Source organism: Dipteris shenzhenensis, chromosome 17, assembly GCF_047967505.1.
Source record: "Dipteris shenzhenensis isolate YYH24624 ecotype China chromosome 17, Dip_SZ_1.0, whole genome shotgun sequence".
NCBI classification, from domain to species: Eukaryota; Viridiplantae; Streptophyta; class Polypodiopsida; order Gleicheniales; family Dipteridaceae; genus Dipteris; species Dipteris shenzhenensis.
This window is the reverse complement of record NC_141612.1, coordinates 10055372-10127460: the sequence shown is the minus strand read 5'-3', so window position 1 is coordinate 10127460 and position 72089 is coordinate 10055372. Positions and strand designations below refer to the sequence as shown.

At 41.9% G+C, this 72089-nt stretch overlaps 2 protein-coding genes across 8 annotated transcripts; both read left to right on the top strand.

Moving 5' to 3' along the window:
• Positions 1 to 11924: 11924 nt before the first annotated feature.
• Positions 11925 to 13952, top strand: LOC147891659 (pentatricopeptide repeat-containing protein At1g06140, mitochondrial-like). The gene has a single exon (XM_087388017.1). The coding sequence runs from the start codon at positions 11925 to 11927 to the stop codon at positions 13950 to 13952; it is 2028 nt and encodes a 675-aa protein (XP_087244143.1).
• Positions 13953 to 48350: 34398 nt separating this feature from the next.
• On the top strand, positions 48351 to 67335 carry LOC147891658 (Rubisco methyltransferase family protein). 7 transcript variants are annotated; one of them, XM_087388096.1, is made up of 6 exons: positions 49484 to 49654; positions 50496 to 50554; positions 50721 to 51095; positions 51214 to 51510; positions 65841 to 66104; positions 66236 to 67335. In XM_087388096.1, exons 3-6 carry the CDS (start codon positions 50901 to 50903, stop codon positions 66587 to 66589), a joined length of 1110 nt encoding a protein of 369 aa, XP_087244222.1. In that variant the 5' UTR covers positions 49484 to 49654; positions 50496 to 50554; positions 50721 to 50900; the 3' UTR covers positions 66590 to 67335. The 7 variants fall into 7 exon arrangements, with proteins under 7 accessions (XP_087244221.1, XP_087244226.1, XP_087244222.1 ...); XM_087388099.1 differs by lacking the exon at positions 49484 to 49654 and having other exon boundaries at positions 49755 to 50554; positions 50721 to 50839; positions 50929 to 51095; XM_087388095.1 differs by lacking the exons at positions 49484 to 49654; positions 50496 to 50554 and adding an exon at positions 48351 to 48926 and having other exon boundaries at positions 50929 to 51095.
• The last annotated feature ends 4754 nt before the right edge of the window (positions 67336 to 72089 follow it).

Here is a 72089-nt window from a genome sequence, read left to right as displayed (position 1 = left end):
GAAGAAAACAACAAGGGTGAAAGAAGATGAGCTGGAAGAATTGAATCTTGGCACGACAAAAAAGCCATAGACTGTGAAATCAAGTGTGCATTTGGAAGGTATCTTCAAAATAGAACTGATGCAATTACTAAAGGAATTCAAAGATAGTTTTTCTTGGAAATACACTGACATGAAGGGCATAGATCTAAGTCTGTATGTTCACCACATCAACTTGAAAAAGGACGCAAATTCTGGTAGTATAGTAGAGATATTGCATGAATCCAAATTATGCTAAGTTGGTTAAAGAAAAATTTGATAAATTGCTTAGAGTACGCCTCATATACCCAATGGATAGAGTAACATGGCTTTCTCCTATAGTCATAGTCCCCAAGGAGAATGGAAAATTGCACTACAGAAAGTTCAATGCAGCCACTATACCCAACCCCTTTCCTCTACCTTTTTGTGACACAATGCTGGATGCAGTAGCAGACCATGAGGTGTATAGTTTCCTTGATGGATTCAATGGTTACAATTAGATTCAAATGGCTAAGGAAGACAGGGACAAAACAACATTTGTTATAGAATGGGGAGTATTTGCAAGCAATGTCATGAAATCAAGATTTAAAAATGCCCCACCTACATTTCAAGGATGGATGCAAATAATTTTTGCACCATACCTTACTACTTTCATGAGAGTGTTTCTAGATGACTTCATCGTGTTCGGCAAAAAAGATGAACACATCGAAGACCTTCGACTCTATTTTGAAAAATGTCGGGAATCTTGATTGAGCCTAAATCTGATGAAATGCGCATTTGCAGTCCGTGGGGGTGTTTTACTTGGACACATCATTTCAGCCGAAGGAATGGCCATTGATCCAAGGAAAGTTGCTGCAATCAAAGAGGCTAAAGCGCCAAGAAACGCCAAAGAAGTCATGAGATTTATCGGTCAAGTGAAATGGCACAATAGATTTCTCAGGTATTTTGTGCTATGTCTGTCAACCACTATCGAAATTGGTTAAGCCAAATGAACAATTTATTGGAGAGAAGAGCAACAAAAAGCATTTGACTTGCTGAATAAAATTTTGGTAGTAGCATCTATTCTAATTCCAACAGATTAGACTCGAAAATTTCATGTTTTTGTGGATGCATTGGACATTGACATAGGGGCGGTATTAATGGAAACCTTGAAAAAAGGGTGGTTCCGGCCAATTTACTAGGCCAGCCATACCTGGTCACTAGCCAAACGGAACTATTCATTGTTCAGTTACTAAAAGGGAAGGCTTGGGCATGATATATGATTTGTAGAAATTCTGGCATTGTCTTTTGGCTACCATAGTGGTTTTCCACATCGACCACCAAGCACTACTATATTTGGTCAACAAACCACAACCATCTAAAAGGGTATCAAGGTGGATCTTACTCTTACAAGAATTCAATTACAGAATAGTGCAGGCACACTTGCGGAAGATAGCACCTTATTGTGGATCACCTGAGCAGATTGGAGTTTGGAGAACACCCAGGACAAGGAATTTCGGATGATGTCATAGATGCATCTTTGTTCCAAGTGGAAGCCATTCATGGAACAGATTGGTATGACAAAATGTTACAAAATCTAATAAACGGAATGTTTTTTGAATATTTTACAAGAGATCAAAAGCGACTCTCAAAAGCAGACCATATTATTGTAGGGGCACTGTACAAAAGAGGAATAGATCAAATACTTTGATGATGTGTCCCGGACCATGAGCATCACACAATTTTGCAAGAAGGGATATCGGGTGGTCATTTTGGGGGTGATGTCTCATTGAAAAAGATTTTTCAAGCAGGATTGTGATGGCCGATAGTAATCAAGGATTTGCATGAAATTGCAAAGAAATATTGGTATTGCCAAAGGGATGGACAACCATCAGATGCCAATAGATTGCCACTAAATCCAATTTCACCATTGGAGCTATTTCAAAAATGGGGTCTAGATTTTGTGGGACCATTTAAACCAGCTACAAAACACACTAGGAACAAATATATTTTGCTAGCCATAAATTATTTCACTAAGTGGGTGGAAGCATAAGCTCTGCACAACAATTCATCAGACATCACTACAAAGTTCCTGTATCGCAATATCATCACACGATTCAGATGTCTGATAGAGTTGGTATCGGACTAGGGAGGACACTTCCTAAATAGAACTATTAAAAATTTGACAAAAGTTCACATGATTGTTCACAAAATCGTATCAACATATCATCTACAAGCAGCCAGGTAGGCAGAAAGTTCTAACAAAATCATGAAGCGGATTCTGAAATTGACAGTTTTGGAAAACAGAACGGAACGGGGACTGGGACACAAAACTAGATTCAGCATTATGGTCATCCCGAACAACATTTGAGGTGAGCACAGGAACTGACACCCTTCAAGCTCGTTTATGGGGTTGTGGCAGTAGTGCCCATGGAATTTGTGACCATTAGTTTATGGTTCTCAACAAAAAAGCTAAGTTTGGAGGAGTTAGTGGAATTCTAACGACAGCAATTAAATCAATTGGAAGATGGACTTGAAAGTCGTTACACTCCACAAGTCATCCAAGAGCAAAGAAAAGCCTGGGTTGATAGACATATCAAATTCAAATTTAAATTGTTTAAGGAAGGAGATTGGGTGTGGATATTTATTACAAAATTGGAAAAGTTTCCCAAAAAATTGAAATTGAGATATGATGCAACAGGCTAACATGCATGATAATATATCAATGAAAGCACTCAATGAGTTTCGGTTGAAGCCATTTGTCGGATTGAAGAAAAATCACGATCTGACATCGGACCATTTGGTTGGACATTAGACTTTTGGAGATCTGACGGTCGCGTACATTGGGCCTTTAAAAGAGAAAATCATGCAAGGAAGTGATGACAGTGACACTTTCCATGTGCAAGCATTCCAACACATGCAGGAATCAGCATTTTGCTTCACTCACAACAGTCATTCCAAATTCCTCGTCGTCCTCAGGATGCGAGCTACTCTCAAACCTATAGCTGAAGTGCACACAATAGCAAAAGGTGTTGCCAGCAATTCGTCTAGTCTACAGGTAATCGCAACTTCTTTCAACCTGTTAGCATGCAAAAGGAAAGGACCCCAGGCATCACGATGGTCATTGTGAATGCAAACGTAGATGATTAAGCGATGGAGTCACCTCGACCTGCAAAGAAAAGGTCAACATATATTGCTAGCTGTGATTTTTAGGATTTTGAGCACAATTTAGATACAACTAGTCCCCAAAATGTCACATGGCTACATAAGATGGGTTTGCATGAATATTATCATTTGCCATGGTGGGAGTGGGCTATGAATATGGAGGCCCAAAATCAACTTGATCATCTTAGGAATACAAAAGGCTTGCTTACACCAGAATTACCGGTGCTGAAAATGGAATTGGTATACCATGTTTGTAAATTGCCATTGATTCCTAATGCCCCAGCTAATGCTCTAAATAGATATCCACACGAATTCATGGTCAAAGAGTTTAGGGAGCAGGTTCATTCCAAGGCATATTTTTATGTCAAAATGCTTTGAAGGGTTAGTGCAAGGACCAGTACAAGTGGTTCCTAGAGAGAGTGTTGCCTTTGACCAAATATGATTATATTTCTAAGGATAATTATTCGTTAATGCGTTTTGATGAGTTGGGAAATCTTGTAAATTGGGCTACTTTTATGCATGAGAGAACAATGGGAGAGATTAGTGGTAAGGACAAGTGCATAAGCACTACACACATCAAGCTCTGATCAATTTCGTATGGATTATTTATTCAAATTCTGAGAGGGTCCCAAGCCATGCCAAAGTTTACCATTTTCAGATGATGAAAGAGAACTAGGTAACCAGCATATCAGGAGGAAATTTTGAAACAGGAAACAGTGAAGTTGCTGAAGGAGGCTGACTATGACCAAGCAGAGATTGATTCAGCAATGGGAGGCCAAAAAGACCTCAAATCACCACTAGAAATTACTCAACAACAAAGTAAGCTAGAATCGGTCAAAAAGACTAAGTTGAAAATCAGATGCAAAACCACACTGAGGAGACCAAGTCGCAGAGTTAAACAGGAAACTAAAAAATAGGAGGAGCAGCAAGTTCAAGAAACTCTACCTACACCACAAGACATTGTAGAGAACCAGAAGTTGGAAGGCCAGGAGGGAACACACCCAGTACAGGAAGAGAACCAACAAAGACAACCAACACCACCATCACAAATGGCACAGGAGAATCCATAGATCAGAGAAGATACTCCTAAAGACAATGACGAAGAGCAAATAACCTTTATCGTTGCAGATGAAGCTATTGCACTCTTGTAGAGATTTCAAGTACAATTCAAGGAACAGTATAGGGGAATGCAAAATGTCTATTTGGAATGGTAGCAACTAAAAATAGACAAAATAATATTATAATGGAACATAACCTTTATTTAAAACAAGATCTACAGTATAAAGTAGAGGAACAGAAACTGTTAGTGGAACAATTTGAAAAAGAAAAAATGGAATTGCAATAAGATGCAGATCAATGGAAATCCAAATTGATTGATATTAAGCAAACTCTAGAAGCATTAAGAACATGGTCGGTCCAGATTCAACAGCGACTATTTACTGAAATGGGGAAGTTGACAAAGGAGCATAGAAAATTATTTTCTAAGAATTAATTATTAAAAGAAAAGTTCACAGCATTGGCTCAGGTGGAAGTCCAATAAAAAATATGCAGGATGAAGAAGATATAGAAATTGTAGGAGCATTCATGCCTCCCACTACACTATCTAAAATGCAAGACAAATTAACACAATATATGGTTAAGTTGTGGGCACAAGTGGGAAACAAATTGGTTCATTTACAAACCCAACCAGTTCAGTAGTGGGATGACCACATCCAAAATTTGTCTAAACTTCTATTGAGTAGGGAAGTGTAGGAATTGAGAAAGGAAGTATATGCATTGAAGGTTAAGTTGGCAAAAACAGAGGAATATGAGCCAATAGGCTCTTTAGCTTAAGAGGAGTTAGAACATCTTATTACAGAGGAACCTGAAACTTCCTCTACACAATTTTTATCTCTGGTTAAGTCTTATCGTGCTTTTACAACCCTTGATTTGGAAGAAACAGTGATTGCAACAAAACAAGATATAGTAACAGAGTCTTTGACAGAAAAGGAAGAGGTAGATACCCTTTTGATGACAAAAATAGAGAAAATTAGAGATAGGAATGTGAAAATCATGAGATTGATGATGATACAGAATTTGATCTCTTACAAGCATGGATAATTAATTAGAGATAGGAATGTGGAAATCCATGAGATTGATGATGATGATGATACAGAATTTAATCTTACAAGCATTGATAATTCATATCAAAGGTGATGAAGGTGATCAAGGGAATGAAATCACTCAACATGATGATTTGAAGGCAACACAATCTCCCAAAACAACTACTAGCTTTTGAATTATTTCTTAAGTAATTGTCAGTAACTCATTTTGTCAATTTCTCAGTCTGTCAACAGTTTATAGAAAAATGTCTACTAGATATAGTTCTACTCTTTTTGTAAACAACTAGCACCATTTAAGAATCGGGGTTTACTTAGGGAGAAGTGAACAATTTTGTATGGAATTTGTTAGTATCTTGGTACTGCACCAAGCTATGCTAGGGCATAGTCTAGGTCTGATTGGATGTTACATCAGATACAAGAGTTCACTACTTACCGAAAGTAGAGATAAAATTTTGGGGTGGGTTCAAGTCGAGAATTTAGTGCAAATTCCTATCCATCAGGTGTGCTAGGCATTAGGTGGTAGAATAAGTAACCCGACTTTTGTATCAGAATGGTCAAGAGTCTTAATGGTTTGGAGTTGTAACTGAAATACCAACCACAAAGTCGGATATAGCAAGATTGTAATAGACAAACTGAGAGAGAAGTATGCAATGTGAGTTCTTGATTATAGTATCTTGGATCATGAATACGAGTTCAGATTGATTGTCTATTCTGTGCATTATGTTTTCCTTATTGTTTTTCAGAATGCAATCCCGTATCTATTTCCTTCTTATTATGTGAGCAATGAGAGAAAGAAGTGAATTCTATTTTCAAAGCAACAATATCCTGATCATTCTATAGATCTTAGTTCTTCGCTTCTCATGCTAATGTTTTACTGATTAAGCTCATATATTATGCAACCCCAAAAGAACAAAGTTTTGTATTATGTTAACAATGACCAATTTCAACACTAGATGTGTTGTGGATATTGCTTTGGCATGTATATGAACAGACACTATACATACACTGATGGTGAGCATGCAGGGGTTATCTTAGGTAGCCTTTGCTAGGAGGACTATATTTTGTAGAGAATGGGGTTCTCCTCCTCCTCCTTCTCTGAGTCTAATGCAGGGTTTAGATGGCAGTTTCAGCCCCAACCTTGGTCGTTTTTCTACTTTAAGCTTGCTCTCACGGGTTTTGTTCATGCTTAATGGAAGGCTTTTTTTTTTTTTGGGGGGGGGGGGGGAGAAACAATGAATAACAAGGATTGATGGAGGCTCTCACCTCCATGCGAATTCAAGGGTCTATAAGGGGGTTGCGGGGTTTAGGAGGGGGATAGGATTGAGAAAGCTAACTAGGAGTTCAAAGTTGAGAGAGGGTTTTTAGAGCTTAGTAGGAGTTAAGGTTGAGGAGTGGAGAGCTAGTCTCCTTCATAGCTTCACGGGTAGAAGGAGGAACAAGGTTGAGGGGGAGGAAGGAGGAAAAGGAGGGAGGAGGGAGGAGGAAGGAGGAGGAGAACGAGGAGAAGGAGGAAGGGAGGGGGAGGAGGAGGAGATGGGAGGATTAAGTGCAAGGGTAAGAGAATGCTAGAACATGATAGTGTAAGGGATGCTAGGAGGTCAAGAACATGAGCACAAAAGTGAACTTGAACACTAAATCCCAAAGAGTGGGAGCTTCTTTGCATTGAGAAATATTTATACATGTTCCAAAGTTTCCATCCTTACACGAAAGTGTAAGGAATTCTCTCTCCTACACAAAAGTGTTGTTGAGGATGGTGTAAATTGCACCATACCGTAAGGGCATTGGGAGCAAACCCTCATCCTAACCTCAAGGGGTCCTCATGAATATATTCATGTTTATATTCCATACAACATAGTGTACAGGTAGATATGTCACGTGTACTCCTCTCTCTCTCTCTCTGTCTCACACACACACACACACACACTCCCCAATTTATCATGGTGACAGAGCCCATGGTGCTCACACTCCTTTCATGAGTGATAAGCCCTTGCTTCTTCTTGTCAAGGCATCAAGCCTGTTTGTGTGAAGCATCCTCCTTCTCCAAGAGCAAGATTCATGAGGTTCATCCATTCGTGAGAGAGTTTTCTATGAGAGAGAACAAAAGCCCTTGCTCCATCAAGGCAACAAGCCTTGGTTTGTGAGGCATCTTCTTCCCTCATAGAGTTCTCCTTATAGAGCTCCTTTCATCCTCCAATTCGCTTAAGAAATCTCCTCATTCAGAGCTATGGAAAGTGACTTATGCTCATTTCAATTTTGCACTGAATTATGAGAAGTTTGAGAGATTGCTCGATAGGAGTTTTTTGTAACGTTCTGTAAGGTCTCTTTTTTAGAGTCATTTTAGCATTTTAGAGAGAGTGTTCTCTAAAGCTTCCTTCAGCCTCAAACAACTACAACTCTTGCTGGACCTAGAGTGAAGATAGACTCACCTAGCCGCTCACAAGAGCCTCGTCTCCAACTCAAATAACTTCGGCAATAGCTAGCCTCTACAACAAATAGACACGACTTCACACTATGACCAAGCAAAAGGCAAGCACACAACATGCTAGCCAGCAGACCACTATTCCTCCATAGACAGATCTTTGGAGGCGACCAAACTACGGCCAAAGACAAGTACCTAGTAGACAATAAGCAAAGGCAGACCAAATGAGCACTCTACAAAGGCAGACCAGGTAGCTCGGTGTACCCGACTTTGCATCAATGACTTTTGCCATTGCGCGTATGTTCCAAACCTCCACAATAGCAGCTATAGACGGGGACCTCAACATATCCCAAGCATACACAAAGTGGCTTCGAATAGCGACGCTCTACAAACAACTGCCATCTAGCACATGCGAGTCTCCCATGGCTCCAAAGACGTCATAAGTGCTGCTCACAAGCTAGCAACAAGACTCTCGCAAGCCGCGACAAATAAAGGCCCCGACTACAAGGTAACAACAAACGACTAGGCACAACACAAGACAACGTAGCAGCCTAGGCAGTTAATAACGCCATCACAGGTCGCCATAGAGCGAGCTGACCACTACATGGCAAGCTCGCCACCACAAGCAACTCAGCAAGTGGCTTCCACGACAAACTCCAAACACCTCAGCTCATCGGATGCAACCATCATGCTCAATAGATGATGCCTCACCCTCAATAGTGCGATGCTCTAGCAAGCAACTAACAGTGCCTTGTGACACATGCATCTCTAACAACCATCAGCCTTGCTTCTCGCTTCAATGAATACGCAAGATGACACTTGCTATGCAACAAAGACTCCAGCTCCTCTACCATAGCCAGCTATAGTCGATTGCGAGCACATACACAAAGCCAAGGAGCAACGACTTTTACAAATGACATTCATCACAAACGACATGCTCTACCCGACCACACAACGGGGAAGGAATGTCAAGCCAATATCAAAATCTTTTAGATTCCAACAGCATCTACACATTCCGACAAATCCCTGAAGATTTTGACACATCTTCTTATCTCTCACCTGAGTCTCCCACTAAGCCTCTTTGTGCCACATGGTCGATAAGGCTCCCACTTGGTTTAGGTGAAAACTGACCCTAGTTTTCATCAGTGGTGGTTAGTATTGTGCCACGTGGCAAATTCACCTATATACTGGCCACATCATCACCACATGCCACAGTGCCACATCAACATTGGCCACATGCCACATCATCAAATACTATGTCATTCCACATGAGTTGCCCAGTTACCTACCATGTCATCATTGCCATGTCAGCACCATGTCAGTAGTCCAATCAACAATGCCATGTCATCCTAATCAGTTGCCTAGTCACAGCATGCCACATCAGCATGTCTATGTCACCTAAGCACCGAGTGCCACATAGGCATACTTTTTGTAACCTACATGTGACCCCCATATTACCATGTCATCAGAGTGCCACACCAGCACATGCCACATCATCAATTCGACCACTTCCTTGGACAAAGTTTGGCACATATTTCAAATGGCCAGAACTTTTGATTGAGAGGGAATTTTGTAGTGGTCTAAATAGCAAAAATGATTGGCAGATCATGCTCTACACGATGAGAACCTCAGAACTGCATTCTGGCTTATCCACTAATCATAATCATCCAATCCTCTTCATTAGAACCACTTCCTCATCCATTGTAGTCACCCAACACATAAAAATGAGCGAGATAAAATTCTTTTGCTACATTTTATGCTTCGACCCATAGTCTAGCTATAGACTAGTACATCCATAGATGAGATTAAACTCCACCAAGCCAACAAGTAAGCCATTGCCATATCACCCGATTAGTTCCCATCGGTGTCAGTAGATTCGGTTCCATCATCGGTATACACATTCACTCTAGGATTGTTGCACACATCTTGCACACATATGCCACCCATGTAAAGTCACACATTGTTGACCATTATTTTGCATTGGCTCCTACACATACACATTAGCCTTATACAATATCTTAGCTACTCCTGACACATAGTTGTCATCATTTCATTATAGGCTTGATCCTTGGCATACACACATTCTTTCATCACATGACTTGGTTCAGAGTTTGACAGATTTAGCATAAGCCCCCAGCGGCGGCAGCTCAAGCATAAGACCCCAATGGCAGCTCTCATACAGTGTTCTCATGGGTAGACACTCTCATTGGTACACGGGTAATCCTCTAGCATAGAGCACTAGACCCCGCCTCAAGCATGGAGCTATTCACATCACACAGTTGATGATACACCAGTCATAACTCCGAATGAGATCCGTGGGTGGAAAGAGAACCTACTTTGACAATTCATTACCACATGGTATGTACCAGTTTACGATGCAGACTCAAGCCTCATTGGTTTGAGAGATTAGATGTAGATTTACCACAAGTTAGCATGGATTAGCCTTCACATTCGTATCATGCATATTTCTCAGTAAGCCCTCAGCATGAGGCTTATTTGATGGTAAGCCCTTAGCATTTACATCAGCACAGTCTGATTCTAGTAATGTACACCCTTTGCTTTCATGCATGGATCTGACTCCATCTATTACTACCACAGATGATACAAATACACAGCAGGAGTTACCAATGATCATGCAGTTATTCAGCAGGTAAGTCCTCAGTATAAGGCACTCACATCTCTAGCAACATGCAGAGATACATGCCACAACGCATTCAGCTCTTTAGGTACATTCCAGCATCCCCATCACTAATGCTTTCACCTTTGATATTGATCACCACCTCCAATCTACAGATCATTCCTCAAAGATGAGGACATTTATGCATCAGTGCAGGGGACATCATCAGGTTCAGCCATATCGCAATCTGGGGAACCTTAGAGTTTGAGCATGCACTTATGGCTGTTGTGGACAAATGTAGATTAGTGGCTGGATCGAGGACTTTAGATGAGTCCCTATATTAGCATTCCACACCTGGTATGCTTTAGGGATATCTTATGCATTTTCAGTGATATTCAGGCTTCTAAGCCTTTACAATGTCAGCTCCACCTTGAGTCTATGCTAGATGCTACATCCCATGCAGACGGATGTTTAGCCCTACACACATCAGATCAAAAAAGGGGAAGCCCGATCCCCCAAAGGTCCAGAAGTTACAACATCAAGGGCGACGCCAACACGTCCTACTAGCCGTGATTCCACGGCCAAGCAAGAGGCCATAGTACCACAAGAACCTGGCAAAGGAGCCACAAGAACCTGGAATCAAAGAAGAACCATCAAATGTTGAATGATGCTTGAGAAGAACCTCCATGAGCATGAGCTCTTCCACCTCCAAATCCTCAAAGCCAAGCTCTTCTCAGTCTCTCTCCCTTTGCCTCCTTGAATCCTTCCTCTCTCATGAAGCCGCTGCTGACCTTGCTCACTCTTTCCACAACAGCTTCGCCTCCCCCATCCACCATGCACTTGCTTCTCTCAACTCCAACGCACCTTCCAGCCCGCCATCGCTGCTCGCTGCCTCTCTTCAAAAGAAGATCGCTCCGTTTGATCGCTATGTGCACGACATCACGGCAGCATTGCCTTCCCTGGAACGAAAAATGAAGACAGCATTGCCCCTCCCCCTGCTTTCTGCGAGTCCGAGTTCATGGAGTCGAAGAGAAAACACCACGATCGACTTATACAACCAGGTCCACTGCGGCTTCACTGACTGTCAGGGCGGAAGCTCCCGCTCCAGCTCAACGTGGTGGCTCCAGCACCATTTCTTTGGCATAGTGACTTTGTTGGGACCGGCCTGCGTCACAACCAGTTTTGCCAGATTTTAGACGCCTTTTCTTCTCTAAATGCTTACACAGTTTGCTAGCCATGACGTATGTGCAGCCTTAATATACTTTCGCTTGTGGAGTAGTATAATCTACAATACAGTAATCTAATTTCAATTCAGGATGCATCTCGTTACTTTTTTTTACGAAATTTTTGTTGTGGTAACGGGAATTCTCTAGCTGTGCCGATGTAGCTTTTTGAGTAGCATTTTGGGATTACTGCCTTCATACTGAGCGCATGATTAGCGAATTGTCTTTAATATAAGAGTGCATAGGTCTCCCGCAAGTTATTTTTGTATAAGCGTTCTTTTACGCAATTGCCTGCTCTGCCTTCATCCGTGCGACGCTCTGCGCTCCTCCTGGTTGGGCTGGTCTTGTGGGATCTTGTCTTGTGTTTGTGTAAGTTATATCTCTGCTTGCTTCTTCCCTTGGTAATGGGCCCACAGCCTTGGCTGCTCCGGTGCAGCCATTCCTTTGTTACAGGAAGAGCGGCCTGCACGAGATTGCTTCAGCCGTATGAGGTTGAGGAAATTCATGCTCATCCGGTGGAACGTTTACATGAACTTCCAGTGTTTGAGGCAAACAACTTGATGCAAATGTATGTGAAGCGTGGGAGCATGATGGATGCTCGGCTGATGTTTGAAAACATGCCAATTCACAATGTCTTTTCATGGAACATTTTGATCCTGGGCTATGCCAAGCAGGACATGGGTACACAGGCTTTGGAGTTGTATGCACGGATGCAGCAGGTAGGAATCCAACCCAGTGATCGTACCTTTGTTGGCGCATTGAAGGCTTGCACTAGTCTGGCCGCACTGGATGATGGGAAGCAAGTTGATGTGAAATTGAAAATAGAATGCTTAGAGAAAGGTAGAGCCGTACACTCCCAAGTAGTGAAGAGGGGCTTTGAGTCAGATGTATTCTTGGGAACCACTTTGGTGGATTTGTATGCAAAATGTGGGAGCATGGAGGATGCACAATCTGTCTTTGACAGATTGCCTTGTCGTGACGTTGTTACATGGACTACAATGATCCTGGGCTATGCAAAGCAGGAAAGGGCTGAACAGGCATTGGAGTCATATGCACAAATGCACCTGGAAGGTGTGCAACCGAATGCTCGAACCATCCTTGGTGCATTGAAGGCCTGTACTAGCCTGGCAGAGGCTAAGCAAGCTGATGGAAAATTTGCGGAAACTGAATTCTTGGAGAAAGGCAGAGCCATCCACTCCCAGGTTGTAAAGACTGGCTCTGAGTCTGATGTATTTGTGGGAAACACTTTGGTGGACATGTATGCAAAAAGTGGGAGCATGGGGGATGCACAGCGTGTCTTTGATGGATTGCCTTCTCGTAACGTGGTTACCTGGACTAACATGATCTTGGGGCATGCCAAGCAGGAAGAGGGTGCGCTGGCTTTAAATTTGTATGCACAGATGCGCCAGGAAGGTGTCCAGCCTAGTGAGCGAACCTTTGTTGGCGCATTGAAGGCTTGCAGTACCCTGGCAGTACTGGAAGAGGGGGTTCACAGGAAATTGGCAACAACAGGATGTCTAGGGAAAGGTAGAGCTGTACACTCCCAAGTAGTAAAGAGGGGGATTGAATCAGGTCTATTTGTGGGAAACACCTTGGTGGATATGTACACAAAATGTGGGAGTGTGGAGGATGCACGCCGTGTCTTTGACGGAGTGCCACATCGTAATGTGGTTACGTGGACTACCATGATTTTGGGGTATGCTGAGCAAGACGAAAGTGAGGAGGCTTTTAGGCTTTATGCACAAATGCAAACGCATGGACTGTCACCAAATTGTGTTACCTTTGCCTCCATCTTGAAAGCTTGTGGCAACTCTGCAGCTTTAAAATCTGGAAAGGAACTCCATTTTCAAATTAGGAGTGTTGGTTGTGAGACTGTTGCGATTGTCGCAACTAGTCTTATTGACATGTACGCCAGATGTGGGAGCATGGTTGATGCCCAGCAGTTGTTTGATTCATTGCCCACAAGGGGTGTTGTAACATGGAATTCTTTGATTGCAGGTTATGCCCGCCAGGGGGAGTGTGAACACGTGTTTGATCTGTTTGAGAGAATAAGGCAGGAAGGCATACAGCCAGATGGGGTCACGTTTCTTAGTCTTCTCAATGTATGCAGTCACGCGGGTCTATTGGACAGGGGCCAGAAGTACTTCCAGGCTATGACCAAACAATATGCGATTATGCCGACTATTCAGCATTATACCTGCATGGTTGATCTCCTAGGCCGTGGAGGCCAAGTGGATCAGGCCATGTCAATGGTTGAGAAGATGCCCTTCCAGCCAGATGTTGTTATATGGTCAAGCATGTTGAGTGCTTGTCAAAAGTGGAAGAATGTTGAAGTCGGAAGGCATGCCTTTGAGAATGCGGTGATATTGGATGAAAAGCTCTCTGGAGCATATGTCTCAATGGCAAACGTATACGGGGATATGATCACATAAACAAGGACCAAGATCCAAGTAAGGAGAGAGATCGGAGAAGCATAGAAGAAAGAGCGGATGGACTAACCTTAGCGGGATGTTGTGTATACTTGTTGTGGGGGATAGGAGACGTCCCCAAAGTAACAGAGCTTACAGGAATGTGATGACAAAAAGGAATCTGCACCGCATGGACACAATCAGAAGTTTGCTATTAGTCATGCCTCAATCAATGCAGTCAATGCAACACCAAAGGGTGCAATAGTCTTGCAAATATGCAACTCTGATTCTTAATTCCAAGGATGGAAAGGATCCTATGTGGGACCATAGGTGACAACTGTGTACCTGTAGCAGTGTCCCTTTTGTCAGGGTTTTGTCATGCTAAGGAGACTTTTGGTTAAAACAAACATTGATGTCCTTGGAAGAATGAATCTGGTCAAGTGATTCCACAGAGTTAGCTGGCAGTATCTATATAAAGGCTGGAATGCTGCACATTAGTTGAGAGGATATTGGCACCTTTAGGATAAGAAGAAATTATTCCTTTCCATCCTGGTGGTCTCGTCTTTCCAGAATATGGGGCCTGTCAATGGTGTCGGAACTGGGAGTCAATTGCTGTCACCTCCAGTAACCACTATTTTGTTTAGCAGCGTGAAGATCTAAATATGACTGGTAACTTAGTTGAGAAGAGAATCATTGAAGCATGAGCATTACTTTGCTTAGTATGTAACCGATTTCAATTTCTCTCTCTCTCTTTCTCTCTTTCCCCCCCCCCCCCCTTTCTCTCTCCCTTCCAAATCTTGCATTGTTTTCCTACAGTTCTCATGAATGTTGGATTTTGTCTAGTTTTGTGACACATGCACGGCCACATGCGAGATATACATACATACATACATACATATTCTGGTCTAGAAATTTACGGGGCCATGTTGACATGTCATACGGTATGGTTTATCGAGTTGCTCTTGAACAGGCAAGTGGATGTACAAGTGCCAGTCGAGAGTGAGGATGTTTCAGTCTAAAGTATGCAGACACGAGTTCATCATTGAGAGAGAGCAGTGGTCACAAACGTGGATATAAGTATGGATTTGATGCTAGTATTGTGCAGTGAAGCATAGTTTTCCAATCAGATTTCAAAAATTTCCACGTGAAATTATTACATAGTCACACTTAGAAATTTAGAAAGCTGCACAATTTGATTTAGAGATGGGTTTGGGCATGTTCCTGACTTCCTCTAGACACACGTCTTCTTCCATATTATCGGGCATGTAAAATTTTCAGTGTGAGCTTTTGGTCCAAGTTGCAGCTTGCTAATATTGCTATTCTTTCTGTTTGTAGCGGTGCATTGCCCTATCAGGTTTTTTTTTGAGTTTTTTTTGTTAGAGATGCTCGTTTGGGAAAGTGGATATTACTCATGCCCCAATCAATATACTCTAGTGATGCTTTTGCAGAGGTGCAAGGGGTTTTTAATTGTGAGGTTGGAAAGTATCCTCATGCAGGACCATCAGTGTCACTCTCGGGGTCTTGTCATGCTGAGGAGAGCCATTTGCTGGGCTAGTATCTATATAGCTCTGAAGGCTAGAATGCTGCACACTTCAGAATAAGAAGAAATTATTCCTCTCCTTCCCTCAGAGCTTGGTCTTCGAAATGGCTTCCTCTAGCAATGGCTGCCCTAGCAATGGCGGCCCTAGCTATGGTGGCGCAGACAAGGTTTCTATGTCTTCTTCTCTCGAAGCTGACGTCCCGTCCCCCCAATCCCCATCCCATTAGTCTTGTTCCTGTCAATCTGGAGTCCAATCAGATAGACATCAGCAGTGCATCAGATACCATCATGCAAGATTTAGCTCATGATAAGTGCGATACCCCTATCCCCCCCTTCACCCTTCACCTGGATGAAAGCGACATTCTTCAACTCAAACAAGGTGGCAGAGAGGCGGACACTTTGTGTAAGTTTCTCTGTCAAAACCTCTCTGACCAGTAATCTTTTGAGTAATAGCCAGAGCAAAGATAAACCTCTCTTTGTCTCCTTCGCTGCAGAGGATCCACGACCCAATGGAGCCCTCAAGTCCGCAGTGCACCAAGTCCCGAAAGGGAACCCCGTGCAAGAGCTGCCGAAGAGCACCTATGCTAGTCTTGTCAGTGGAGGAGCCAGAAGCGAGGATAGATAGGATGTATTGCTCAAGAGACATCGCTGGCGCAACCTTGTGTACCAAGAGCTTAGCTCTTGCTTCTCTTCCCTTCTTGGACCACAAACCAATCCTAAAAGTTAGGGAAAGAGAAGTAAGTCATGGTTCAAAGCAAACCCCTTCTTCTTTCGTCTTCCCTATGTCCAACAGAAGGTAGTCAGGATCTGGGAAAAAGCGTTTGATAGCACAGCCACTACAACTGAAAAGTGGGTTAGGGCTACAGAAAGAACATGTACTTTCCTTAAGGCTGTCAAGAAGCGAGTGGATATCGCTAGATCTACCAGACGAGCAAAAATTGAAGATCAAATCAAACTTCTGGAGGAGGGCACAACGGCGGAAAGACTCAAAGCATTCAGAGACAGAGCCAGGATAGAAGCAAGCATTGAGGCAGCGCAATCCAAAGTGTTCACAAGAGAATGGTGGGCAGGGAAAGGTGACAGGCCAAATGATGACATGCTTAGAAGCCTTAGGAAAAAGTAGGCTACATGAAGGACGACTAATCTGGGATCCGAAAGAGATTGGTCAGATTGTGGCAGAGCACTTCTAGAGGATTCTTGGGGAACCCGAAACCCTTTCCACGGATAAGCTCAGAGCAAGAGAAAAATGTCGGTTGGCTAGAAGGAGCACTATCCAAAGATTTGACTCCATTTTTCTAGACAAGGAACTCTCCATTGAAGAGTTAAAAGGTGTAGTCGGCCATGGCAAGGGGAAAAACTCCTGGTGAAGACGGAATTCCAATAGAATTTTACCTAGTTTTTTGGGACACCGTGGGCCTGCGCCTTCTCCTCCTCTGGCAAGAGTCTAAATCAAAAGGTTTCCTCGACTCACGGATAAACACAGGTATGATTAAACTGATACCCAAAGGGGGCCCCAAGGAAACACTCAAGAATTGGAGACCTCTCACCATGCTTATGCTAAAGCTTTAGCCATCACACTCAAATTCAAAATGAAAGATTGGATAAGGGAAGAACAAAAAGGTTTCATCCAAGGCAGGCACATACTAGAGGCCATTTTAACTCGTTGGGAAGGACTGGAGCATGCTGATGAGACAAAAACCAGGATATCTATTTTCTACAAATAGACTTTGATAAAGCCTACGACAGAATGGAGTGGGGATTTGTGTTGTCCTCACTCCAACACATGGGTGCAGGTCCTAGGTTTATATCGTCCGTTGACACCCTGCTGAACTAGGCCAGAGCCAATGTGGAAGTTAACGGATCCATCTCCTCCTCTTTTACGCTTAAAAGATCTGTTAAATAGGGTTTCCCCTTAGCGCCTCTCCTCTTCGCCATTGCCGCAGATGCTCTTGGTTGGCTCATCAAGGAGGAAGAAGATAATGGGAACATCAGAGGTATCCAGGTGGGAAACGGAGTACAAATAGTCTGCCAGCAATTCGCAGACGACACAAATCTTACACTGAGCAATGATGCTAGATCAGTTGAGAGCATCCTTAGGTGCTTGGACACCTTCTGCACAGCGTTGGGGTCTAAAATTAACCATGAGAAAATAGGGGTCTTCGGAACTAGGGCGGCTCCTCCCCAAATTCTCATAGATAAAAGATGTAAGATCCTCAAGGAGGGTGAGATTTTTCATCTCCTCAGGATCCCAATGGGTTTTAGATGCACAAACAAAGACAAATGGGACTGGTTAATTGACAAGATCAGAAGCAAAATCAACAGATGGCAAGGGCTTCAACCTTCAGTGGCCAGGAGAGAGTTCGTGCTGAATCACTACATTTACCTGTCCATACTGTATTTTATAGCTTGTTAGTCCCTACAAAAAAACAGTTCAACCAACTCAATAGATTGTTTCGAACCTTTTTATGGGGGGGCTCCTTAGAGCGCAACAAAAGCACCAAGGCGTTGGAAAGTGGGAGAGAAGGAGGACATCATGGAAGAGAGTGTGGGAACCAAATGGCAAAATGTTCCATTGAGTTGAGAGGAAGTCCTCTCTTTTACAGAATGGGAGAGAGGGTGGCCTAAATCAATGGCACCTCTCCTACATCAAAGGAGGTAACTCCTAAATCATAAGGACTCCACAATCATAGGCACCACCCCATGTGGGGGCATTTGCATTACATCATCACCTGTGTCATGGCCTATGGCACTAAGTGTGCCTCTTCTACACACACACACACACACAACCATATGGACGCACACATGCACCTAGCAAGCCCTTGATCACACACATCCCAACATACCCCCCCTCAAGGGTTTGCCTCATGCTACGTCAAGAATACATCTAGTCACATAGTTTCTCATGCCATCTCATGGTGGTCAAGGATAAATCTAAGGCTGGGATCTCATGCTAGCAAAGGTGCCCAAGGGTCAAGGTTTACAAAAATGGAATAGACCACAAACACATATCACATGGTGACCAGAGGTGATTTACAAAAGACAAAACACAACATTCTTTTTGGAGTACTATTCCAGGCAGAGAACCTCAAAAATTGACCAAGTGATGATAAAGTTCAAAAGACAAAGTGCTCGAAAGGCATAGTCTTTCTTCTACCACAAAGTTTGATTCTTCATTTGTTAATGGAGTTCTCTTTTCAACTAGATTTGCCATGTTTTTCTTCTTCTCATTGCAAAACTTCTCTGAATGATTGTTCTTGCCACAATAAGTGCAAGGATGGATCTTGTAGCAACCTTTTTTCAAGATTATTAGTCTTTCCACAATGCTTGCATGCCTTGTACTTGCTCTTTGATGAAAACTTTACTGCAAGTGCTTGTGTGTACACTTCACCCATTCTTGAAGTGTTCTTTCTCTCTTCCTCTTGTAGAGCACTGATGATGCCCTCGAGTGTGGGTTGAGGAAGATTCTTCAAGGTAGTCACAACATAATCATAGTCTTGAGGCATACTCTTCAAGAGCATAGCCATAGCATCATCTTGAGTCACTAGAGAGCTGATTGAGGCCAATTGTGTCATAAGACTCCTCAAAGTATTAACATGAGCTGCAACATTGTCTCCATCCATCTCAAAGAACTTAATTTTCAAATTCAACTTAGAAGTATGAGAGCTAGCACCAAATAACACATCTAACTTATGCCAAGCCTCAAAAGGGGATTCCAAATCTGAAATATGATGCACATAATCATCTCCCAAATGTAATGCAATGATTGCATAAGCTTTCTCTAGCCTTTTAGCATCTGTAGGTGTAGTTGAAGAAGAGTCACTCGCTTTCCCTTTACCTTTGGTTGTGGTGGATTCAGCTTCTTGATATGATTGATTCCCTGACTTGACCAAGTCCCACAAATTCTCTTTCATAAGCACAAATTTGATTTTCATTTGCCAAGTGTGAAAACCTTGGCCATTGAACTTGTCTATCTTAAAAGTGGCCATGAGAGGGTCTTACCTTTATGTTTAGGCAGTGTCTGCTCTCTTACAGATGGCTTATGAGTCTCAACCATACAAGCGCATATTGCAAGCCATAAAATAAAAAAATCCTAAACTTTTTGCATCAAAATAATAATATGGTTTATGTGCCTTTTCCTTCACAAGTTTTGTTACCTTCCTATTGACATATCTAGGTGCTTGTTTGTTCTTCTTTGCTTTCATATATGAAGCCTTGGAAGATGAACAAGAGCTAGGCATTATTAACCGATAATTTTTTGCCAATAAGTCATCTCCAAGCTTGCATCAAGCATTCAACAATAAAAAATGCCCAAAACTGAAGAGTAAAAAACATAGTAATTAGGAGGGCTTGATTCAAGCTCTATGAAGCATAACTGAGAGGGCTTTTAATGTGCATTTGAAGACCTTTTACCAGATATTGTCCACCTAGGAGGATCGCTCAAAAAATGTGCAGCATTGTTCATGACAGTAGCACCTTACTTGATTGGTCTTTTGCTTGTTTCTCCTTACTCCAACAAGCATTTGAGCTCAAAATTCATCAGTAGCAAGCTCATAGTATCGCCCACCCATGGCTTAGAGGAATTGACAAAATATCATGTTTATAGGTAGAATTGCACTGAGCAGAGATCATGTCGGCTCGGGCAAACGAAGCAAAATTTCAAAGAATGCTTGGTGTCAAAGGTGCACCCCAAGTAGAGGATACTTCAGCTCAGAGGACTCTGGAAATGGTTGCTTAATGGAGGAGAATGGAGCTAAGCAAAATCTAGAGAGAAAGAGGGCATATTGAAGCTACAATGGGCTAGGGACTCAAGGAGGCTCTGATACCAAATGTTGGAAAGTGGGAGTGAAGGAGGACATCATGGAAGAGAGTGTGGGAACCAAATGGCAAAATGTCCATTGAGTTGAGATGAAGTCCTATCTTTTATAGAATGGGAGAGAGGGTGGCCTAAATCAATGGCACCTCTCCTACATTAAAGGCGACAACTCCTAAATCATAGGAACTCCACAATCATAGGCACCACCCCATGTGGGGGCCTTTGCATTACATCATCACCTGTGTCATGGCCTATGGCACTAAGTGTGCCTCTTCTACACACACACACACACACATAACCATATGACTGCTAGTGGATGCACACATGCACCTAGCAAGCTCTTGATCACTCACATCCCAACACAAGGTTAGATGGAATTTTTGTACTCTGCCAAAGATGAAAGGGGGTCTAGGAGTGATAGATGTCAAAAAATCATTAGCAAGCTTCATGGCTCGGTGGATCCTAAAAGCCTATTAAAACCCAGAATCAGTTTGGGCTTCTCTGATTTTGAAGAATGTGAGGAAAGTCAAACCCAACCGATGCAAGCACTGGAAAGAGATACCTATTGGATCCCTCCTTTTCAGGCAAGAAAGATGTTTCACGAAAGGGTCAGAGCTTTGAAAAAGGATGTGGAGATCCTAGGAACGTTTGCGACCTTTTGTAAAATGGAAGGGTTTTACAAGGAAAACAGGCACATTCTGCAGCCAAGATTCAATCTGGTTCTTGATCCTGTTTAGTGCCCAACCGCTACAAGAGGACCAAATTAAAGAAGCTCTCAGACTAAGCAAGAGAGTGGTCAAAATTTGGGGAGATCTATGGGACCATGCTTAAGGTAAGTGGCACAACGATAATTTCCTACTGGTTTCACACAGACTAACCAGATTCGACCTTCCTGTGATAAAGGAACGGCATGCTCTTTAGGACAGAGAAAACCTCCCCTAGCTAGGTGGTCGACTACCTCCCTCGACTACCTCCTGCGATGAGAGAATTTAGGTGGGTGGGCCAATGGAATCTTTCTCCAGTCTCGATCTTCAATGATGGATAGGAGGATATGATAGTCAGACTTAACAAAACATGGTACTGGAGAGACAACGATAACAAATGGTCTCTTAGATTCTCTAAAGTCTAGGACTGGGAAATCTATGAAAAATAATCGTGCCTTCTTTGGCTCATCCTACACTGAGGTATCTAGGCCGCAGTCCCAAGATCGAGCATGGGAATGGCTGGTGTAAACGATGCAACAAAGCAACAGAGGATATCCCACACATGTTCCTCAATTGTTCTTATTCTAGGGAAAAATGGGATTTGATACACCATCGCAGTGCTCCCTTCCCTTTTAGCTACTCGGTTATTTTACTCGGAGACTCTCCTAACAGGGCTCCACAAAATTAGAATGTCATTAGTGAGAGTGCTCTCAACGGAAGCAAGAACGGAAGAATGAGAGAGAGAAACAAAGAGCCACACAAGTTTTGGTGGGTGCAGAACCACCCTAATCTTCTTTTTCATTCATTTATATATGTGTTTGAGTATTGTACATAACCGGGGTAAAGGCACAGTGACTTTAACCCCCACAACCTCCCACTTAAAGGACAATGTGCCTTTAAGGGAGAACAACCAGTGAGCATACTATCCAATGCCCATCAATACATGACAATACTCAAATCGCTGACTAGGTAGACTCTTCGTCAGCATATTTACAAGGTTATCATCTGTATGAACCTTAACAAGCTCTATGCGCTTGTCCTCAAGTACCTCCTTGATGAAATGGTACCTAACCTCAATGTGTTTGGTCTTTGCATGAAAGACCAGATTCCGTGCTAGCTGAATAGCACTCATGGAATCACTATGCAATGTCGGTACACCTGTATGAATCCCCAAATCTCCCACTAGCCAATCAAGCCATATAGCCTCCTTGCAACCCTCTGTGGCTGCAACATACTTAGTCTCTGTGGTAGACAAAGCAACGCACTTCTGTGCACGAGACATCCACGACACTGCACCACCTGCAAAGGTGAACACATAACCAGAAGTGGATCTCCTACTATCCACATGCCCTGCATAGTCTGAATCTGTGTACCCGAGTACACGCATGTCTCCTCTACCAAAGCAGATGCACATCTCCTTGGTACCCTTCATGTACCTCATGATGCACTTAACTGCCTCCCAATGCCTCTTTCCTGGATTAGCCATATATTGGCTAACAACTCCCACTGCAAATGCAATGTTTGGTCTAGTAGCTATCATAGCATACATAAGACTCCCAACTGCTGATGCATAAGGAACCTTGGCCATCATGGCCCTTTCCTCATCTGATTTGGGACTATCTGTATGACTCAGTTTCACATATGGAGGCAATGGAGTACTCACTGCCTTCCCCCCCTCCATATTGAAATGCTGCAATACTTTTGTAACATACTCTTTTTGTGAAAGCCAAAGGAGTTTCCTACTCCGATCATGCGTGATGCGCATACCAAGAATATGACTTGAAAGTCCCAAATCCTTCATATCAAAGGCCTCATGCAACTTGGCCTTTAATGCATCTAGCTCATAAGTATTCTTACTAGCCAATAGCATATCATCCACATATAGTGCCAAGATTATCAGGCTATTATCCTTAGCCCTTTTAGTGTAGAGGTAGTGATCAATTTCACTCCTTCTAAAACCCTAGGACCGAATGAAAGCATCAAACTTCTGATACCATTCTCTAGGCGCTTGCTTAAGACCATAGAGACTCTTCTTCAGCTTGCAAACTAAATGCTCTTAGCCCTTTTCTTCAAATCCTTCCGGCTACACCATGTAAATTTCCTCATGCAAATCCCCATGCAAGAAAGCTGTCTTGACATCCATCTACATAAGCTCCATATCCTCTGATGCCACTAGTCCTAGCATGCATCTAAGCATCTAAGTGTGGTCATCTTCACAACCGGAGAGAATATCTCATCAAAGTCCACACCCTTCTCTTGCTTGAACCCTTTAGCGACCAAACGAGCCTTGTACCTAGGCACATCATCACATGTGATCTTCATTTTGTAGACCCATTTACATGGAAATGCTTTCTTTCCATGTGGCAAAGAAACCAAGTCCCAAGTCTTATTCTTCATAAGTGAACTCATCTCTGATTGCATAGCATACTCCCACTTGCGTTGATCCTTGCACATCATAGCCTCTCTGTAGCAAGAAGGCTCCCCGCAATGAGTAAGCATCACATAGTCTATCCCTGGAACAAACCTATCAGGTAGTCTAGACACTCTAGATGATCTTCTCAAGGGCATTTCAGCTTGCTGTCCCACCTACATATCAGCCACATTTGGCTCATCATTTCCACCAATAGATGATCCATCATCTACCCTTGATTGTATACCTATGGGAGTACTTGCTGGTACCATTTCTTGCACATTTGGTGCATGGATAGCTTGCTGTCTATCAACATATGCAGGTGGATTCACATCCTGAAAAGTGATTCTCCTCAATTCCACATCCCTCATGGGTGCCTTATGCATCTTCTTCTCATTGAAGACTACATCATGGCTGCGTAAGATCTTCTTTGCTTCTAGATCCTAGAGACGATAGCCCATCTCTCAACTTTCACCATAACCCAGAAAGATGCATTTCCTAGACTTAGGATCTAGCTTTTTTCGAAGCTCTTTTGGCACATGTGCATATGCCTCACACCCAAATATACACAAATGAGAGTAAGAGGGCTTCTTGCCACTCCATGCCTCTTTAAGAATACCACCATCCAAACTCTTACTAGGTGATCTATTAATCACATGCACTGCAGTCTTCATTGCCTCAGCCCAAAAACCACCAGAAAGACTTGCATTGGAAAGCATGCATTGCAACCTTTCTTGAATGGTACGGTTCATCTTTTCTGCAACTGGATTTTGCTCTGGAGTACGAGGGGATGTCAGCTCCCTCTTAATCCCACGTGTATCACAGAAATGCTAAAAGTCATGAGAGAGATACTCTCCACCATTGTCAGTCCGTAGGCATTTAAGCGTTCTACCTGACTGATTCTCAACCAAGGCCAGCCATTTCTGAAATACCTGGAACACATCACTCTTCCGAGCTATAGCATAAGCCCACACTTTCCTAGTTGCATCATCAATGAATGTCACATAGTATTCAGCCCCGCCTAATGACCGTGTAGGCATGGGACCACATACGTCTGAATGCACCAAATCAAGCTTTTCAAACTCTTTCTTTTCCCTTCTTTTATGGGCTGATTTAGTCTGCTTCCCATAGAGACAGTGAGAAACTCAAATGCGGTATATAACCCAAACGGCATAAGAGTTTCATTCCATTCTGGCTCATGTGCCCCAACCTGCAATGCCACAAAGAAGTGCTTGGCTGCTTGGTTATTGCAACAACATGATCAAATACCCCTGATACATGTAAGGGATACAAATTCCCACACTTGGCACCCCTGGCCAAAAGCATAGAGCCCTTCTGAATTTTCCAACTCTGAAAGCCAAAAGTGGTGTGAAAACCAGCATCATCTAGTTGACCCACTAAAATAAGACTCTTGGTCAACTTAGGCACATGTCTCACATGTTTCAAAATAAATGCAGACCCATTTGCAAAAGAAAACTTTATGTCACCTACTCCCACTATGTCACATGCATAGTCATTTCCAAGATGCACACAACCTGTCTTTCCACTATCATAAGTGGAGAACCATTCCCTATGGGAAGTAACATGGAATGAAGCACTAGAATCCAAAATCCAATCCTGGGAATATGCATCATCTGAAGTGGTAAGCAACTCTGCAGATAAACTAGACATGAAGAGAACGTCATTGTCACTATCATGTGTGACTGCATTGATCTCCTCGATCTTCACTTTTCCTTTGTCCTCCCTTGGACTCTCTTCCTTCTGATTTGCACCCCAATTTGCATTCTTTTTCTTATCCTTTTTCTCTCTTTTCAACTTGTAGCAATCCTTTTTCATATGGCCCTTCTTGCCACAGTGGTAACACTCAATGTTCTGTGCCCTGGATTTGTCACGAGACTTCCCTCTTTCTTGGGACTTCCCCCTGAACTGTGATCTGCCCCTTTGCACATTTAAGGCTACATCTTGCTTGTTGCCATCCATAGACTTCCGTCTAATCTCCTCGGCCAACAAGCTACCCACAACAACATCAAATTTCAATACTCCACTAGGTGCAAAGTTAGTGACAGCTGTACGGAAGGTATCCCATGAGGATGGCAATGAACATAAGAGAAATATTGCCATAGTCTCCGCATCAAAATTCATCTTTTGAGCCTGAAGCTGGCTGAAAATAATATTGAATTCATTCAAGTGAGAAGCAATGGAGACCCTTCCTTCATCTGCAGCTCAAACAACCTCTTCATGAGGTAAACTTTATTAGAGGCAGTTTCCTTTTCATAAGTGGCACATAGTTTCTTCCACAAATCTTCCGTAGTCTGCTCATTTATTACTGTGAAATAAACTGACTCTACAAGATGAAGTCTAATAGTAGATTTTGCTAATGCATCCAACTCATTCCAATCATCCTCAGACATATTTGCAGGCATAGCTTCAATCCCTGCCAAGGGTTTAATCTGCTTCTTTTGAATAAGCACATCCTCCCTTATTTGTTCTTTCCATAAAGAAAAGTTTGTCCCATCAAACTTTTTGATGCAAAAAAACTCCTTTTCAGACATGGAAGAGGATGCCATGATGCAAATGAAGCAAAAATCCCAAATGCTAGTGCCTACAAGAGAGAATCACACCAAATACTAGGTGCACCCAAATGTGTATGCCACAATAGAGTGAAATATCACCAAAACTCATGTCTCAAAGCATCTAACTCATGTGCATATAGTATGCATCCATATGAGCAAATCTAGCCCAAAAGAAAATGCCAACTACAATGGCAATCCAAAATGCTAATAAGTGCCAAATGACTCAAGCATAAATAGCATCCACTGGCATATGCATTAATAATATCTCATCCAAGAGAGCATAGCACTATCAGTGCATCACCTGCAATGTGTCAAAGCTATCCCTCAGCATAAAATAGCATCCATGTGCAAAGCGTCCATAAAAATAGCATCCACAAGGCAATTTGGGCCTATTAGCGCATCCAATAAGGACCACAATGCATCCAAATGGCCTATAAATCATCCATTGCAATGCAATGCACACCATGAATGAGCGCACACTGGTCAAGAAATCATGGTCCCACGGTAATGATCGCTGTTGAAAATAGAACCTGAGATGCCTCAAAACATGGGCGCCATTGCATAATCAGACTCAGCAAGAAAATCTACAAATATCTCTCTTCTGCCGAAACTCCAAAATCCGAACCGATGAGTGAGAAATGGGAGTCAACACTTATCCACTGCCATGTGGCATAAATCTAAGGTTTAAAACCTTAGAATGAAAAATGCATAACAGAGAGATGAAATCGAATACACAGAGATCTATAACTCTAAAAATACTCCACCGAATCGTGCAAGAACTGATAGGTAGGGGTTTTTGGGCGTCTGGAACGCAATGGGATGGACGGTTTTGGAAACCGTGGTCTCAATCATTGGGTCCAACACACGGGCTAAAAAACGTTTTTGGAAATAGAGCTGTTTGTAAACTCCACCGGAGTGCAAATGATGAGCAACACAGAAGTTTTAGACTTCCTGAGTCCACCGAAACTGACAGATCTGCAAATGGTTGCTCCAAACTTGAGTTCCAATACCCGGGCAGAAAAACATAGGAACTGACATAGTGAGTCAGAAATCCAATGAAATGATCCCAGATTCAAGAACGAAGGTGTTTCCAAGCTCCTAAAGTGAAGTGGACACCAAAAGCAAGCAATACTTGCCTCTATAAGTCAATACGGAGTCTCTGTCATCGAACGGAATAGGAAAAAGCTCAAAAAACGACTTTTTCTTTGAAACCACTTAACAAGCTCTCAAAACCACTTTGCAAAGCCAAAGTGACTTTTCCAAAGGTTCCTCCAAGGTCTCTACACACTCGGATGCAAGTAAAGTCACCCACAAAGCTTCCCATAGAGCTTCTCCTTCCTTCCATAAAGTTGCTGAGCTTCAAGCATTCACGCACGCTTAGCTAGATCACCCAGGCTCTGATAGCAGTTGAGAGTGCTCTCAACAGAAGCAAGAATGGAAGAGGGAGAGAGAGAAACAGAGAGCCACACAAGTTTTGGTGGGTGCAGAACCATCCTAATCTTCTTTTTTAATTCATTTATATATGTGTTTGAGTATTGTACATAACCGGGGTAAAGGCACTGTGACCTTTAACCCCCACAATTAGAGCCTCAGTGCTTTGGTCAATTTGGCTTCATGCAATAAACTATTTAATAATGTTCTAATGGATACTAAAAGTGTTTTTGAATCATTATGCATGACCACAAGAATGAAGAGCTAACGTCAAGAAACCCAGCCTTCTAGACACTCAACCCAAGACTACTTCAAGGTTGAAGAGAAACTTGCAAAGTAATAATTTACACTACTGGACCAAGCCAAGGTGTTGGCTGAATTGGTGGAAGCTGAAAAAGAAGAGTTCCTGTGGAATAGCCCCAGCCCCCTCTATCTTGCCGACTCCTCCCCCCCCCTCCCCAGCTCCTCCTGCATCCCCACCTCCTTCTGCTGCTAGTCCAAACATCGTTGCATTAGTGGATCAGATCATTTCTCCTCCTGTGCGTCCCTTCAAGAGACCAACCTCGTACGCAGATCATTCCAACGTTTCATACAAGGTTCGTCGAGAGAAGCACTCATTGTTGAAGAATTCAGGGAAAGAATGCGCAACCGTGTCGCCCCTCCACCAGCTCCTATGGCTGCTCTTACAGCTCCCAACGCCTCTCTGTCAGTTCTTGCTGAAGTCAAAGAAGAACTAGAATAGTTGTTTATCTTATGAGGAAACCATACTACTGGACCAGATCATGCTCTGTTATATCCTTGAGGACTACATGTTTGTAATCAATGTTGGCTACCTATCATAGAAAGTTTTTCTGTTGACAATGCACAGTTGTATATAATCTTTCTGATAATATAATATAAACCTCATTAGGTTTTGCCATAGTTTCTATAGCATTTTTTGCATCACTAACTCCCTACTTTCACATGCATCTTTTGGTATATTAGTAGTTGTCATACCCCATGATTCATGCACTTCATTCCCTCTTTGTGCCATCTCATGATTTATAGAGCTTCTGTTACCTTGTGTAGTATCCTACTGGTGACCATTGAACATGCACACACACACACACACTTGCTATCCTCTTTTTTCCTCTTGAACATACTAATTACTTTTCTTCCCTTTATAATCCCCTGAAAACCCTTTTATACTGCCTTTCACCCTCTCTCCCTCTCTTTAAAATTTTCCCTCCCTCTCTCTCTACTTGTTTCCTTTTTAATTTAATTTATTGTTTGATATTCCCTTTAAAATTTTGTATTCTCCCCTTTATTTTCCTTCTTTTTCACTTTTTTTTCCCGTCTTATACTTTCTTATTCTTTTATTATTTTTTCCTTTCCTTTCTCTCTCTCTCTCTCTCTCTCTCTCCCCCCCCCCCAATCTTTTGTATTTTCCCCTATTGTTTCCTAATTATTTCTAATCTTTTCTAATTTTCCTAATCTTTTCACTATTTTTAAATTATTCCTAAATTACTCCAATTTCATCCTAATTTATCCTTATTTTTTCTTAACACTTTTTTCCTTTTTCTCAGTTTTTTCTTCTTTCCTCATAATGTTTTCTTTTTCCACCTTTATTTCATATTTCTCCTAGTTTTACTTTATTTAATTTCTATTTTTAAGTATTTTTTCCTAATTATTTCATATTTCTCCCTAAATTTTTCTAAATTCCCCTATTTTTCCCTGTCTTATTTTTTCCTAATCTCACTACCCCAAACTGTGCTAATTCCTATTACTCTCCCGACCTAATTCATCTGACTACATTCATCTCCCTAAGTAACCCCCCGCTAACTACTTTCTCTCTCAAACCCCCTATTTTTCCTCTCAACACCCCCAACCCTCATTCTCACAACCTGACTCTCCCACTACCTCTACCCCTCTATCTCTTGACCTCTCCACGTCGCCTCAACTTCTCCCTATAAAAAGACAACCCCTATCCCTTATTCCTATCCCTCTATGGATGGAACCCCCCTCTTGCCTAAGGCAGCCTAACTACTACTCCTCATTGGCTCCCCACACAGCCTTTGCACTATACAATGTGTAGATACGTCGGCACACCATAAAAGCCTTGACCTCTGTTGGTGGCTCCGTGGGATGTAGGCTACTACTATCACACAACCTCCTATGCTACCCTCTCTACCTCTACGTTGTTCTCATCTGTGCAGACTGTATGGCATATATGATATGCTCTCCCCAACTCCGTGCTCTGTGCTCTGCCAATCTAAAGTCTGTGGCGGCTATCTGCCCCAGTGTATAGTCTGCCCGTGCTCTGTACTTACAGTCTGGAATCTTCCTCATGTTCCGTAATCTTTGATCGAATTGCCATTTGACATTGTCTATGTAGTAGTACTTCTCCCATCTTCTTCGATCGCGATCTCTAACCCGCATGACCTACCATGGTCTCATAGGTTCAGCTTCCTTCTTTATTGCATATATGTTTCAATTTACAAACCCTTACTTTAAACCCCCTCTCCCACCCCTCTCTCAAACCCTTTTTTAAAAAACCCTTACTATTAATTTTTCATTATGGTTATTTTAAACACCCCCCCCCCTTTTTTGCTAAAAACCCCCCTTGCCCCCTTCTTTCCCCCTTGCTCCCTTTCTCAATACTTATTTCTAAATCCCCTTCCCCCCTTTCTCAATACTTACATCTGAATACCCCTTCTCAAAATATATATCTAAATGTATCCCTTTCTGTATATTTACATCTATTTTTTGCCTTCTCAAATAATTTTATCTAACCCCCCTTCCACCCCGTCCCCCTTCCTCCCTGTAAAACTTGCCCCTCCTAAATTATCCCTTCTAAACCAAAGTCATATACTTTTTCTATAGCTCACCTCCCCCCCCCCCCCCTTTTTTTCTCCTATACTTATTTTTCCTAATTTTTTCCTTACTAGCTACCCCCCTTCCCACCTCCCTCTTAGTTCAAACTTCTCTATTTTTTAACCTCTCAAAATTTTAGAAAATATTCTCTCCCATTAATTTATCTCAAACCTAACCCCCCAACCTTACTTTCTTCAGCTATTTATTAGATCTAAAACCTTAAAGTCTTCCCCTCCTCTTTCTTTTAATTTCTCCCTCCTTATACTCCAAGTCTTAATGTTACATTTAATGCTCTAATTTTTTAATGTTCTCCCCTTTCTCCTTCTATACTTTCACCCTAAATGCATTAAGCATTTTCTTCATTACATAACCATTTATTCACCGTCCCTTCAACACACCCAAATTCATTTTTACACTTAAAGCATAATGTCTAAATTTAGCTTTATAAGTTTGTAGTGTGAGTAACTAGTTTTATTGTGATCCCGATAACAAGGGAGGGGTGTTTATGACACCTGTCTTCCCAACTAAGGTTAAATTGGTTCTCATCATGTTCTCCTTGTTGGATGGTAGTAGGTAGGCAGATTCCCCTCTTTAATAAAAATGATGTTGCCAATGACTTATCAAAGCTCGACTTCTCACATTTCCTTTTTTCATTAAAAAAAATGTTCACCCCCTAGTGATGCTACTTCATTCATAGTGGATTATCTATTTATTTTAAAGTTTGTCATTAAAACATTTCTCATTCCTACTTTCAATTGTCTTCTCTTCACTATGAAAAGGGGTGTTGTAATATCTTCTACACACACACGCGCGCGCGTGTGCGCACACACACACACACACACACACAAATTGGCATATTGACTTGCTTATCATTACTTGGTTATTGTGTAGATATATTTCCTTCCACCAAGTTTGAAACCCAACACTTGGAGAGTCTCTTAGGACCATTTCAAGCTTTAAATTCAGACATTGGGGAGTCAATCTTCTCAGGGTGGAGTCCAGTCTCCTTAATAAATTCTAGTATTTATTTCTATAATGTATGCTAAGAAGTACCTTGAAGAAAAGGTGCCTATGGAGGCATTCATATGCTTCCTCTTCCTAACTTTGATAGTCTACAATGGCCTCTTCCTGATCCATTTACTATAGATGCATTTAGGATGAAGATGATGTCTGATATTCAATCATCACTAAATTATACTTTCAGTTCAAAATCTGCGGCTGCGAGTAGATTCATGCCCTCCATTTATCCATTACTTCAAATCAGAAATTTGCCCACAAAACTAGATCATGTGGGTATAAAAAGACTTGCCGAAGGAATTTTTTGATAATATTTTATACTCAATGTGGGATGTTAGAGGAGGTCTTTAGAAAGGAGACCGTTTTAGATGTGTAGGTACTAAGGAAAGTTTAATAACAAGGTGTTAAATTGTGCATGGAATTTTTTATGTTTCAAATCAAGATTCATATCAAGAAGTTAAGGGAAGATGAACTACTATTGGCACTCTTGACTTTGGAGAGTAACATCAAGTTGGACTTCCTAGAAAAAACGTTTGGTCATTGCACAGATTTGGCATCGGCCAACACTTTGGAGCATCCAATTTTGATGGTATGGGAAGAAATGCATCACTCCAGTCATGCACTAGTGATAGAGGTAGAGTTTGAGGGGGTCTAGGAAGCTGTAAAGATGGTGAGGCAAGAGAAATGTGCAAGAACACAGAGCAATTCAAATGCCTGGTCATTTACAATATTTATAGGCATTGATGAAAGAAAAAGCTCCACCAACATTTGCATAGAGGCATATGATGAAAAAGATGCATTTTATTTTGCCAATTCTTCTAATTGAACGTTCTTAAATTGATAATTTTAAATAAAGATTAATGATCTAGTTATTACATATGTTAGGATGCCATTAGAGCCAACAAGTTTGTGATGTGACATTTGAGTCGAGTGGAAAGCATAGGTGTAGGCTCCTCACTAGGTCACTATATGGGATGTTCAAGAGACAAACCCTTGTGTGCATCCATCCTACATTCTTGCATCATGGAAAGGAGGAGCTAGTAAAGTGTAATGCACTTTCAAAGTTGATGTCCATCTTGCTTTTACCTCCATCTATGCATAGATGTATTTTGGGGAGGCAAGAAGTAGTGCTCTCTATCTTTGGAGAAAGATTAGCTAAAAGAATTTTGGCAGGTGTTGTCTTTGCCCACTGAGTGTCACAACCTTATCTACATGCTATGGAGCTCAGCACCCCCAGACCCAGCAAGTAGCATTTGTGTGCTTTACTGGTTGGGTCACTCACTTATGTTGTTTACCATGGTCATGATACAAAACCTTGGTAGTACCCCATGACCATTTGTACTACTCTGAGCTCCCGCCTTCCACTTATCGCTTGATGAAAGAAATGTAGATTCAGAATGTGTACTTGTTTATAAAAGAACATTTTATGAGGAGAGAGAAACATTACACCATGAAGGGGGGCCGATTGGCTTGCTCACCAACCATCTTCCCCATGCATATTGAGCCTGGGACGAAGGTAAGGGATAGTCAGATAGAACTACCCACCCTTGTTTAGAACTAGGTAACAAACCCCGCATGAGGATGATAGAAGTTTGTGGCTAGCATTTGAAGTTATGATACTGATGCTCGATGGACTTTATGACTCGGTTAGCTAGACTAGCTCCAGGAGTACTGTCGAAACTCAACTCAGATATAGAGATCACCACATTACCTAGATTGGAAACCAAAAGTGAATGCAAACTTGCATGAGTTGGGTCAGTAGTGGTGATTGGGCTTTCTTGGTCTGATACAATGATCAAGTAGAGGACCCACATACGTAATTTGCTCAAAAGGTAACCGGGGTTCGGGAATACCCGGAATGAGGGCTATCCATTTAAGTGCAAGGGTGTGGACTAAGGCCGAGAGGTTTAGGAGGTAAAGAGATGAGGGGAAGCTCTCACAAAAGGCATTGCGGCTAGCAGTGGGGCTGAGTCGGCTAAAGATCAGGTGATATCTACTTTGCTTGCTGAGACTGAGTCTGTTTTACATATGTGTGAATTGCATGTAGTAGAGGAAGCTCAAATCAAGAGTAGACTGACCTAGTTGCAAATGGGTGATTGCCCTTCAAAGTTGTTTTTTCAATCTATTAAGAAAAAGAAATCTAGAGAAGTTGTTGATAGGGTGCAAGATAAAAGTGGCTCGATGGTATGCGAGTTCTGGCACATTACCAAGTTGTTCCTCGATTAATTGAGTAGTATAGTGGAGAAGAGGGGATTCAAGATGCCACTTGGTCGGAGAGTTTGTAGAAAATGCTAGTGGGCATTGAGTGTAGAGTCTTTGAGGGTTAGAGAAATATGCTTGCTAGGCTATTCTTAGAGCAGGGGGTTGTGAAATGCCTTGTCTTCTATGAAAAAGGAGAAAGCTCTAGGTCCTTATGGATTTATTGTAGAGTTTAATGTACACTTTTGGGATCTCTTTCAATATGATAAGGTTTGTATGGTGAATCATGCTGTGGAGAGGCAAGCTCTTTTTGAGGAGTCAATGCAAGATTGGTTAAACTACTCCCTAAGAGACAATCAAGATTAGTAGTGGGGGATTGGCACCCCATTACTATGCTTAATGTCTCCTACAAATAGTACACACACACACAGAGTTAAGGTCCATGCATGAGATTAATTTACCATGAGAGCCCTCTAGAATCTCCAAAGACTTAATAATGGTGTTAACAAACATCTTTTAGAGTTTTGGAACTTTAAAATCTCCAAGACTTAATAAGGGTGCCAATAAACACCTTTCAAAGTTTCAGAAAGCAAAAGTAGTAAAATATCAAAGAACTTTTTAATGGTGCCAATAAACACCTTGCAATAGTTACAAAGTTTTTTAGAGATGTGTTTGTAGTGAGTGAAGCACACACCTTTAAATGATGCACCTTGATGGAGGGAGAAAGAGAGGGAAATAAGGAAAAGGGAGGGGAAGGGGGAGAGAGATGGAATGGAGGGAGAAAGAGAGGGGGAAGGAAAGAAACTCTTTGCCCTCCTACAGGAGCTTTTTCCCTCTTTCTTTTCCTTCTTATATAGGATACAACTACTATTTCCTCTCCTATAGCTATTGTTTTCCCAACAGGCATGGTCTGGAACATAGTGACACAAGGTGGTAATGCTGTGAGCTCTAGTGTGTTTTGGAGGCATGGTCAAGAAGAAAGTGACACAAGCTGGTAATATTGTGAGCTCCAGTGTGTTGTAAAGGCATGGTCAAGAACAAAGTGACCAAAGTGGCCAAAGATGGCAATATTGTGAGCTCTAGTGTGTTCTAGAGGCATGGTCAGGAAGAAAGTGATAGAAGTTGACAATATTGTGAGCTCTAGTGTGTTCTAGAACATGAAAAATGCATTGGATGACTTGAACTTACAGTTTGACTAACTAGATAGTCGTGGAAGGTTTTGCCAAGGGTCCACATAAGCTTCCCAAGAGGAAGGATGTATTTCTTAGACTATGTACCTTCCTTACCTATCTTCTTTACAAGATCCTATTTTAACATAGGAGTGGGAAGTAGTGGAATCTTTGATATAACTAACAATGGATTGTCTATAAGTTATGTGTAGGAATACCTTTTAGTCATGGAAAATGAAACGTATAGTCCTTCAACTTTACTTGAAATGGTGAAATAGCAGGCAAGAATCTAGAGAAATGCATGAAAATGTCCATTTTATCCCTCGTGCAACATCAAACAATGTGTTTGACTAGTACAAGCTATCCATAAATTGTAGGTTGGGCATTTTGGAATTTGCATAGGTTTTCTTCATGACTTGGAAGACATTAAAAGCATTGATGAATTTTATTTTGATGGTTTTATTGTGTGGTTTCGTGTCCAAAGTTTTCACGTAATATGTATAAAGTTTTCATGCCTAAATTTTTCATGTCTAAAGTTTACAGTTTATACCTATTTGCCTTGCTTACATCATTAAAGGAGACAATGCCATGATGGTAAGCATGCTATGTATTGATTTATATTTTATGGTCTTTTAATGTAATGTGCTTTGTTAGGTCTACTAATGTAATGGTTGATGTAGGAGGCATTTGAGATCACTCATTGGTGCACTATATTAGTTGATTAAGAGGATACGTTGTGGTCTTCCACATCCAATTTTTAGAATGGCCTATTGAACTACTGAAGTGCATCAAAGTATTGATAGCTTGATCATTGTGATCCACATCACATGGCTTCCCCAATTGCACTGTATCCCATTGGCAATGGTGTAAAAAACTTTATGCCTGGCTACCCTGAGAGGAGAGCCTTAATGGTATTAGTATTAGAATCTTACTTGGGGATTTCAAAAGCCTCTTTTTTCTATGTATTAGAGGTAGCAAAGAGGAGGTACAAGCTATGAAGAGTCTTTGTATTTGAATGAAGAGATTATAATACAAAAATGTACATTTTATCACATTCTCTTCCTTGCAAGATACCATGTCATAAGCAATAATTTTGATTTAGTCATGGTTGAAATTTTGAATGTGTTGTTAATTCAATATAAGGTAATGTCGCTTTGAATTGTAGAGTATTGAATACACCACCTCCAAGTTTGTTGTGTAGAGAGGTGAAACTTTTAGGTGTAAACTTGTCCCTTTTCCTTCATTTGTATCCAAAGTAATTACAAATTTATGACCCCCTCAACTTGACTAATTTTTGAAGGTCTTCTACATTGAATTTGAACATTCAGGGAATAATTAAACATTCGTAGACCATATATTTCCAGTCAAATATCATAGAGCTACTCATGCTCTCGATTTTGAACTAAAAAAATTTGCAATCAGAGTTATAGCGCAAAAGTTATAGCTATTCTCTTCATATTCGATGCAATTAAGTTCTATTACTTATATATATATTTTTGTAAAATTAATTTAGAAAATATTATGAATATTCCAAGTCAAAATAATACTCTCAACCAAGTTTGGTAATTTTGGTGACCATTTTGGCAAATGTAGGAGGAATTTGACCACGGTGCAGAAGGCAAAGTTGGTCAGGACATCATGACAATAAGTTGATAGGGTGCAACTTTTAAAATTAGTTTTCTAGCATCCATTGCTTTCATTTTGGGGGGTGATCTTCCTACCATTAAGTACCCAATGATATCTGCCCACATTCTGGAACAACGTCTATCTAAAATAGTGTGGCATCTAGCAAGTCATCTTCTACACCAGTGGCTTCTTCTCCCGGCTTGACATGAGACATGTGATTGGAAATGTAGTGCTGGGCACCTTTGCAGACCACTATTTCAAAATTGAATTCTTGAAGCAAGATGAGCCATCTAGTTATCCTTGTTGTTGTACACAGACGGTTCACAAGATAAAGCAATGTGGTCAGTGTAGAAGAAAAATCAATTGCCAATAGATAGTGTCAAATTTTCTTAACACTATACACCATTGCTAGGGCTTCTCTTTCTATGGTGGTATATTTGATCTTTGCATCGTTGAATTGTCAACTGGCAAAGTAGAATGGGTAGTCTTTCTTATGTTCTCTAGGTTGGCAAAGCACACCACTTGCATACTTGGAGCCATCAGTATGCACATGAAAATAAGTATCCCAATTGGGAGATATAAGGATGGGTGCTTTGATTGGGCACCACTTTAAAAGCTCAAAGGCTTCATTGCACTCTTCTATCCACAAGAATTCCACTAATAATTTGTAAAGTGGTTTGGCTATCATGGCATACCGCAAGATAAATCTTCTATAATAGCCGGCATGTCCTATAAAGTCCTGCACACCTTTGGAATTTGTAGGAGGAGGCAATTCAATGATGATTTTGATTTTGTCCATGTCAGCTGTGCAATCCCATGTTGAGAAACAATATGTCCCAAAACAACTCTGTGGGTGGGTGACCATGAACTGGCATTTTGTTGGATTCAGGGAGATGCGATACTCCCCGTATTTGAAGGGAATGGCTTCAAAAAATTTTAAGTGATCTTTCTTGTTCGAGTGGATGCACAAATCATCCAAGAACACCTGTAGGAACTTATTCAAAAATGACTTGAAAGTGGTGAACATGACTCTCTTAAAAGAGTCCGGGACATTACAAAGGTCAAATGGCATGACTCTATAGGCAAATATGCCCCATTCTGTAGCAAATGCTATTTTTTATTAGTCGACGGGGGCAATTTGCACTTGGTTATAGCCATTGAAGCCATCCAAGAAGTTGTATATCTCTAATCCAGCCACCTTTTCCAACGCTGTTTTTGTTAAGGGTAGGGGATAGTGATCCCTGATTGTGGCGGCATTCACATTCTTTAAGTTAACACATATTCTTAGCTTGTTGTTGTGTTTAGGCACGATGATGATGGGTGAAATCCAATCAGTGTGCTCTATCTCATAGATGAATCCTGCATCTAAGAGTTTGTCCAGTTTGTCATAGACCATGGTGCCATATTTTGGATTTGTTTGATAAGGTCCACATACCTTAGGGTCCCCTTGACCAACATATTGAAGGGTCGTGGACATAAGTCTATTCAACCTATTACTTGGAATGACGAATTGAACAAGGCTTTTGATGTTTTGAAAAATTGTATTAAGAGTGCGCCTATTCTTGCACTGCCCAATCCTACCCGGCCTTATGTCTTAGAGGCTGATGCAAGTAATCATGCGATTGGGGCAACATTATTCCAAGAGGGCTGACCTATAGCTTTTGAGAGTAAAAAGCTAGATGACACTCAATATCGTTGGCCTACTGTGGAGAAGGAACTTTATTCAGTGGTCTATGCTCTTAAAGTTTGGAGACATTATCTGTATCGTTCCAAATTTGTCATGTTGATTGATCATCAGTCAATACACTATGTGTGTGAAGGGGATGATTTGAGGGATAGGAAGGCTAGATGGGCTGAATTGATGTGGGATTTTGATTTTGAGATTCGGTATAGGAAAGGTTCCTCGAATAGTGTCACAGATGCCTTAAGTCAAATTAAAATGGTAAATACTTTATCGTTTACCGAGATTTCCTCTGACCTATTTCAATCCTTGAGAGGGCTTTGCACGACTAATAGTCATTTCAGTCAGTATTGGCAGAAGGTCTAGGATGGGAGCTCAATGATTGGCCAAAACTCAAGGATGATGCCACCTATTGTACAGGGGGTCCGAGGTCACTGGATGATTTGGAATCGCTTGCTGTTTTGTAATTATAAAATTTGTGTACCCAATGTGTTGGATCTTCGATCCAAGATTCTTCAGGACCATACCACAAGGTGGTGCCCTCAAGGAGCCTTGGATCGATCTACTGGGCCTTGGGCTAATCTAAAGAGCAAGTGTGCATCCACACAATAGGGAAGAACTCACTTGCTCTACCTTGCTCTCCTGAAAACTGAGCCCCCCCTGGGCCCCTTATATAGACTTGGGCCTCGGGCAGCTATTTATAACTGAAACCCTAACTCGTGCCATTTTCCCTTACAACCCAACCTAAGAACCACCTGCCTACCCCCTAGCCTCCCCATGCTACCTAAGCTAGTCTTGTGTGCCTAGGGCACACATCAGACACAATCCGTGCACATGACATACTTCCCCTCCTCTAAGAACTCACTCTTGAGTTTGCTAAAAAACCCGAGAATGTCCTTTGGAGGCTCGGTAATGTCTCCCATGTTGCATCCTCCTCAACACAATCCTTCCACTTGATCTTGTATTCCATGATAGTTCGATTATGAAGCTATCTTTCATGAAATTCAAGAATACTCTCAGGCTCGTGTGGAATAAAAGTCAAATCTATAACTTCTACTATTTCTTGAGGAGAAACAAGTTGATCATCTACACCCAGTAACTCTTTTAGTCTACTGACATGGAATACTAGATGTACTTTAACATCAGGAGGCAATTCTAGTTTATATGCAACTCATCTAATTCTTTTAATAACCTTGAACAGACCACAGTATCTGGGGGATAACTTCGGAACCAAACCAGTACTTAGGCTCTTGGATTCCTTGGGAATATGCAAATATACCATCGTTCCTTCAGAGAACTCTCTAGGTGAACGATGTCTATTAGCATAAAATATGTCTTGATCTTGGGCACTTCTAATAACTCCTTAGCAAACTACAACATTTCTTGCATGTCTTGCAAGAATGTCTTTGCAACATCATTTTGGATTCCCTTTAACCCAACCATAACTGGTGACTTAGGTTGAAACCCGTACATAAGCATAAAAGGACTATAACCAGTCCTCGAATGCTTTTTGCACTATTATAAGCAAATTCTATCATGGGGAGATAATCTTCCCATGAAGACTGCTGTCTCTTAGAAACATATGCCCAAAGCATATCTTCAACCAATTGGTTGACCTTTTCTATACTACCTTAAAATTGTGCATGATCTGAGGCACTCATACTTAGAGTAGTAAACTTCAAGTCCCTGTCGCTCACTATGTTAGAAGGCAAACCATATAGCTTAAACAAGTGGTCCACAAACTTGTGAGCCAACTGGACAGTTGATATGGTCGATTTAGTAGGTAAGAATCTAGCCATTTTTGTCAAACGGTCCACTATGACCCAAATAGAGTCATGACCCTTGCGCGTTCTAGGCAAACTGGTAATAAAATCCATGGAAATACTTTCTCATTTATTACCTGGGATTTGCAATGGCTGTAATAAACCCGTGCCTTCAAGGCATTCTGCCTTAGTAACCTGACAAATTCGGCAACCTACCACATAGTTTTCAATAAATGCATGCATCTTAGGCCAATAAAAGGTATGCTTCACAAGAGACAGAGTCCTATGTACTCTAGGATGTCCTGCACTAGGTGCATCATATGGTTGGGTGGTGAGCAAGCCTGTGGATTCCTTTATGGTTATGATTGGTTTCTGGTGTTTGTTTGCAGGTTGTTTGCAGGCCAGGTCACACAGGAGCACTGGGGTCGTGTCACCCATGACACGTGTGTCTCTCTGCCAGACAACACAGACGTACATCTCAACACATGGGCTTATTAATTAGTTTGACTCTACACATGCAATATAATGATTTATATAGTAAAAGTTTATAGGCTTTTCTAACCCTAGTTCTTAACCTAAGTTATCAAAGCACAAGAGAGCTTGTGTCTATGATTGGATTCTATCTCTTTTGTTGAGTTATGGATGCAAGGAGATGGGTGGCCAAGGTGGCATGGGAAGAATTAGACCGTTCTTCTTCTTTAACAATGTGGCAATGGAGATGGCATTAAGGGGATTATCAAATCTGCAACCTCAGTGTTCTATGAGTAGGCAAGCCTCTTTTTACATTTCCTTTTTTCCCCCCTTTCACTACTTGTTGAAGTAGTAGCCTTTCCAAGGGATGCAAACAAGGGAAATCCTCTACTAGAGTGTAAAAGGGAAAGGCTTTTTCTTTATTAATAATTTAGAAAGAGAGTGAAGAAGGGAAAGGCTCTTAATGATTGAGAAAGAGAATGGGGAATCAAAAGTTGAATTCCTCATGAATTCTAAGTGGATTCTTCAATGAGGAAAAAGTCACTATGAAATCCCCTCTCCTCAAAGTGACCTCCACAAGACACGCATGTTAGGGAACCTATCATGTGTGGAGCATGCCTCCATTGCCACTTCTTGATTGGAGATTGTAGAATGTTGTGTTGATATGCAATAGGTCCCCCCAATTTAAAAAAATTCAAAAATTGTACCTCTCCTTATAGACTTCTCCATTAGTATGCAGCCATGTTGCTAATATGCGTATGATACGAAAACCTATTATGCGTGGACCATGTTCGCATTTCCCGTTGGATGAGAGTTGCCCTTTTGGAGTAGTGGACTCGTGCCATGATGCTCATTATTGTGACTTTCTCCAAGATTCTTTTTTTAAAAATTCATGTGATCATCTTCCAAGATTATTTCCAATAGGCAACTAGTTGCTAAGTGACATTGATGCCAATGTTTGCATGATGATCAAGATATTTCCTCCCTAGAATATGTTTTAGTTTGGCTACATGTTAGGTGCCCCTTCTTGCATTGGAAGAATGTTGTGTGTTCATATGAACTTATTTTCCATTGGGATGAATTGTATGGGCAATCCTTGAACATCGCAACTATTATAATGGATGTGAGAACCTAAGAATTGATAAAATACTAACCTTAAATGCTGGAGATCATGTTTGTGGATCTCTTACAAGTAGGTCAAAGGTTAAGGTATGTTATACCAACCTAAGAAAAGAACTAATATTTTTCTTCATGTGGTAACCTTTGCACTTGCATAACTTTTTTGGATTATGTGCAAAAGCCTTTTTCATCGATATAGGAAAGTACATTTCCTATTTCCAAAATGTATGCTTGTTCTTAAAGTAAGAAAATCCTAATACAAGCACTTGGAGAAGAAAATGCCTTATCTGGCAAGGACATATGAAACTTGAGCCATGTGATACCTCAATGCCACATTATGCCATTGACAAATTCAAAGCATCCAAAGAAGCTAAATAGAGATCTATTGAAAAAAGGGTTTAGGACTGTATGGCTACCACCTAGCGCTAGGAGGAAATTGAAGATACAGCCTATGGCTCTCTCGTGATCTTTGCTAGTTATGCTTATCATTACCCAAGCATTAAGAGATTTTGCACCCATCCTAGTTCCTTACTCTATTTTGGGCTAGCATAATGGATGTAACTAGCAAGGACTATGTGTTTAGGATACATTGAACTATTCCTAATCGGATTCATGTTTAGAAGACACTCGACATGGCAATGTGCTAGGGGGTTTCCAAGGATTTGGTCAAATTTGACATGAGAATTGTGCAACACTTGGAAAAGGCTGATAAAGCTAAGGGAAAAAATATGAGGGGGCCCCTTTCAAGGTGGTAAAAGGTCGTAAGAAGAAAAGATTTAGAGTCCCCTTACAAGGCCTCTCTATAAGTTAAACATGAAAGAATTGAGAGGATTAGTACCTAAGCATGGAGAATTCAAGAAGAAAATACCAAGTACATATGACATCGTGCCAATAGGCAAAGAAAGTATCAAGATCCATAATATTATTTGGATTTTAGTATGACACTGTACTAGTAGGCAAACAAAGTATCGATCTCTATGATAGTATCTATATTTCAATATAATAGTGTATTTGTAATAGTATCCATATTTCAATATTTGTATGTCAGCATATGTATCAGTGTTTGTATGAGTATCACGTTAGTGTTCTTGTCCATTTGCATTCCATTTAGGTTGTGCATGCTTGCCCTCATGTAGTAGTCTAGTAGAGTGATCAATTCTTCCACGACATTCAAACAGGAGCAGGAAAGAAGAAAACATCTTGTGATTTGCTCAAAATTTGCATTGAAGCATTGCAATTTGCCATACTCATCTACTAATTCAAACATCTTTCTTTGCTCATCAACTGTGAAGGTTTTTACAATTGCTTTAATACCATTTTCTTCAATCAAAGAGTAGCACGTCATTGACAAATTGGCATTGTTAAACAAGGTCACCACCACCAATTGGATGTTAGAAAAATCCTATTGGGGACCCTTAGGTGCCTTAGACCTTAGTCTAGTGATTTGAAGGTACATGATTGGTTTGGTGAATGCATGGAAGTTGGCAATTATCTCTATGACATAGCAGCTACATGGTGGTTGCATGGCAGTGACTATGTGGTAGTGGTTTTTGATAGCCCAATTAGCTAATCAGTGGTTCCTGCATATACAAAGAGCAAGTGGTTCTCTCTCTCTCTTTCGGCTTGTTGAGAGACTCATGAGTTGGTTTTTGAAATTTGAATAGAGGTCCTATTTCATCTATAGGGTCCTTAGTGAGTCTTAAATCCTTTTGTAGTACCTAACAAAAAACCCAATCAAGGTGAGCAAGAGTCACTGAGTGTTGAGTCTCGATTTCAATAAAGAGGTTTTGCACATGATTGTGTTGCTTTTGTTTCATGGCGATAGTGACAAGTTTATGAGCTCTAGAATTTTGTGGTTCCCTCATCATTTTATGTAGTTAATGAATAATTAACTCTGTTGATTCAATTTGGGTACCCAAGATTCTATTAACTCTATTAATTCAATTTGGATAGTCAAGATTCCAAAGTTTGAGCTATCTCTATGAGATTTATCGCTCCAAAGCCCGACAATTGTTATTAGGGACATTTGGTGCTAGGGGCCTGTGGGCATTAATGAGGGTTTGAGTGGACTCATGTGTTGTTTGCAAGGCTGTCTATTGAGGAGTTTGCAAGAAAAGAGGAGTTTTCATGAGGATTTATGAGAGTTCTTCTTGACTATATCTCATTTGATTTGGAGAACTTGAAGCCATGTATCCATGAAATTTAAAACTTCTTCCCTACAATTCAATGGTTGGAATTTTGTTTCATGGAAGATGAGCACCTGGTTATATTTCATGCAGAAAGGCCAGTGGGGAGTGATCTCTAGAATAGACAAGAGAAGCCTAAGAGCAATGAGTTGACAAGACATCTGCTTGTGGGAGGATAGGAATGAGAAAGTTGTAGGCATTCTAGGAAGAGCGTTGGGGCACAAATATTTTCATCAGGTGGTGTCACAAAAGCAATAGCCAGTCAACAGATAATTATAGAATATTAAAGTCATTGTTTGGCACTAAAAATGACAAATTCAAATGCTTTGCTGAAGCAAGGATTATTTGGCTTTCATATGGGAGAGACACAGAGACTTGGAGCTTGTTTAAATCAAAAGTAGTCAATTATGAAGCAGTTGATAGCTCTTGGATCCAAATTTGATGATGAAGGCTCAAAGGCAATACTTTTCTCAACTTTGGCCCATAAGTATCCTAATTTGGTTTAAATCTTATCGTTGAATTCAAAAGGACTTGAATTCATATATTTAATTGAATTGTTCATGACTGAGGAGAGATGTATAGAATCGAGTCTTAAGAGAAGCCATTGCCACCTTATGTCATGCCTATGATTTAAAAAAATTTGGCAATATCCAACACCTTCAGAAAAGTCTCAGCTCTGAGCTAATTGAGAGTTTTTACTATGCCTATTTGACTGCATTCGACAACATCCTGGCATATCCCCATCAACTCTCCTTTGACCTATCTACAATTATTGACACACTATATCTACCAAAGACAAAGATAATTGGGATTATCTCCCATAAAGAATCATCCAAAGAAGCAAACCAAGGACTACTGTGCTGAAATGAGAGTATGCAAAATATTACTGAAAGGAGAGACAAGGAACTTGTGAGTCTCAGTGACTAGGGTTGAATATGTCCAGCAAAAGGGCTATTGAAAAGGCTACTCCTGGTTGGTAAATACTACATGTTTAATCATATGGGTCAACTTGGCACCATCATGGATATTTTCATAAGCATTCCTTGATCCACTTGTGGTGTGAAGCTATTGAGGCCTTTGCACTACCTTTGCAAAAGCATAAGAAGTATTTTGATGACTATTAAGAGCTAGCTCATGGGTATGTAAATGCTAAGATACCTATAAAATCTTGGCTCTCAAGATAGTAGCACTAAACTCTTTGCTATGTAACCAAAAGGCTTACATAATTAGTTTTTGGCATGCCAACATTTCACTGTGTCATTCCATCAAAAACAAATTACAAAAATTTAAAAACCTCGATGGGGAGTTCTACCACCATTTTGCCATCAAGAAGGGATGACAACCATCTAGAAACAAAATTAGAATGTCAGAGATTAGGTCGACTCTGTGCTTGCGAATGAAATCTAACATCATAGTCATGTGATGGGAATACTTATAAGATGCACTGTATTAATTATACAACCATGGAAACACAATAGCTAGAATTGGTTTAATTCTAGTCAGAGCGATAAATCTGCACCTTTATTCATTGTAATTGCAAAGAATTTTAGCTCTATGCCACCTTGCATCCATGATAAGGATGCTTTTATTACTGCAAATTTGGATATATTATCATGCATTTTAGGCTTTAATACCTCTGAACAATTGAAATCAACATTAGTTGGACCTCCACTCAATTGAGAGATACTACCATGAGGCGATGAAGGTGCTCTTATCACATCAAATTAGCCATGATTGTCAATATATATATGTATTGGTATTCAATTGCAATGCTTACTCATCGTTTCTCACTCCAACTCAGTCCTTGAGCACGCTAACCTCCAATTATGAGTATTCATCGAGCCTTGTAGGTGTTAGTGTCCCACAAGGTGAGACATATCTCTATGTGAGAAACATAAAGACCACATCCCACTCGAGTACCCAACATGGGACCAATCAAATGTAAAGATTGCATATCGACCCAACTGCTATTAAAGAGAATATTGAAGTAGCCTTGGGTGTGGGCCTTTAAACATGAAATAGTCAAAGAGATACAAGACAAGACGACAAAATAATAGGCCTAATAGGTTATGTGAGAAGTTCAACCAAACTCAAACTAACCCTAGACTAGCCCTTTGAATGCCAACCTAAGGGTGAATACAAAAGTAAAACAAGTGAAAGAAATGAATGACTTTTGTTTGCCCAAAATGTAAAACAAAGGAGGTAGTGAATGGAGAGAGACACTCAATGAGAATAAAAATGTTACGGAAATTATATTTATGATATATCTTGCTTTGGACATTATTATTTTTAGTCGAGTGTGACTATGGCAAAGTACTCCATAAGACCGCACTAGACGCGGTAGGGGTCCTAATGGATACTTTGCATGGTTAGTTAGGGACGCCTGACTAGCTTGTGTTTTGCCATGCTAGATGATCGGTATTGTGGGTGATTCCATGTTAATACTGATGTCGCTAGTGTTATTGGTATTGTGCTTGATTATTGTGCTTTGAGTGCGGTTATGTTGGGATCGATTGATTTGGTGATTCGTTCAATTGATTGTTAATAACTAATGTAATTGGTGGCTTGAGTACAGGTGATGGAACTCATAGCGAGAATTGGAGTTAGTGCAAGGGTACCGATTGAGGTGTCGCACAGCGCATTATATATGGCCATGGGCCAATTTTGTATTTGTTTTATTATTGCAAGTTTGAGCAATATATTTTGTTGTGGACATAATTCATTTTGGGCCCTAAGATGGCTATGTAAAGCAAATCCCTCATTTTTGGACGAGAGGGATAGTTTTGACTCCTTGGTGCTTTTATGGAATATCATAAATACTCTAGATGAGGAAGCATGAGCCACTCATCTAGGGGGGGAGATTGTACCCAATCTACTATTGTTCTCGTGGTGTGATTGTGCTCTTCTTTTCCAATTGATTAAGGTGGTGAATTTGTGTGAAAAGAATTACCTTTTGGTTTCAAAAAACAAGGGGTCCTAAGTCTTGAATGCTCATTGCCAAACTCGTCCCAAAGCCATTAGTGCACTTAACTCGCACTTAATGGTAGCCAATCAAAGCATCACACCTATTTTAGAAGCAAATTAATCCTAAAAATTTTGAATTTCTGCTTTACAAAATGAGAACGATTGCTAAGACTACCCAGAGGGTAGGCCAACAAGCCAACAGCGTTTAGGCCAAGCAACTAAAACGTGTGTATGTATGTGCCGACGATGAGCCTCAAGGGCTGCTCAAGATTCTATCATATAGGGGTGCTATTGGCACTTTCAATTTCAGTACAACGCAAAAAAAAAAGAAAAAGGAAAAAAGAATACAAGAGGCTCCCTTTTTGAAAATTTCCAGAAAGACTCGCAGGGGCTGCTCAAGATTCTATTGTATAGGGGTGCTAGGAGAGAGAGAGAAGGAGATGTGACAACCCCTCCCTTAGATTATGACAACCCTTAAATCTCCTCTCAGGTTATCCTTCTATCATAGCATTCATTTAAGGCCCTTGCACAATTCCCATAATAAGAAAATCCAAAACAAACGCTATGGCTTTGCCTTTGGCATGCCAAAAATGATGGTTAAAAAGAGATTCTTTTGCAAAGAAGAGTACCTAGCCTAGTGGCTTCCTTAGAGAGCCTATCACTACCTATTTCCTCAGGGTTTTCTCATTTTCCAAGGGCGCCTAAAAAAGTATGTTTCTCTATGCTAGAGCCCTGGCCTTAACAGGTTAATGCTAATAAATAAAAGCTTGCAATAGCTATGTTGCTCCACATGAGTTGGCTGCTCGTGTTTCATCCCTCGAGAAGAGCCTTAGTAGGCCACACACAGTTGTCCCTCATAGATGGCCATGTGTGTGTGGGGGTGTGAGGGGGGGAAAACCTCATGTTTCTAAAAGTGCAAAGCTCACATAATGCTCATATTATATCCCCTATATGATACAAAAATTCAAGCTCTTATAAATTTGTTTCCAAGGTCAAGTGGGGGGTTTTGAAAAGGAAGCAATTAATGTATAGCAAGGGGTATGGAAACATACCACATGTGTTCAAATGGAGAGGTTTTTTAATTCACAAATTTAAGGTAAATTTGAAATCTATGTTTCTATATGGGTTTTTAAATTGCATTTTGAAAAAAAAACCCATAACTTTGTTAGCACTGCCTCCATTGAGGGAGTGCTTTAGTGGATGAATGATGTTACTTTCGAAAATTTTCAATATTCTTTTCATTAAAAGACTTTAACGTGTTTTTCTCTTTCACTTAATCGAGGCTTCTTAGAATGTCCAAATAAGGCTTCGTCCACTCTCCAAATTTAGTCTTAAGGTTTTTTTTGCTTTGTCCATTCTTGCTTTGTGTGCCTATGCCCTCCCCTTCCTCCTTCCGTTATCAAGCTCTCTTCCTCCTAGCTATCGCAATCGATTACCACAACCTCTCTAACATGCAACTTGACCACGATGACTGTAAAGGTACTCTGCTAGTGTCACAAGCATGCAGTGTCTCATTACCTCCTTTCCTAGCATCCACACCACCCTCATCAGCCCGAGTAGTCACATCAGTAGCAAGCAACTTTGTTACTTGGAGGTTGTTTGTGCCACCTCATGGGCTAGAATGTGTCCCATGTCACATAGCATGGTTACAACCTCAGCACGTCACATCAACCTACCACGTCAGCTTGACATGTATAATGTTGAAATTGTGGACGAAGGTTATTCTAACCACTCTTTACTTGAGTGACTAAAGTTTCAATTCAAGTGACCAATACTGGTAGGTCTTAAGTGAAGGCGATTCAATAAGAAGCGAAAATAGCCAATTTTTATTTAAAAAAATTCTCCATTTTTTATTGATCCACATGCTATTTTAGGCCCCCCCTCTCTCTCTCTTTCCTATCAATTCATCATCTCAGGCCTCTTTGGATCTGGGGGGAGTTCTTAGGAATGATTTGTCTTCCTCATCACTATCAATTCACCATCTCCCGACTCTTTCGCTATTTGGATCTCGGGCAGGCCTTATGAATGATTTGTTATCATTCACCTTATTTTTTTAAGGAGGGCAGCTCCAGCTCAGCTCAGCTCAGGTGAGCTTTTAAAAACCGAATGCTATAATCCTGTGCTTAGTGGGAGTGCTTTGGCATGGCCTCGTTAGCGAGCAGAGCGCTTGCAGATGTGCACTCTGTGCTTCTCTGCAAGCGCTCAAGTTCTCGAATTCAACGAGCTCACCTCTTCTCCACAGAGAACAACCCCGACCTCATACGTTGGGTCCAGCAGGAGGGAGGATTCGTGCACCCGTCTCTACAATTGCAGCTCTCCGATAATCATGGCTTTGGACTCATTTCGACCCACTCCATTTCCGCTGGCACTCCTCTCATCTGCCTTCCTCGTCACCTGCCCTTGGCCTTGCCCTCCCTTGAACATGTCCTTCCCAACACCCCGGAAAAGGCTCTCCTAGATTTGGCCGATCGGGTGCCCAGTAAGTCCGTCCTTAAAGCTTCTCCTTTGGGTGTCAATTAAATGTGTAAATGTGGGTGGGTTGTCAAGTGAATTCATGGGCTTCTTCTTTTGCTACATTCATAATAATCGATGCCTCCTTGTTTTGGATGAGCCCGTAAACTCGAGGGCTATCCGTATGAGCAACCTTTCCTAATTGCTTCTAGTTGCTCAAGATTTTTATTTTTTTAGGTATTGGTTTGTGTAGCAGAAGCTCTACTAAATCTTTTCAGTGAAGCACGATGGTAAATTTCGGTGGCTCGAACAGAAACATTTCTTCGACTTTGAGAAGATGTATGAAAGGATGGATTGGGGGAGTACCATGCGGTGACTGTGCTTCTCGACATGATGGACCAATGGGGACTCTGCAGTGTATGTAGGCAGCTCCAGTCAACTCCACATTGCAAGCCAAACGAGGGAGGCCTTTTCTCTTACACTCAAGACAACACGGCTGCCCACTAGCACCTTTCTTGTTCCTCTTTATCACAAAGGCTTTGGGTATTTTGTCTGCTCTCAAGAGGCAAGGCTGGTTGGAATATATCTTTGTGGAGGGTTCAGCTGATACCTTGGAGCTGGCAAGACTCTTGCTGGATGTCTATTACCTAGCCTCGAGGGCAAGGTTAAGGAGGTCGTTGGCACCTTCTAATATTCCCACATCATCAAAGGTTGGAATGGGCAGTTGGGTTTTCATGATAGATAATTGAGAATAAGGTACACCCATGCCCTATAGTAACTATAAAAAAGAGTATATTGTCACGAGGGGCTTCTTCCTTCTAGATCACAAGAATACTAAACTTGGTATCAGGGAAGACACTTAAAAAATCCTCACACTCTCTAATCAACAGTCCACGAGGAGATGAAGCAAAATATAGAAATTATAGCATAAGTAGAGGGGCAAAATAATTTAGCATAAAAACTCATCCACTGGTGCAGGATAAACAGCTCAAAGTTAAGCAACAAACATGAAGATCAAGGACCTAAAACAGTCAAAATTGTCAAAGTTGAATCTAGAAAGGACATTGGGCTGCTCCTCAGTCCTATGTGCTTGCTTTAGATGGCTAGTGGCTCCTATGCCACTCGTGTTGCAATGCCAGTGTCCAACCACAATGCTGCCAGTTGTACACTCACCCATCTCTTACTCTCCGTTCAGCCCGTCTTCCATTCAGCGAGATGTTGTCATTGTACATCAGCATTGGCCTTATTTGTGACCTTAATCACCTAGTCAGCCCTAAATGCTCTAAGTGCCTTAGGTGCCCTAGATGCCCTCCTAAAGCCTTATCCCTAAGTCTCTTGAATGCCCTGAGTGTCATAGGTGCCCTAGGTGTCCCAGCTGTCCTCAAGGTGATTTTGTCTTGGAAGTTGGATGAAGCTGATGATATATTTTCGTGGCCCTACAAAACATGTACTAATAAAGTTAGAGTCTTGTGCATAGGGGTTTTGTTTGCAGTTAATTGTATGTATCCTTATTAGGGAAGCTTAACCACACCCTGACTCAGTCTCATCATGGGCCAACTATGTATATCAATTGTCACTGGCTGTTTACGGTGGGCAGCCATCAGGATTACCAAACAACATGGGCCCTTTATGAAGGCATTCAAGAGCTATTTCAAGGTCACGTTCTTTTCAGTCACTTCACGTTGGCTAAGTTTGAAAGATAATTTTTTTTAAGTTTTCAAAAAAGCTAAGAAAAGCAAATCCAAGCCAACTATAGCTTAAAACATTTTCTACTTCCATGTTTGGTGATATCTCATTTCATCTCATGTTCTTTATTTTTTAGGTTGTGATGGTATCCGCATGTTTATTTTGCAAATGGTGTTCGATGAGATGAGGGCATTATTGTTTAAGGGAACGAGAGTAAAAGGGTTCAAGGAATACTTTTTTTTTCAGAGTTCATAGGTAGTGCTTATGATTATATTTTACAGTAAGGCCTTCCTAGTGGCAAAGGGGAAAAGAATAAATGGGCTTAAGTGGAAAGGATGTGGCAGAAGGACTATGGGCATTGAAGCTTGGCCTGAAGCTGTTGATGGAGAGGGCGCAAACAAGTTCATTTTGGTGGCCTTACATAAGCAACTTACCACAGCGGTTCAACGTCCCGATTTTTTTTTCAGGAGATGAAATTGCAAGTTTGCAATATGCTCCTGTGCTCCACCAGGTTCTGCTGGCTGCTCTTGTTTTTGAAACGTGCTTGTGTTTTGAACTGCAATACGAGCCCCCCTTCCTTCCAATGCTGGGTTTTTTGCTTCAGTCTATTGTACATGTGTGCACGGCAGGTTAAGAGAAGGTGCCGGGCTTTGATAGAGCTTGCCAGTGTTGTGGAAATTTTTTCATCAAAGTTGTCTGCTGCTGAGCAACCATTTCGGGGACAGCAAGTCGATGCTAGTGGCTTGGGTTGGGCAATGGCAGCGGTATCCAGCAGAGCATTCCTTGTGCAAAAGCATGAAGATTCTTTAAAAGAGATTTCTGGTGGACATAGAGTGATGCTACCTCTGATAGACATGTGCAACCACAGTTTCTCTCCAAATGCTCGCATTATTCAGCAGGAAACAGAAAATGAGGCAGCATTTGTTGTGAGTCCATTGAGCTCTTTGAAGATTGATGCATTTTGGATTTGTTGTGCTTTACTCAAAATCTTTAAGATATGAAAATGCAAGCCAATCGGTTATAAGTCTGATAAGACAAAAAGATGGGTCTGGTCCAACAGGATCGGATTTTTAGAGAGACAGGTCACACCAGTTTGATGAGGAACACCTATGATGCTTTGACTTGTCTTTTATCTGCATAATACACAGTTCTATACACTGACGGCTTATGAAGCTTTTATCTGCATAATACACAGTTCTATACACTGAAGGCTCATGAAGCTGGTCTTTTTACTTTTTTTGGAAGACCTTGTTCCTTCTTGAATTGTTTTGTAACTTTTTTTCAGTGAATGGCGTACAACTTACAGAAGGAAAATTTTAACAGGAATCTGCTGTCTCTGATAACCTGTGCAGAAACTCATGGACATTGGAAAGAGCAAATGAAGACTGGACAACTTAGCATTTTTTGGGGACCACAAAGACATTCTTTATCAAAAGAAACTGCTAATTGACGTCTATGGGGTTGAAAAAAAGTCTATTGGTGACCAAATTTTGTCTTGAACTTTTTTGGAGGATTGGGGCAGTCTGAGGAGACTGTACTAAAAATTAGGCGAGGCTTAGTCACAGTTCACATGTGAAGAGAAATGCGATGGTTGAATGATAACCATGCAAGAATTTGTAATCTTTGGAGGAGCTCATGTGCATTGGGATGGTTGCCTCTTATGCTTTTGGCCCCAACGTAACTTGACTTGTGCAAGGGACTCTTAATTCTCCATCAAGAACCCAGCCACTTGGGTGTTTCGAAATCAGGAAGGGAGTGAAAAACAACAGCAATTCACAGGGAGAGATTGAGAGAGAGAGAGAGAGAGAGAGAGAGAGACACACACACACACACACACACACACACACACCACACTAGGGCCCAGAAATAAGGGCTGCACCTCCGCCCCTCCCTTCCCCGAAGCATTTTATTTCAGAAAGACAATAGCTTGGCACAAAGAGAGATCATGAGAAGGAGAAGAACTGACTACTTCTGAAATTGTACAAAGAGCATGAAGGCTCTTGAATATATAGACTTGAGCCAGCCCATGCTTTTAGGCTTTTTCATAAAACTGGCTCATGCTTTTAGCCAGAATAGGCTGGCTTTTCTGGAAAGCAAGGGATTTCCCCCAAAAATTGGGCGCTTTCATTGTTGTAGCTCTTTTCCACCCGTCTTTAAAGCTGGTTGCCCATTTAAAAGTGCTTTCCCCCTTAATTCGTGGGATAATTTACCACACTCTAGTCCCAAAACGATACCAACACACTTGCCCATTAATTTGTTAGCCAATGCATTCATTTTGGTGCTCTTGACTAATCGTAGTTGTGGGCGTCCCCACCATGCATGTGAATAAAAACAAATAATAAAATAGAAACGTTCTCTAGTTGACTAAGGCAACTCTCTTTGACCGGAATCAAAATAAAGGATTTTCTCATACCCATGAGCATGTTAGCACTTAGCCCTGGTATGTGCCTTGTAAGTCAGGTCAACTCAAAGTTGACTTCATTGGTCAACTATATGGTTGACTTGGTTCCTCAGTTTCTCAGCTTGCTGTTTTGCTCCCTTGCATTCCATCTCCATTCCATTGCTCCTTGCACCCAACAGTGGTATCAGAGCAGGTTTTCTTGCTCGTTAGTCAGCCTTCCATTGCTCCTACCTGCCATGTCTGGTGCTTCATTTCGTCGCGAGAAACCTGTTTTTGGTGTGGAAAACAGTCCAATGGTTGTTTTTTGGCTTTTTCAGTTCCATTTCAATGTTTTTGGAAAATTTTGAGATGTATGTATACAAAAGATGTTGTCCTGCACCATTTCAAACCCATCCGTGTAACTGTATGTATGTCATACGGGTCCGTACGACAGCCGCACGAATCTGTATGGACAGCTGCCCAACGCTACTAGGAATCTGTATGACATGTCAGAAGTTGATCTGAGCAATTTTCAGCAGTTCTTTGGGGTTTTCCTGCTCAATTTTGGACTTTTTTAGTCATTCGGGCCTTATTCCAGCTACTCTAACCAGCTCTAGTGGCATTTGCTGGGATATGCTCCTTCTTGACTCAGATCTGCTGGGTAGATTGCAAGATAATATCAGATTTGCAGGTCATTTTGTCACATTTGTCCAAATAGCAGTGACATTTGCCTGCTTTGATCTGAAATTGGGGCTTATTCAGTGAAATTTGCAGGACATTGTAGGAGAGTTGGTCACATTTGTAAAATTATAGCAAAATTTGGGGCTTTTCCACATGTGCCCTCTTTTTGGCATATTTGCCCTCTCAAAGTTTGGGGCTTTTGCTAGATTTGCTGATATTTCCAGTGATATTTGCTTGACACAGCCAGATTTGGGTTCTATTTGCATTCGCCCTTTGATTTGGGCTATTTGTCCTTTGAAATTTGTGGCATTCAGCCAACATTTGGGACAGATTCAGCTCAGACTTGCATTGGACAGATTTGCAGACATTTGCCCTTTGTTGGACTGTTCATTTGCAGGACAGCTCTTTTGCAGGGGAATCCTTTGATTGGACATATATCTTTTGCAGTTCATTCTTTGGGGACAGCTTGTGCATTTTGCTCAGTGTTTGAGCAGCCTACTTGGCATTTACAGTTGCAGAGCATTTGCTGTCATTTTTGGGTTAGCACTTGCAGATTTGCAGTCAGCTTTGCAGAAGCCAGCTCGTTGCATTGTAGGCTTTGAGGCCTTGATTTCTTTGGGGATTGTTATTTGCAATGGTTCACCATCAATCTCTTGGAATGCGTGCCCATGAAGACAAGCTTTATGGTACCAACTATCCCATGTGGTTGTACTTGGTGCACCACCTGTTGGTATCCCGCAATTTTTGGGGTATTGCCAATGGATCAGAGACTAGACCTGTCTTGTCATCACTCACCTGCTGCCACCGCAACCATTTCTGCCACTTCTGGCTGATCTACCACTACTCCCACAGTGTCTGCCGCAGACCCTCCATCACCTGAATAGATTTGTTGAAGATAATGTTAAGATGAATGAAGGGGACAGCATGGATGCCTAAGTAAGGATCTTAGAGAGCAGCTCATCAATGTTGATGAGGTTGTCCCAGATTCACAAGTAGTGTCTTCGACACTTGATGGGCTCCCTGACCAATATCAGGGATTTTCTAGGACATTGAGGTTGGTGGCCATGGGTAACCCCAACCACTGTAGCTTCAATCAGCTTATTTCCCTGCTCCTGCACGTGGATGACATGCTTGTCACTAGGCCAGATATGGAAAAATTGCAGATTTCAAGGCTGATTTGCAGACATCATTAGCCATGGGCTATTACTTGGGCATCCAATTTGCATACTTTGAGGGGAGTTTAATGATGGGTTAGTCCAAGTACATGGGACAGCTCTTTCACCGCTTCCATTTTGAGGATTGCAAGCCAGTTTCTACACTAGTGGAGCCGGGCTTCCGTTTCTCCTTTGAAGATGGGAGTGCCACATTTGATGACACCCTTTGTCAGCGGGCTGTGGGCTGCCTCATTTATTTATGTCATACTTGGCCTGACCTTCAGTGTGCCATCTCCTAGTTACATGCACAAGCCCAGCACGTAGCATTGGCAAGCCGTGAAGCGGGTCTTCCGTGACTTGAAGGCCATGCAAAAGTTGGGACTGTTCTTTTGTGATGAGTACTGGTCTCGCATGCTTTCACGGACAGTGATTGGGCAGGTTGTTATGACACGAGAGTGTCCCGCAGTGGCAATTGTTTCATGCTTGGATCTTTATGCATCTCATGGTTCTGCAAGAAGCAGCCTACAGTTGCTACTTCTAGCTGTGAAGCTATGTACAAGGGGGCTTTCACAGCTACAACAGAGTGTGTCTAGCTTCACAAGTTGCTAGGAGATCATGACATCACTCAGCCAACTTCTACTACGATCTACATTGACAGCTAGAGTGCTTTGGCGCTTGTGCATAACCGAGTGTTTTGTGCGCGTACAAAGCACATTTTGGTTCATTATATTATGTTCGAGAGCGATTGTCAGCTAGAGACATATAGTTGTCCTACGTGCCCACGGAGTACAACTTAGCAGATCTCTTCACAAAGGCTCTATCGCGATCCAAGTTTGAGGCTTTTTGGATTCCATGTATTACGTGATGAGGCATGTGCCTTGTAGGTGAGGTCAACTCATATAGTTGACTTCATTGGTCAACTATATGGTTGACTTGGGGACCATATAGGCCACCTCTTTGTACTTTCTCAGTATCCATTTGCAAGTACTCATCATTTCCTCAGCTTGTTGTTTGCTCTCTTGCATTTCAGAACATGCGGGCCTCTTGGGCTGTAGTAGGCACCTCCTTGTAATTGGCCTTAAGAGAACTAAAGGGTGGTGAACTTGTGCTAAACTGTCGGTATCACACCAAACACTTTCTTTACTTAAATTGCTTAGAAATAAACTGAAAAACGTAGAATGCCCTTGGTCAATGAAAACAATGCACCAGACACCCATTGGCCCCAAATGCCTTGGCGCCCCTTTTGGTATTTATTTAATTCTTTTGAATAGAAAAAGCTTTACACTAGGGGCTCACCCCTGCACTGTTCCTCTTGTAGTTTTCTCTGACTATTCTCTGGACATCTATTCCACAGTGCACCACTAGGATCCAACTAGCAAGCCAATCTTAGGTTTCCACTTCTGACTTGACCCAACTAAAGGCATCAAAGCATCCAAACCAACATCCAAACTGTGCTCAAGGTGGCCTCAAGGCTTTCACATGCATCAACATTGTCCACTGGCCTTTCCCAGGCGCATCCTTGCTTCTGAGTACTTGCTTAAGCCTGTGGGAACTAGAAAGGACTCCAAACACACGAAATACATTGTGAATAACTTCAAACTAAGGAAAGGCAATAAAAAAGAAGACAACAACCATGTACCGGTTGTCCATGGAAGAGGGGCGAGCTCTAGTTTCACACCTATCCCTTATCTAGGTTCCCAACAAGGTGTAGGTGCCTTCCAGCCTCTGGGTAAAGAGAAAATGAGAGAGATAGAGAGCGGAAGTCAGCCAAGAAAGAGATGTAGAGGAAAAAGGCCAGCATATCTGCCCCAAAGTTTCTACCTTAGGATATGCATCGGAAAAGCCTCATCAGGAAGTGTGCCTGCCTTGAAATGCTCTCCAAGACCTCCTCGGAAAATGTGCCCTCCCGAACTGTGCGCCAAAAGTTCGTACAATCCGTACCTCAATCGTACAGTTTTGGAAATGAGCCTTGGGATGCACCTCTGCAATTTGTACATTGTATGGATTGCCTCGACTTGTGTGCAGTAGCAAAAACGGTAGTAGAAGCAAGCAAAAGCGTGAGCAAGAGGTGCCAACAACAAAAGTGCAAGGAAACTGTGAAGCTGGCGTGGAAAATTGCTCCCAACTCATTTTGCAGTCTTTGGAATGCTTTAGGAGGGTGAGGGAGAGAGATGGTAGGTGGTGGGAATACACACGCATATGCATGCCATTTGGCCCTTCATTAAAGTCCTAACCACCATACCAAGGACAACGTTCGTTGTCCTTGGGCCCAACTTTAAGACCCCTCTTTAATGCCTTTGCCTTGCCCATAGGACCTAGTGGGTGCACCTAGAATTTGCCCCTAGGAACTTCTATGAAGTTTGCACTTTCTCTAGCCAAAGTAGTACTTGACTTAACCACGGTTAAACTTGGGTTGAGTTACAATTGACTTTTCACGTCCCTGTGACATACCCTAGGTTGCTGCTGAAAACTTCCAGGAAAATAAAGAATAATGAAAATAGGTAGAAATAGTCCATACTAGAATACACATCATCAGTAAGATACAACCTGCAATGATAATATGGGCTAGGAGAGCTCGAGAGTCCATACATACATCAATGCATCCTTTGTGTGGAGTATCGCAAAAACTCATCATGGAGAGCTCACGGCAGAAATACTGCTAGCAAGCAGCATCTCGGGGGAGACAATTGGTGTCACCAAGCGATCTCTAGATACGTGAGCAGTCTGTATCAAGGAAGTGGAGGTGCTATTCCCCTATTGAGCACTAGGCAATGCTCTCTGCTGAACCTGTAGGAGCCTGCACCACAATGGGCTCAAGCTGAAATGCGTCCGGGTAAAGCTGCAAAATCCGAGGTGACTCTGCCAGATCACCCTCCTCCATCCACTTCACATCCAGTGCAGGATAGTTCCTGAACTTCACCATGTAGCGAGGGGAAACTCTACCTCTTACTTTTCTTTCCATATGTGCCAAAATTTGTTCCGGAACCAAGATTTCATCCAACTCTTCAACCTCGGGCTGATCCTCATGAAGCAAGTCAGCAGGCACATCGCCATGGAAAGGCTTCAGTAAACTCACATGGAAGGTCAGGTAGCTTCAGCCTATAAGCTACATCATTAATTCTTTCAGAGACCTGGAAAGGACCATAATACCTCATCTTCAGTTTTGTGTACACTTTGTCCTTGCCTTTCATCTTCCTGAGTCGCGCTTTCTGGAAGCGCAGCAGCACCTAATTGCCCTCTTTCAAGAGCAGCTCATGGCGATGTTTATCTGCTGCCCATTTGTGCTTCTCCTGGCTTTTCTGGAAGGTTGTTTTGATTGTCTGGTAGGCAACATCCAGACTTTCCACAAATCTGTCTGCTTCAAAAATCTTCTCTTTCGTATGCAGAATGGGAGGTGCCTTCCGTTCTCCTGCCACAATCTCGAAGGGTGCTTTCCCTGTAGATGAATGTACAATGTTGTTGTACGCAAACTCAACAAGTGGCAGAAATTGCTCCCATTTCGATTGCTGATCGGAAACATAACACTTGAGAAGATCAAGGGTAGTGGAGTAGGCTTCTTTTGACTGTCCATCAGCAGATTAAGGATGGAAAGAGGATGAGAAATTCAGTGTGGTACCCATATTCTCAAAGATACCTCTTCAAAAAAGACTTGTCATCTGCGGGTCTCGACCACTGACAATCGATTGAGGCATCCCGTGATGTTTGAACACATGAGACATAAAAACTCTCGCCATCTGGTCTGCTGTAATCTTCTTCCGTACGGGAAAAAGTCGGCCTACTTGCTGAATCTGCAAATAATGGTCCATATCCCATCATGTCCTAATGATGTACGTGGAAGATCGAAGATGAAATCCATGGCAATGCTCTGCCAGGGTTGATCGGGAATGGGTAAAGGCTACAGCAATCCAGCCGGCTTGTGTCTGTCATATTTCACCTTGTGGTAGGTGATGCATGTCCTAACATATGTCTTGACATCCTGCCTCAATGTTGGCCAAAAGAAATAATGCTCTTGTCATATTTCACCTTCTGGCAAGTGATGCATGTCCTGACATGTCTCGACATCCCGCTTTAATGTTGGCCAAAAGAAATAATGCTCCATAGCTTTGATGGTGGCATCAATGCCTCCGTGTCCTGCATAATGTGGGGCATGACTCTCGGTCAAAACTTTTGGCTTCAACTGGTGTGTGACACAATTTGCCATGCATCATCAGAAAACCCTCCTTAAGAGTATAGTGCTAATGCCTCTAGCCCTCGACCAACTGATCATAAATCTGTGCAAGATCAGCATCATAGACATATTGATCCTTCATGGCATCAAGCTCATCATGATATGCAATGGTAACGGCTGAAACTTGTGGCTTAATGGACACTGCATCGGGGGTGGGCTTTCGAGAAAGTGCATTTGCAACCACATTCTTCTTTCCAGGCACATGCACAATCTGAAAATGAAACATAGAAAGAAAGTTGGCTGACAAAGCACCGCAAGGATTGGTGATTGATGTGAACATAAAAATCAGCACCTAAAAGATAATGCTTCCTGGTTGAAAGAGCATGTATGATGGCCAACATCTCTTTCTCATAGATGCCAAAATTCATTTCAGCGTCCTGATCCTGATAGCCTCTACTTTGGCGGGGTCGATCTTGACCCCATCCTTACAATATGTCCGAGAAAATGGATCCCTTGCTCCGAAGCTCCTAAAAAACAATTGACAGGTGCTTCTTATGTTCAGCCTCATCTTGAGAGAACACGATGATGTCATCAAAGAAAGTGCCAACAAAGGCTTGGTGTTCTCTAAAAATTCTGTCCATCATTCTGTTGAAAGTGGCAGGTGCATTTGTCAGGCATGACAAGAAACTCATACCGACCAAATGTGGTTCGGAATGCTGTTTTGTGCACATCCTCAGACTGAATTCCAATCTGGTGATAACCACTTTTCAGATCAATGCGGTTGAACATTCCAGATCCCTATAACCTATCCAAAATATCATCTAGCCTGGGTATAGTGAATCTATTCTTAATTGTGATTTTATTGAGGGCTCGGTAGTCAATGCACATCTGCCAGGATCCATTCTTCTTCGGGACCAAAAGCAAGGGTGAGCAGTAGGGTGAAGAGCTGGGTTGAATCAGCCCCTTCTCCAACAGGTCCTTGACCTGATTCATGATTTCTTCTTGTTGGGCTGCACTGACCCTGTAAGGAGGTATGTTAGGTGGGCTGCTACCAGGGATTATGTCTATCGTATGGTCTTCTGGCGTTTCGGGTGGCAAGTACTGTGGAAGAGAGTCAGTGTAAACTACTCGGTGCTCTCTATCAATTCAAACAACAGATTTTGTAGAGGCGTTTGAATGAAATGATTGCGAGTTGCCAAACACATATATTTGAACTTACGAGATTGCAATTAAGGGTGGAATTAAGACTTATACAGCTTAAACACAAAGTAACATCATCGGAAATTGCAATATGATTGAGGGGCCAAGACGCCCCCCCCCCCCTTTATCTAGGCTCACTTTATTGTTGAAAATGGAGATACAAGACCAAGGTGCAATGGACCTTCCAAATTGATGAACTGAGTGAAAGCCTAGGACCTAGATACAAGACTTAAGAGCATATGTACAAGGTAGACAACAGAAAGGAGGACTCCAAGCTCATGTTTCAACTCTTGGCTTGCCCAATCCACAAGGAAGAAGCCTGCAACAATCACCACTTACATCCAACATTAGAGGCAAGCACTAGTTTCTAGAAAGATAGTAGAAACAACATGAAATAGTGTTGTAAATGAGATAAACTTGACAATACAGACTCCCTTCGTGATCTGACCCTTTTGTAGATGAAGTACTTGATGCCTCTGAAGCTCCCTTGGGTGAGGAGAGTGTGGAAATGAAGCTGGAGTGAGAACAGCTCGGAAAAACAGCCTGTAGGCTAGAGAGAGAAAGCCTTTATGGAATGATAGCTGTAGAGAGAGAGTGCCATTGCTGACCCCAAGGGAGGGGGTGTAAGAGAGGAGCTATTGCTGTTCCAGAGGTGCAGAGAAAGGCAGATTTCTGCAAGGGGAAGGGCTAGAAGAGTAGAGAGAGAAAGACTGCAGCAGGAGAAAGGGGCTGTGGCTGCTCCAGGCTAGGAGAAGGAGAGAGGATGCTGCTGCTGTTCCAAAAGAGCTGAGAGGGGGCAGATTTTTGGAGAGGAGGGGTTGGAACTGTAGAGAGAGAGTGTGCTGCTGTAGAGAGAGAGAGTGCTGCTGAGGTGAGAGAATGGCCTGGGGAGAAGCTGGCTGCACCCAAGGAGCTGGAGAGTTTTCATGTAGGGAATGAAGGGGAGAGGCCTTCTTTTATAGGCTCAGTCCCACCCCCAAGCCCGGAGTGGAAGGTGGACACTTGTCCCAGATTTTTGGTGGGCTGCAGTCCCAAAGAGGACAGCCCACAACCTGCCCCAAATCTTACCAGATTTGGGACTAAACACTTGGCCTGCATGCCCAGCCACCTGCCATGCATGCTGCCACATGTGTGGGACAGGTGGACTGACCTGCTAACTCAGATTCCACGTGTCAGCTGCCACGTCACTCCCAAAAACCCTAAAATTTCAAAGTTGTCAAAATTCAGTTCTGATCGCACCCACGGGTTCCTAACAGCTTGGACTATCTATTGACATACTCTAAGGTTATAATTGAGCCATATTGAGCTCAATTATAACCTTAGAGTCAGAAAAACACTCCTTCAACTAAAAAAGAAAACCTGTCCGCTGCTTTTCCAGCCTAGAGAAATGCGGCTTTCTTCTACTGATTGCTTTCTAGATGCAAATACTAAGTACGCTGAAAGGTGTTTTTTCATTACATTGCCAATGGCAATAGTAGATACAACAGGAATAAATTCTCTTTAGCTTAGCATCAAGAACATGTGTTTTGCCACAGTGAGTGATTGTGATAGTTTTATTCTTTGTATCCAAAACAGCCCTAACTCGAAAGTGCCAAGGTATTTCAAGTAACACATCACAACCATTCAGCAGCATAATGTAGAACTCTTCCGTGTTGACGTAGCTTTGAATGTGCATTCTAGAGTAACTGATTGGCTGAGCTCTGGGCAAGCCATGTCCGCATCACACAAGGGACCCATCTCTTCTGCCTGTATTCCCAACTTCCAGCCAGCTCAGGAGAAATGAAGTTGTCTTTGGCCAGATCGAAAAACATCAAAGCTGTTTGGTCTCTTATCTTGCCCCAAGCTCGACATAACTCTGTAGCTTCCACATTTTGAGCAGCCCCGATCAAGTCTGGCAAAAGACCAGGAGTGGGTTTGGGCTTCTTAATCTTCTGATCATTCTACGAGACTCTGTTGCAACTATGACAAGGCTCCCACTGCACTTTGTATTCGCAATTATCTACCTCATCCTGTGAGTCCTTAGTGGCATGCTCAAGAGGAACAGCCGATTCCCCACTGTCCTACTCCTCATCACCCTCACTGATACTATGCTCCTCCTCAAAGCTCTTTGATGTCCTGTCTTCCTCTTGCTCCTCTTGCTTTGAGATGGTCAATGACCTCTCATGGTGTGACATGCTTGTTGAATTGATGGCTGTAGCAAAAATGCAATGAAGGTTTCCTTCACCGACAACACTATCAGGGTTCACCTCTGTGGAAAGATGGTGACGATCTTGGCAATGGAACCACTGTAACCGGCCTTCAGATAACTAAAAGGTAACCATGTATCACACCAAACACTTCCTTTACTTAAATTGCTTAGAAATAAATAGAAAAACAACAGTGTGGAGGGTAGAATGCCCTTGGTCAATGAAAACAATACAGTAGACACCCAGTGGCCCCCAAATGCCTTGGCGTCCCTTTCGGTATTTATTTAATTCTTTTGAATAGAAAAAGCTTTACACTAGGGGCTCACCCCTGCACTGTTCCTCTTGCAATTTCCTCTGACTATCCTCTGGACATTTATTCCACAGTGCACCACTAGGATCCAAGTGGGAAGGCAATCTTAGGCTTCCACTTTTGACTTGACCCAACTGAGGGCATCAAAGCATCCAAACCAACATGCAAACTATGCTCAAGGTAGCCTCAAGGCTTTCACATGCATCAACACTGTCCACTGGCCTTTCCCAAGCACACCCTTGCTTCTGAGTGCTTGCTTAAGCCTATGGGAACTAGAAAGGACTCCAAACACACGAAATACACTACAAATAACTTCGGCGAGTTGTCCAGGAGAAAGAGCTGTAGAGGAAAAAGGCCAGTAGATGAAGTTTATGCCTTAAGATCCGTGCCAAAAAAGCCTTCTTGGGAACCGTGCATGCCTTAAAATGCTTGCTAAGATCTCCCAAGAAAGTGTGTCCGTCGCCTCGAATTGCACGCCAAAAGTTTGTACAGTTTTGAAAATGAGCCTTGGGATGCACACCTGTAATACGTACACTATATGGATTGCCTTGACTTGTGTGCAGCAGTAGAAAAGGTAGCATAAGAAAGCAAAACCGTGAGCAAGAGCTTGACAATGAGGATTGGGGCTGCATATGAAGAGTTACTGGGTCTGATGAATCCACTCTGTAACAACTCCTCTAACTATAGCTCAAGCTCCTTCTCCATCGTCTTGTTGAGACATTATGGATGCTTGCTCGGGGGTGATGAGCTAGGAATGAGCTTAATCCGATGATCACCCGGCCAAGTTAGTGGTAAGGATGGAGGGAGACTTGATGTGAGGAATATCTCCTAGTTGAGTAGATGTAGGCGACATATATTTGCCATCTCGACGAATCTCTCGAGACACCTATATTGGTGAAATCAATGGTTGAGGAAGAGTATCTCAGAGTCAAGGAATGAGCTTTCCGCCATGGCTTGGAGTTTTGAGATCCAAGCCCTTGTTCTGGTAGTTAGGTCGAACCTCAAATTGGTGCCACCATCATGCTCCCAAAATGATATCCATTGCTTGTGTTGGTGCAATCCTGAGTGGTCGGCTATCCTGAGTGGTGCCACCATCATGCTCCCAAAATGATATCCACTGCTTGTGTTGGTGCAATCTTGAGTGGTCGGCTATCTACCCACCCTGAGATCTTCAGAGTGGCTGAAGTGACCTCCATGCTGCTCTCCGTCTATTGTCCCACGAATGTGCCATTCAAGGCAATGGTATTCGTTGGGATGAGAGTCAACTGGGCCTGCTTGGTGGCTTTGGTGGAGATGATATCCTCGGAACTCCTTGAATGCAAGGATGATAATATTGTGTCCACCAATTTAGCCATAAAACTAGAACATTGTGGGAAACGTGTGAGCCCCCCCCCCTTATACCGATCTTCAATCTCCTTGATAACCACGGATGTCTTCGAAGGTGAAGCTGCTAATGAACTACTTGACGTGGCTGCTTCTGCCTAGAGCTTTTCAAATGAGGGCAATCCTACTTCTTGTGACCCTGCACATGACAATAGAAATGCCGGTTCTCTTTGCCATATGTCTCTCAGGTTGCTGAATCTAAGGAACTGCAATAGCCATTGCCATCTTTTGTCATCCATTTCTTCGTATGCTGCCCACTCCCATGTTTCTTCCCGTTCCCACCATCACGTAGCTTGGTGGAGTCATGGTGTTTCTTGTTGGAGGCTGCCTTGGGTCCCTGACCCTTGTTCATGTTTTAAAAAATTTGGGCAAGCTCATAAGAACTCTCATAATCTTGTGGCCTGAAACCGCGTACGTACCACTGGATATTTGAACGCAAAAATGTCACGGGCATCCACAAGCCCATATGGCCATGCTAGCTGGAGCCATGCAAGCATCTGTACAGCCATGCAGGCAGCCCTGCGCAGTCAGCAATCAGTGCACAGTTAATGCCACATCAGTGCAGGTCAAAAAACGCACAGTTGACTTTTTGTTCAAAAGTGAATGCATTGACTTTTGGTCAACGGTGACTTTTTTGATCGGCCTGGTAATGGTCGGTGTTGACCAAGTCAGCCAGGCTGACCTAGCAGCCTATAAAACTTAAAAGGGCAGCCTTTGGCCCTCATTCTTCATCCCACAGTTGGGCATCACAGCCTCAGAATAGCAGTAGCAAGGCCTCCCTGCAGCAGACCAGCAGGGTAGCCTCAGCCTCTTCAGGGATCTAGTGAGGATTCACCTCCTCTAGGTAGTCTCGTCTTCCAATTTTGTAGTGAGGGTTTCAGCCCCTTCATACAGTTGTATTCAGCCCTTTGGGCATTCATTATTCAGTTGTATCTATTTCCTCTCTAGAGGTCCTCTACATTCTCTCCCTCTGATTCTATCACTGACATCCACAGCAGCACTTTGTGTATTGAGTGCATCATCTTGTAGTTGCAGTTAGTATTGAGTAGGAGAGAGAGTACTGATAGTCCATCTCCCGCTACAGCAAACCATGGAGATACTTACCTAGCTTTTCTCGTTCCTTCTGTTGCAATTGGATGGACACCTGCTTGAACCTGTGGCATAGTGGTTTACGGACTTGGTAAGTCCCTTGGACATCTTGAAGAAAGAAAGAAAGAAAAGAAAAGAAAGAAAGAAAGAATTGACCCTGCAATCTGTTCAAATACTGTGGTGGTAGTTCCGTATAATGAGGGATCTCGTGGACTTCATCATCTGCCACTTGTGCCACCACGTGACAGAAGTTGGAGCTTTGAGACCAATGTAGCAGGGAGAAGACTAACTCACTCTCTCTCCTACTAACTGCTGACTAAAGTAGAGACAACACTGGGAGAAGATGCACTCATAAACACAAGTGGAAGCGGTGGGAGTGAGTGCAAGAACTGAGGGGGATTATAGGGGGCCTCTGAAGAGGAAAAATATCTGTATTTATGGTTGCCCAAAGGGCTGAGTACAACTGTAATAAAATAGAGGAAATGAGAATGCATGGAAGGACGGATCCTTCACTGGAAAAGAGTGGAGAAAGTACTGTATGGAAGGAAGATAGACTTCACTGTAGAAGATTGCAAACTGATGGCGAAAGGGGCGGCTCTGCTGCTGCCCTGCGGTGCTGAGCTGGGCCCTATCTGAGGACTGTAGGGATCATGGAATAGTTTTACTATATTGGATGCTTATACTGTGTCGATTTTATACATGCAGGTGGTGGCAGAGGATAATTTGCAGGCAGAAAGTGGCATTCTTTTAAGTTACGGGGCTTTGAGCAACGATATGCTGCTACTGGACTATGGTTTTGTGGTGCCTCAGAATCAACATGACTATGTTGAATTGAGGTATGATAGTTTACTATTAGATGCAGCTTGCACAGCTGCAAATCTGCACTCCACAAGTTTTGCTCATCCTGCACCATGGCAACAAACAATTCTTGAGCGTTTGAGTCTTCAGGGTGCAGGAGCTGCCCTTCAGGTGCATATAAAAGTCAGCTTTCCAACCTTTTATTTAGTTGTGTTGGATGCTTCATTCGTAAATCGGATTGCTAACTCTTTATCTTGCTTTGACGTTTCTGTTGTTTTTACTGGTATGATTATCTTACAAAGGTCAAGGTGGGAGGCCAAAATCTAGTAGATGGTCGTCTTTTGGCAGCATTGAGGGTAATGTTTGCAAAAAATGCTGACATAGCATTAAAGAAAGATTTAAGCATGCTGCAGGGATGGGACCCTCCTCTAGGAGATGCAATTGAAAGCCATGTTTTGAGAACCCTAGTAGCATTGTGTGCCCTTGCACTTGGTCATTTTCCTACCACAATTGCAGAAGATGGGAACACATTGGCACATAAAGAGTTGAGCACAGCGGGTAGGCTTGCAGTGGAGTATCGGATGACCAAAAAACAGTTACTAGTCGATGCCATGAGAGGCTTTACTGAGAAGCTTAATCTTTTGGGAAAGGTGTAAAGTTGCCGGAACACTGAAAGATGAAAGCTATGATAAGGGGATTGATGTGGTGCTTTGAAAATGTTCTGAGGTGCAGGCCAATCTCTACGGGAAGTAATCCTGGAGTTTGTTAGTGCCATGACTAATAATATCCGGTTACAGTGGATGGTTATAACTTATTAACTTGGGATAAGGAAGGGACATATGGGCAGCAGTAAAATCACCTTCAATTGTGTGGACAGCTCCAAGTTACAAGTAAGCTGTTACAAATTTGACAGGCATCTCATGCAGATGATAATCTTTCTTGCCTTCAGAATTGCAGGGCAGATTCATGATTCTTATTTGGATATTTGAGATATGGTATCTCGAATTTGCTGGGTTGAGAGAGGTGACACTAGAGTCTTTTCAAGGCTTGAAATGTTGGACAGAGCTGCCTAGAGGAAGACTGTTAAAAAGGGTACTTAGAATCACGATTGACTAAAATCTGTGTCAATTGAGGAACAAGGATAACAAACATCAATGTAGAATGTGATCTAAGAGGCTGTGTGAGATGCAAGCTCCCATTATCATGTGTGCATTTGGATGTCCCATAGTCTGCCTTTATTTTTGGTTTAGAAATGTGTGCGTGCTTGTTAGCTTTCTTTTGTATATGTGAGGCCGGCTTTCGCATGGGTATGGGTATGTGTGTTGTTTGCATATGACCTGGCCATGTGATTTGTACGTGGCTAAGTGGAGGATGGACATTAATAATTTTTGGCTTTTCATGGATGACTTGAGCCGTCAACTCTATGAAAATGCGCTGGAGAATATCTGTATTTCATTGTCAGACTTTGTGTATGATTTTGATTTACATACCTAAAATTTTGGAGGGGTTTTTCTCAAATTCTAACTCTGAGCAATTCGGGGAGTGCTTGACAAATTTGCTTGAGTCAATAAGGTCTTGGTTTGGAACATGTCTAATGTTTTTTTCATGATGGTTGCGGTGAAGTGAAATGGTCTACCATTGGAATATATTGCACAAGTTATTTGTGATGATGAAGGCATCTATGTGATTTTGAATAGCATTCAAGCGATTTCATCATGTATTGTTTTTCACAAAGTACGTGTCTAGAGTTTTTATGATTTTGTTTCTTGGTACAAATTTATTACTAATTCCTTGTGTTAATCGTTCTTGAATATTCTACCCAAATTGGTGTCAAAGTCGCTCTATGCTATGCATACTTTTCCAAATGCTCATGTGATAATTGGAAAAGATAAAATGTTCAAAGCATGTAGCGTTAAGAAACATACATGCTAGAGTAAAGAGATTTTATTTATTTATTTTGACCCACCTACCCAACTCACATAGTCGGTTGAGGCCTTCGAGGGGTCGCCACCTTGCCTCTTCTCCCATAGGGAATCGAACGAAAGCCGTCCGCCGTGGTAGGCTGGTAGGTGGCTTCGTTAGAGTCTTAGAAGAGTTATCAAATGTTCAAAAATGAAAAAATAATAGTGTCAAATGGAAGGATCTTGTTCAATTCCTTATAAAGTCTTGCATTCATAGTCTACATCAACATATTTGGGTTTTTTTTGGAGTCATCCTCATAAAGGTGGTTGGGGATTAAGCCATAGTTACAATATCTAAGGTGAAAGTTGCTAGAGTGTGCTACATTGTTTGTCGGTTGTAGTTGTAGAGTTGGAAGCAGCTCCAAGGTAGAGTTAGGTTTAGGGTTACCAAGGAGGCAAGGTGGGTTCAGGGTGCCAAAGCAAGTCTCTTGAAAAATGAGGGAGTAGGGTGTATGATTGGTGTGAGAGTCCGAAGGAGTAGAATTCGAGGTTGCAACGAGTGCAGGGAGCATTATGGATCTCTAGGTTGCAATGCATATGGTGTGGAGGATACACCAAGGTGTAAATGAGGTACCAAGGTTGCAATGAGTGGGGGTGGTAAAGGAGTTGCCAAGGTGCTTGTGAGATGTAGATAGAAAAACTAGAAGGAAGAGGGATCATAAGGTTGGGATAATCCTAGCTCTCATAATCTTTGTGAGTAGTAAATTTAACCTCTGCAATTGGTGCAAGGTGTGGCCCTTGCATGTTATGAGATGCTTTGGATTGAATTCTCTCTCCTCTACACAAAAAAGTATATAGTGTATTCCATCAACATGATTTTCTAGGGTTGCACAATCCCCCACCACAATTCATGTTCTGGCTCAGAAATAGGAGATGAAACTATGTCCATTGAAATGTAGGTGAGGTTATCACTCATAGGTTTTTGTGTGTCAATGCTTGTACTCAAAGTTGGTCATCAATTTTGAATAACCCACCTCATCACAAAATGTTGCTATGTTACATAGTATAGTCGGCCCATCGAATTGGGGAATTAAGGCCAAATGCATAGTTTGGAGGATAGTAATCAAAAATTTGATTTGATATCCAAGATCTTGTTAGTATCCTTCTAAACCATGTTCCACTTCATAATGGGTTTAATCTTGATATGGAACATGTTAAAGAGCTTTAAGTCTAATGAGTAACGCCATTGGTCATCTTAGACCTTATGATCATAGACCCAAAATGATCTTGGTTCGTTGCAAGTACCTCCATTGTTGTAGCATTGAAATTACATGAGAGCAATAGCGTGAAGGCACCTACAGGTACTCTTATAAAACTCTACTTTCAAGCTTTGGCATGCTTTGGTTTGGATGTGGTGGCAAACAAGGCTAGGACGGTAAATACACATGGCTCTATTTGGTATACGCATTGTAAATTTCAACTGTTCCGTCTTTTCTCTCTAGTGGAGTGAGATACATTCATGCAAACTCTTGGATGGGATAATGGGCTACTAAGATATATGGATTGTGTCTAATTAACATTCATAGATTCCTTACAAGTATGTCTTGATTGGTAACTAAAACTTCTTTGATCCCTATGTACTTCCGAAGGGGACTAAAAATTGCTTAGGTGATGGTGATATTGTTGGACTTGGCTTGTGGATTGGCATGTAGGGATTCTAGCAAGAGGTCTTAAGATTGTTGGGGAAGTGTGGGGTAGGTCAAGAGAAGTATGCATGAGAGTAAGTGCAAAGATGGATGTGGTACCTAAGGTATTGGATAAGAGATGAAACATTGGGACTAGTGAAATATTCTTGACGATTTCATTAATAGTGGCAATAATGACCCATGGTACTTCATCAAGAGTCATGTTGAGATATTCTTGTGACATTTTGATTAGGTAGAACTGACTTGCCATGAGGGCAACAAAGGCAAATCAAACAATTGAGGTCAAGACACTCCACATATTCTTCTAGATGGCTTATTATTGTCACCATCTGCTCAATTGTGGTGTTGAGGACATTTAAGATAGAAATTAATGCAAAGATATTGGTTAGGCATTGGAGGATGAGTTTAGAGATAGTATAGTAGGCAAAGAGATGCAATGTTGAGGGAAACAAAGTTGTAAAGGGGAGTTGCAACATGATTTGCATAGCCTCTAGTGTAATAAATGGAGATGAAACCCTTAGATGTACAAAAGGCTTCTCATCCTCAAGTAGAAACTTTGAGAGCTAAAGTATGGACAAACGTAGATGCATTGATAAAATTGCTTCGTCGGGTTCAAATCGATGAGATGTATTATGAAAGGTTCAGGATGGCTGTGAAAGAGTTTATGCAATTAATGGTGAAAGCATGGGGGGAGTCGCACATTACGCATTACATGGTAATCTTGGCACCATCGTAATATTTAGAACTTGCTTTATAAACAGTTTTTGTTACTGATTTGATTCTCATCCTGTTTGCAGCATATTCTCTATGCACACGGACCATGGTTTGTACAAAATTGGGGTCCTTTGTCAATTTAATCTATCCCACGTTGGGCAAGGTTGACCATTCAAGATGCTAAGGATCAGCCTACTTTGGGGAAAACCAGGGCAAGAATAAATATCTAGCCTCTTCTGCTTTTGTAATCATATTAGAATTGTTTGGAGGTTTGCCAGTGCTCAAGTGGAAGAGCCTTGTGCCAAGTGGGATTATGCCATTGGTGGTCAAGGAAGCTATGGCTTGAGATAGATCCAATTGTTGGAAATTCAAAGATCTCATTGGGGTGAGGAACTCTCTGATGGGTGCCATGAGGGAAAATCCAAAAGATTAGTTCTCATTGACCTTGCTTGATGAATTAGAACATGAAAGAATTGGAAGAGGCCTCTAAGGCAAGGACCTATAGTAGACAGCTATGGTTAAAGCTAGGGGACTGCCCTTCTAAACTATTTTTCCAAGCGACCAAAAGGAAACGGCAGTGGGAGGCAATTGACAGGATTATGGGGCCTAAGGGTAAGGTTGAAACAGAATTCTGGCACATTGCCAATATATTTCTCTCTCATCTTAGTAATTTAGTCAGAGCCAAGGAGCCTCATGATTCTAACTGGGAGACAGACATGGTTGAGTGCTTAGAGGGATTAAACGCCCGGGTCTCTGAGGATCAAAGAAGGAAGTTGGATGTTCCTTTTTACATTGGATGAGCTAGAAATGATGTTGTCTAAGATGAAAGGGGATAAAAGTCCTGGTTCAGATGGACTTACTACACAATTTTATGCCTGTTTTTGGGATGTATTGGGGGGATACCTTGTTGAGATGGCTAATGCCTCGGCTTGCAAGGGTTCATTGTCACAGGATGTCAATACAGGATTGGTGAAATTATTTCCAAAGAGACAAGATCGGTTACATGTGGGAGACTGGCGCCCTATCTCGATGTTAAATACCTCTTATAAAATTATTGTGTTTTTGGGATGTATTGGGGGGATACCTTGTTGAGATGGCTAATGCCTCGGCTTGCAAGGGTTCATTGTCACAGGATGTCAATACAGGATTGGTGAAATTATTTCCAAAGAGACAAGATCGGTTACATGTGGGAGACTGGCGCCCTATCTCGATGTTAAATACCTCTTATAAAATTATTGCTAAAGCCCTAGCACTGAGAGTCAGGGAGGTATGCACGCAAGTGGTGGACAGAGAACAAGTGGGTTTTGTTAAGGGACGTGATATCTTTTGTAATATTATGAATGTTAGTGTTGCTCTAGATTACGCTTCAACTGGTCAAAGGTGTATTCTGTTAGGGCTGGACCTAGACAAAGCGTATGACTGTGTGCATTGAGAATTTATGGAAAGGCTTGGGTTTGGGAAAGAATTCCTAAGAATGATTAGTATGCTCTTTGGTAATGCCTCAGCTGCTCTTTGCATCAACGGTGGGGTAGTTGGGTCATTCAATCTCACTCGTTCAATTTGATAAGGCTGTCCTGTAGCTCCCCTTTTATTTGCCCTTGCTTCTGTACCACTACTGAATAGTATCAAAATGGCTAAGGAGGTTGGCAGGTTGAAAGGTTTAGCCCTACCTTCAGGAAGACAATTCTGCACTCAAATGTTTGCTGATGATTTGGTGGCTCTATGCAAAGAGGATCAGGCATCCTTTCATGTTTTGGAGGATATTATAACTGTTTTCTGTAAAGATTTTGGTTCAGTTTGTAGTTGGCTGAAGTCGTATGCTATGAGGTCTTCGC

What these genes read in the sequence shown, in the direction of transcription:
- LOC147891659 (XM_087388017.1), top strand. Translation starts at nt 11,925, where the DNA reads ATGGGCCCACAGCCTTGGCTGCTCCGGTGCAGCCATTCCTTTGTTACA.
- LOC147891658 (XM_087388095.1), top strand. Translation starts at nt 48,590, where the DNA reads ATGGCCTCGTTAGCGAGCAGAGCGCTTGCAGATGTGCACTCTGTGCTT. An exon ending in TTTGGCCGATCGGGTGCCCA is followed by an intron (nt 48,927 to 50,928) that starts GTAAGTCCGTCC and finishes AGGATGTGGCAG; the next exon opens with AAGGACTATGGGCATTGAAG. An exon ending in GTGCAGGAGCTGCCCTTCAG is followed by an intron (nt 66,105 to 66,235) that starts GTGCATATAAAA and finishes TATCTTACAAAG; the next exon opens with GTCAAGGTGGGAGGCCAAAA.